At 38.4% G+C, this 72,089-nt stretch overlaps 1 long non-coding RNA gene across 1 annotated transcript; it reads right to left on the bottom strand.

The window, feature by feature from the left end:
- Window positions 1-27,084: 27,084 nt before the first annotated feature.
- Window positions 27,085-55,781, bottom strand: LOC125169115 (uncharacterized). Its single transcript, XR_007153456.1, has 5 exons — window positions 55,540-55,781; window positions 53,052-53,147; window positions 34,368-34,454; window positions 31,396-31,440; window positions 27,085-27,439 (listed from the first exon to the last, which is right to left on the bottom strand). It is a non-coding gene; the product is annotated as an uncharacterized LOC125169115 (long non-coding RNA).
- Between the last annotated feature and the right edge of the window lie 16,308 nt (window positions 55,782-72,089).

Raw genomic sequence — 72,089 nt, 5'->3', positions numbered from 1 at the left:
CAATGTGCAAATGATTCACCTAGGACTCTGGTTATAATGAAGATTCTGATTCTGTAGGGCTGACCCAGATCCTGAAATTCTGTACTTCTAACAAGCCCCTGAGTTATGTGGATGCTGCTGTTCCTTGGGCCACATTTGAGTAGCAAAGATGTCAAACAGACCAATCACCCCTCTAATTCCAGTGATAATTTAGTTTCCCTTTTGTAGTGACAAGAAATAGGAAAGATTTGGTAGATATAAGAAAGGCTTTTTGTTCTCTAAAGATAGACTCCAAATGAAGTGTCTCTTCTATAATAATTTCCTATCCCCATTTGGTTAAAATTATCAGAACATTATTGGTAGATAAATCATGAGTCACTATGGTTGTATAGTCAAAATACATGGTGAGAATATTAAGGATTATACATATTTAGAATCACAGATCTCAGAGCAAGAAAGGCATTCAATGTTGGTTTCATCAAATCCCAAGTATCTCAGGTGGGACTTCCAGCATGGAGGAGAGTGGATCTAGGTCTCACTCTTATGGATGGCTGAGCAAAGATCAGAGCCCAACTGTCCTCTTACCTGCAAGGAAGTGGTTGATTTACTTTGAGTTTGTATTACTATTATTATTATTATTATTAAAATAGAGGGGCATAATAGCAATTCAGTTATTTCATTTCTTTTCACTAAAACTATATCTTGTTAGCATTCTATGAGATATGGTTTCAATAAACACACTTATTCCCAATTTAAAAAACTGAATAAATCAAAACAGTAGCAAAATAAGCAAAAAATTTTCTTGAGAGCACACACACACACACACACACACACAGAGAGAGAGAGAGAGAGAGAGAGAGAGAAATGCATGAGCAAAGCTACAATGAAGTTTTTCTCAAATGGTATCCTGATCTGTCATTAAGCTAAGCTCTCTCCTAGTTTTATGTTTTATATAAACAAAATGTGACAGATAAAACAATGTGTTGTGTTGTTGTTATTTTTCTGTGTTTCCTTTCTTTCTGAGTTTGCCCAGTGTGTAAGCATTGATCTTCTTCTCATAGAGTGTTTTATTGTATTTTTTTTGTTTTCATCAAAACAATTAGTTGCAGCTCAGAAGATATAATTCTAGCAGCACATCACAGAAAATCCTGTTTCCTGCCTGCTTTAATGAAGTCAGGCATCACGGGAAGCTGAAACACCAGGGAAAAGAACACGTTGTAAAGTATAATTGCTTTCAAGAAGAAAGACCTTCTCCTGTGGATCCATTTTGGATTAAGCATTGTAGAAATTTCTTTCTTTCTTTTTTTTATTTTCTGGCCCTTCTTTAAGGATATTTTGTGCCATGCCCTAGGCTGAGTTGCAAGGTTTGTCCAGCTTCCAGGAATGTTAATGCAGAAAATGAACTAAGATCAAAGATTAATTTCCAGCCTGTGCCCTTCATCCCAAGAATGCTTTTCAGATACCACCCTTGCTAGTGTTTTGATGTTGAATCATTAAAGTTATCTTTGGCTGTCCCACACCCCCCCCCCACTTTGACACCTGCCCACCCACTCAAATCCTGCTCACAACTCCACTTTTCCTTTGTTTTGTCCCCGCCAACCCTGTTGGCCTTCTCTGAGTGTGTCAGGCTTGTTCCTGCCAGGAGCTGTTTGCCTTCACTGTAGCTTCTGCATGGGATGTTCTTGTGTCTCATGGTTGCATGCCTGGCTCTTTAGAGGGCGCTTCTCCAAACCCTCATTATAAGGGCACCCCAGCAACTCTCATTCACAGCATTCTGCTTCTATTCTCTCCAGAGCATTCATCACTCACTACCTAATACTTCTGTGATTGGTTTAGCCTTTTGTTCATCCCAATAAAAATAGAAACACCATGAGATCAGGGACCTTTTCAATGGGGATCATCACTGCACTTTGAACATACCTTGGCACAGAGTGGGTGCATAATAAACGTTTGCTGAATGATCGAATGAACAAGCCAAATAAATCAATCATAAGGCATATGTTTAAAATCTCAGAATCTTAGAACAGCAAAAGAACTAAATATTCTTATCATCTAGTCACCTGATTTCCAGAAGTATAAGGAGAACTCCAGAATGCTAAAACATCATTTTGGAGAGGGCTCTCAGGAGCCTCTGCAGCAGAGGGATGTCATTCATTAATTCTTTCAGCAAACAGTTGTTAGGTGACAGGCACAGTACTAGCTTCTTTGGAATCAAATGGTGGGCAAAGCAGACATGGTCTTTGCCATAATGACTCTTGGGCTGAAATGTGGGGAAAAGGGAGAGGAGTCATCAATACTGGAATGGGTTGGGAGAAACATTATTCTCCCCACCCAGTGCACTAGTATAAGGTGCCCAAGTCTCAGAGGTAGAGGAAATTAATACAGCTATCTAAAACATGGAAGAATATAAACCATAAAAGTGAAGGAAATAGGTGGTGCCAGTTATGAACTTCTATCGGAATTCCATTGTTCCGTGACTTGAAAAAGCATAAAGCCATCAAAATGGAAACTAAAATAAGAATGAACTCTAGGTGCCATCTCTCAGAGAAGCTTCCTGCCACCTCAGTTGAGTAGGACCCTTCCCACTCAGGAACTCACTAGGATCATGATTGCCTTGGAATTCACACGGGCCAAATGAAAAATCCTATCTTCAAGACAAACAACCTAGACTAGAATTTTATTCTTCTGAAAATGATTATTAAGGAGTTCCTAGGGAAAAGAAGATAAACTGAACTGTGTAAGAGAAAAGTTTTATCATTAAGAAGGTGCAGCAAACCCTCAGTCAGCACTATTGAAGTGGCAAATTTCAAGGGGCCCACGTATAAAAAGTGTTATGCAATAGATAATTACACTCCAGTGGATGTAACTTAATCATAACACAATTAGTGGCAGGAAAATCAAAAATATTTCACACAAGCATTAAAATCTGCCAACTCAAACAGGTCTTGCTCACTGGCACATATCATAAACAGAATCTTAATCATAATACAGTCTTCATTTTTGTCCCTCTTAGAAACCACAAGTATGGCCTCCTAATTATTATCAGTGACTCAGGGAATAGAATGGGTAGGTTTGGCTGCAACACCTACCAAAAATTGCATATTTATAATAAATTTAGAGGCTGGTGGCTGGTCTAGATTATTCAGGACAAATGCGCTTGACTTTTCTGAGGCTATAAATGGAGGGGGGAAAAGAACATTACTATTTCAGTTACTCAAATCTCAAGAGAATTTCATTTTCTTATTGAATGTTGAAACTGTTTCATCCACCCTATAAATCCAAGAGTCATTGGCCTTGGTTTAGGGAGCCACCAATCCAAAATAAACAAAAAAGAATAGTTTTTTTTTTTCTCTCTGGCTGTGTCTGTTCAATACCAAATTGACTATCAGCTTCAAAAATAATCAGTCAATTATATGAAAAGTCAAGTTGCTCTTAGTCCTATAGACACAGGAAGTAAAGACTGAGCAAATCTTTACCACTAGTGTTGGGTCAAGTTTACACTTTCCATACAGCTTCTATCAATTTCAAAGGCTTAAATCATAACTCCACAGATCAACCCAGGATAGTGTATTCAATTCTTCGTGCTTCAAATAGCCTTCCCAATACAATGCAGTTTAAGCTCATTGGTGTCCCCATCATTTATGCCAGGGGATGGCAAATTTTTTTGCAAAGGACCAAATAGTAAAACTTTATACTTTGAGGGCCACATATGATCTATCACATGTTTTACATATTTTTCCTTTTGTGTGTGTGTGTGTGTGTGTGTGTGTGTTGGTTTTTACAACTGTCTAAAAGTGCAAAAAACCATACCTCGCCCATTAGCCATACAAAAACAGACCACAGGCCAGAGTTTGCCAACCCCTGCCTTTCACCCAAAGTCAATGTATATTAGGTATATACAGTCCAAATAAAGAGTGAAAGAAATGACTTTTTCTTTTGTTTTCAAGATCTTCCCTTTAAGGAAATTTTACTTGACTCCTACAGCAGGGATAATTTTTAAAAAATGTATCACACTCGGGGCACCTGGGTGGCTCAGTCGGTTAAGCGTCCGACTTCGGCTCAGGTCATGATCTCACAGTTCGTGAGTTCAAGCCCCGTGTCGGGCTCTGTGCTGACAGCTCAGAGCCTGGAGCCTGTTTCAGATTCTGTGTCTCCCTCTCTCTCTGGCCCTCCCCTGTTCATGCTCTGTCTCTCTCTGTCTCAAAAATAAAATAAACGTTAAAAAAAATGTTCACACTCATGAACAGCATTTTTCACTGCTGCTTTCCTAGTTGAAGTAGCATTAGCTGATATATAAAAAATAAGCCCACAAACCTTAACTACACAAGTTTATTTTTCACTGTATAGAAGGATGGACATGGATTGTCTCCTACACACAGTCGTATAGGAACCCAAGCTGATGGGGAATCAACCAGTACTCATCCAGGGCTCCCAAGGTCAGCACTGATGGTGCTAACATCATCCAGCTAGCAAGATGCTGGCATCCAGTTAGTAGACAAGGAAGAAGAAGGATCACAGAGTAAGAAGACCCTTGTATAAACCACCTCAAGCTAGAGCTGACACACCAATTTCCTTTCACATTTCATTGGTTAGAACCAGTCACATGGCCACACTTAGATGCAAGGGTAAGTGAGAAACATGGATGGTTTTCTTTTCTTTTCTTTTTTTAATTTTTTAACGTTTATTTATTTTTGAGAGACAGAGAAAGACAGAGCATGAGTGGGGAAGGGGCAGAGAGAGACACACACACAGAATCCAAAGCAGGCTCCAGGCTCCGCACTGTCAGCACAGAGACCAACGTGGGCCTTGAACCCACCAGCCGTAAGATCATGACCTGAGCTGAAGGTCAGCACTTAACCAACTGAGCCACCCAGGTGCCCCGAGGAAAATAAAAAAAAGGTTTTCCAACGAAAACCCTACACTACAGAATGTGAGCACAAATCTTGGTGGAGCTAGAGTTCTCTGCCCCACTTGGGACTCCTAATTGTTTCCAATTGCCCCGAGGATCATTGCCCTTCAACAGGTTATAGCCAAAGTACTTGCATCTGCTTCCAGGGATAGACACACGGGCGAAAAACAAGAAAGCCATTGTCCAATTTTTGTTTGATCAAAGTAAACTTCCATAGATCTATAGTTAAACAGTATTCCTGAAAGGAAGGCTTTCCTGGACACTCAGAAAACTGTATTTTTACATGATACAAAGCAAAGCATGAAGACACGACCACAGAGTAAACACAGGAAGGAGCTAGGATATGATGTAGAGAAACTTTTTCCCCATAAGTAATGGGGCACCAGGGTGGCTCAATCGGTTAAGCGTCTGACTCTTGGTTTTGGCTCAGGTCATGATCGCACAGTTCATGAATTTGAACCCTATGTCATGCTGTGGGCTGACGGTGAGGAGCCTCTTGGGATGCTCTTTCTTTCTCTGTCTCTGTCTCTCTTTTCGTAAAAATAAAATAAACTAAAGGGGAAAAAGGAAATTTTAACCTATAAGTGAAAGGAAAAGCCCTTCCAGCTTGAATATGGGGGTGGGTGTAGGCTGGAGGCTTAGCAGGAACAGGACAAGGGTTAAATGTGGCTTCCGTTTTCAGCCGGGCTCTGCACCCCTGGTTTTTGGCTCTGAGTATGGAGACATGCCCACCTGAGGCAGTTGAGGTGGGGCTGAAAGGAAGGTATAAAAGGATAAGTCAGAGAGAGGGATGGAGGAGATTCTCTCAAGTCCCCATTGGCCAACTGTTTGTGGCCCCATGACCCAGGGAGGGATCACTAAACTAAAACTCTCCTGGATGTTAGGACAAGGAGGCTGCAGAGACCATGAAACTGGATCCTCATAGCGGTTATAAGGACATGCCACGGCCAGCAAGGATCCAGCTGCTACTGCGTTAACCAGAGATGCCTCTCCCCTCTGGGATGATGGGCCAGAGCTTCTCCAAGACCGCATGGCACAAAGAGGGGGAAAAAATAGGACAGAAGTGAGGTAGTGAAGCCTGAAATACTGAGTTTCCCATCAAGAGTGAGGAAGCTCCAAACTAAACAGTGACTGAAATAATAATGCTGACATTTGACTGCAAATTCAACCAGATTCAGTATATTCAACTGAATTTACTAGAATGCCATAAAATAAGATGTCTGCTCTAGGCAGCTTGAGGGAACCTGAGAATGAAATGGAGTTGAGTTATAGAAAACTAAAACGTTATAGTTCTGTGCCCCTGAGTGGTAATGTGTACATTTGTACCTGACCCATTATGTTTATTTTTGTTAAATTGTCTTGTTCCCCCTCCAGCTGAAGGCAATATGGCAAAAACGCTTTTACCAACTATAAGAAAGAGTACCCTGAGTGCAATCTCACCATGTTTGACGTGAAAGCATGCTTCACGGTAGTGTTAGATTTGTGCAGTTATAAACATAAGCTTCAGTGTCAGACAGACCTGGTAGCAAACTGTGGCTGTGCTGTGTGCCAGCCACAAGGCCTTGAACTCCTTATATAGATGTTGAGCCTCAGCCTCTTCCATCATGGAACTCAAATAATCTGTACTTTACAAGGCTGCTGTTGGTTGAATAAGGATATGTATATAATACACTTACCATAAGGACCTGGCACATGATAAGTGCTCAAAAATAGGATTGCTGGCACCAGTCCAGCCCCCACAGTTTTGGGTAAGGAAATACTAAGCCAACAGGTGCAGTGGTTCACCAAAAAATAACATCCGATATTAAAAGCATTAATTATACTATTCAAGTTTAAATAGAGAATTCGTTTTCAGAAAGTAGGTCAGAGTCCTGTATCATAATTGTTTGTTTTATTTTTACTGTCAGGACCATCCCTAGGGGCAGGAAATCTAACTCATAACCAATAACTGGCAAAGAGAGGCAATTATAGTATATATATCCCATGGATGTGTTTCAAGTTTAAGGCCAAGGTAAAGCCGTAATACTGTATTTTCTATAGAAAGATTTCTTTTAAAAACAAACCAAAAAAAAAGTACTTTTGTTGAAATTCGGGAAGTTTTCCTATTGATTACACTAAGTATGAACAAGCTGAACATTCAAGGCCAAATTAGCCTTCAGTCCTTGGCAAAAACCACACATTCTCAGAGATACAGCTTAAACAGTAGTGGTGGTGTGCAAGTGGTAGATGGTGCATAGTAATAGCTAACATGTATTACCAAGCATCTTCCATGCGACAGAACTGTGGGAAGCATTTCACCACCATAAGCTCGTTTTATATTTAAAACCATGCTACGTCCTGTTGCCATTTCCATTTTCAGATGAGGAGACTCTGAGAGGTAGTCAACTTACAGAGCTGATGGGAAGCCAGGGTTTCAACCAGGAATTGACTCAGGACTAGTCTTGCTTTCCTTTTTTTCAGCTCCTGGGAAATTTTCTGTGTACTTCCCAAGTGCAGAGAACAATGACGGTGCCCTTCCCATTTTCTTCAAAATCTCTGTTTATCAAAAGCATTCCGGTGGGTGCCTGGGTGGCTCAGTCAGTTAAGTGTCCAACTCAATCTTGGCTCAGGTCATGATCTCAGTTTCTGAGTTCAAGCCCTGCGTCAGGCTCTGTGCTGACAGTGCAGAGCCTGCTCGGGATTCTCTCTCTTCCTCTCTCTCTCTGCCCCTCCCCTGCTCTCTGTCTCTCTCTCTCTCTCAAAATAAGTAAGTAAACTTAAAAAAAAAGCATTCTCTTTCCTCCCTCTTCGAGACAGCATTTATTCTATTTTTTTATGAATGCTTATTGCTGGATGAACAAAGATGAAGTATGACTAGGTCTAAGTAGTAAAAAACGTAACCACCCTTGTTCATGGTGACTGTGAAGTCCATCCTCCCTGAAAACTAGTCTGGCCACAATTGCACAGCTGGAAATAGCAATGGAGCTAGGAACACAAACTGTCACTCAACCTTCAAAGACCTCACACTTGACCTCTATTTCTTAATTGTATTTGTAGCCATGGCAGCAATGGCACAAAGAGAAACTCACAGATCTGACATTCACTCCCAATGCCAGAGTCTTTGGCAAATCGATTTCTCCGAAATCTATTTGCTCATCAGCAAACTGGGACTTAAAACACCTGCAAACTTCAGTGTACAAAGATTCAGTGTGGAATGTTTGTGAAATGCCATGGCATCGAAAGGATGGATTGTCCCAAATGCCAGGGAAAGTACCAAACCCGTTAAGATGGGTTGCCAAACAGACACTGGCGAGGGATGATGTTATCCCCTGATGAAAGATTTAGTTCCGGAATAAATGGCAAAATTAAAATAAGACACTCTTGGCTGAGAGACTGTATATTAAATGTGTAATTGACCTAGTTCTTGAAGTGCTCTTAAAACATCATTTCCTTTGGTTCCACATACTGGAAAATATTCTTCAAGGTGACAAAGTGTATGTAGGTAATGCTGCCAGTCCCCTTTCTATTTCTCAGAGCCTTTGTTTTTCATTTTCTCTCTTGCTCATGAAATCATTTTTCTTCCTTTTCCCCCCACTTGTTCTCAATTATTGGATGATGAACTTTTGTCAATGATGACGTACAGCCACCTCTTAGTAGTAAAAATAAGATCATCTTTTTCTACAGTGAACCAATCTCTCATCCTCTAGACCATTTTCATCTCAGCATCTTTCAAGGGCCCCTATTCTTCTTAGGATGGAGATCTGTAACTCTTGGGTTGAGGTTGAAGGGAAAGAAATTAATCAGAGTCCTAGTCACTTAAAACTAGAAGGAATCTTAGCTCTCACCAACCTTACCCTCTCCATTCACATCCAGCTAACAGTGAATTTTTAACATGTACTAAGCTAGAGGTTTCATGACATTAACTAGTTTAATTTCATATGATCCCCACAACAATCCTGTGAGATCTCCATTTTACAGAAACTGAAACAAAACGTGGAGATGTGATTTGCTTACCAAACAGCTGAGTAGCAACAATGTGCCTGCCTACACTGAAGGCCTTTCTCTCCCAGGTCAGGGAACCAACTCGTTCAAATTCAGACCAACGACAGCACACTGCCCATAAAATTCACAGCACATTGCCCAGAATAATGAACCATCAACAGGCTGAAAATTAAATGAATACGAAGACTAAATGCCAAGGTTAATATCCTTCAAAAAGAAAATTCTAATTAAAAGAAAAAACAACCCAAACAACTCTTTTGTTGTATATGGTTTACATAATGGTCGTGCTTCATTTCTGACAGCGAAGGGTGGTAAGAAATGTTTCTCTCCAGATTTTCTTAAAAAAAGAATTCACCCAAAGTTAGATTTTCCTTGTTTCGATGGTGCGAAAGATGAGATAGAGAACAGAGACTGATAAATAATTTATGAACAAGACTGCTTCACTTATCAGATTGGGTGATGAAAACTTCTTTGAAAACCCATGAGGAACATTCTTAACGGAAATTATTTGCACTTCTCTTGGGTCGTAGGCGTCTCCCCCCGCCGGCCCCCCCCCCCCCCCCATGCTATTAGTTTGATTTTGGCTTGACAGTCACCACTGTGCAGAAATGTAGCAGCAAACACAATGAAAAGCCTTTCCACATGATTATTTTCGAAAGTAATAAGACATGTGTGACCTGGAAAATCAGCCCCTCCAACGCGTCAGGTAAGGAGCGTGTATGATTGTATTTTTAAAAACTGCCTCCAGCTTCACACCACAGAACTCAGAAGCTAAACTCTGTGGGAGTCTAGGGTGGACGTTTGCTGCCATCTACTGGTATATGATGGAAGAGCAACATATGCTTCTGGAGTCTCAAAAGATGAGAGAATTGAAAGGCTGGGGGGTGGGGGAAACATTCTTTTTATTAGGTAAGAAAATGCCAGGGCAGAGGAATTTCTACTACCAGTCATGGAGCCATATGTAACTTGTGCTAAATAATGTTTCATAGCAGCCCTCACCTATAATCTAAGGACTCTACCTGTAAAGAGAGATGCCACTCTCCCTGTCTTCACTCATAGCATGTTGGAATGAGTCTCAATTCACATTCATCCTATTGAAGCTTAAAACTGAGGAGAAAAATCGTAATAGTTTGGCTACCCATATGAGCTTTGGTTGTCAGAACAAGCTAACAATGACTATCTGCCTGGACTTCAGGAAATGTACTTAAACTCTTTGAACATTATCTTCTTTATATGGAGAAGATCATATTCACTGCATAGTGTCATTGCTCATCTTTTATCCGATGTACATTTACTGAGATGCTGGCATGAGGATTAAATGTGGTAAAAATGCATAAAATTCCTTGCCAAATACCTGACACAGATAAGCTCTCACTAAAGGCCAGCTATTATTCCTTTTTAACAGTATCATTGCTTACTTTCTTTCATGTGAGAATGATAGACAACTCCAGTTTGTGGTATTGAAGGGGAAAACTAACCAGAACAATCCTACTGGGTTATACACTTCTCTGAGAAATTAGAGTTCTGCGTGTGTGGTGTGTGTGTGTGTCTGGGTGGGTGTGCGCGCGCGCGCCTCCAGGAAGAACGCAACCTGAAGGAAGGGTGGCAAGCTTAAAAGAGAAATACAGCTGTGCAGATTAGGACATTCCGGCATTGATTTAACCTAGATGAGTAGTAGAATATATGCCAATTCCAGCCCAGTTATCACAACAACCTGAAAGAAAGTGAAATGATTTTCTAAGGCCAAGAAGTTTGAAAGAATGAGTGCATGTGGAAACCTTGAACGATTATATTCACATCATTTCATTTTGTCCCCCATATTTATTTTATGAGCAACACATGATTTGGGCAGATATACAGATCCAGGGAACACTGAAAGGTATGTTCTTAGGAGGGAGAGGACCACTTCCTACCCATGTCAACAGATGATATACGTAGCATGTGATAGTTTTAAGCAATTACTTTCTTAACCTTATAATCATCACTATTAAGATTTGGGGAAATAATCATGCAACAGACATAAGTCTTCTGGCATGCTCACTATAAATATCTTTTAATAAGCTTCAGGAATGTGTTGAAAAGGGTAACAATTGTGCAGGATGCTCTATTCATCACAAAATTTAATCCTGAATCTGTAGCAAGTCCCTACCTCTCTTAAGCACTTCATTTAAATCAGAGACCACATCATTGCTCAAAAAGTTAAAGGTTGCGAGAAAAACAGTGTGACGCAAAATGGCATACAGCAGAGAAGCATATAATGAAGTGGATTTAAAGGACAAATTCTCAAACTGGGCTGCCAAGGTTCGGATCCCAGCTCTGCCAGGTACTGGATACATGAACTTTGGGCAGGCTGTAAAACATCCATGTTCCCATATTTCCTCAACAGTAAAGTAAGGACAAAAACAGTGCCTCCTTTATGGAGTGGTGTTGAAGATTAAATGAATTTAATACATGCAAATCCCTTAGAACAGTGTCTGATATATAGTAAGCACCATGGGTTGGTTATTATTGTGGAAGAAAAGAACATTTGGAATAAACAGTTTTACAGGGGAAAAAAGGAAAAGGAAAGGAAAGAAAGGGAAAGAAAAAGAGAGAGAAAGAGAGAGGGCGGGGGGAAAAGGAGGGGGAAGAGACAGAGAGGAAGGATGGAAGGAAGGAAGGAAGGAAAGAAAGAGGAAGAAAAGAAGGAAGGGAGGGAGGGAGGAAGAAAGGGAAGAATGAAGGAGGAAGTAAGGAAGAAAAGAAGGAAGGAAGGAGGAAGGAAGGAAGGAAAGAAGGAAGGGAAAAAGGAAGGGAGAAGGAAGGGAGAAGGAAGGGAGGAAGGAAGGGGAGAAGGAAGGAAGGAAAAGAGAAAGAAAGAAAGAAAGAAAGAAAGAAAGAAAGAAAGAAAGAGGAAGGAAAGAAGGGAGGGAGGAAGGAAGAGAGGGAAGAATGAAGGAGGAAGTAAGGAAGAAAAGAAAGAAGGAAGGGAGGAGGAAGGAAGGAAGGGAAAAAGGAAGGGGAGAAGGAAGGGAGGAAGGAAGGAAGGAAGAGAAAGAAAGAAAGAAAGAAAGAAAGAAAGAAAGAAAGAAAGAAAGAAAGAAAGAAAGAAGGAAGTAAAAGGAGGTCTTTTAAAATTTTTCTTTAGGCTGGTGATTTCCAAAGTTTTTTTTTCTCTTTGTTTAGCAGCAGAATTATGTTTTAAAAATAAAATCATACCAAGTCCAAATATATAAAAAATGAAAGCAAAACCAAACTGTCTGGAGTAGGTGGAGGCCAAGCCATCCAGACATCCCTTGAGGAGCTCCTGAGACTCCACAGATGAACCAAGAGGACCCCAGAAACTGTAAACAGTGAGAAAACCATGAGTTTTGCCATTTGTGTTTCTCAGCACAAACTTTTTTGGGAATAGGCTTGAGCTGAGCAAATAGAACCAGAAACACCAATGGAGAAAGACACAGAACCTCTCCTTGTGCCCAGGCAGGCATCTCACTGCAGGAACCAGTTCTTAGATTATATGGGCTGAAAAAACTAAATACACTCCAACCTCCGTGAGCACCAAAGAGGTTGGAGCGTCAAGTTCCCCTACTCTAGAATCTGTTTAGTTATCAGCTGTTCCCCATAGCACCAGAGGGGAGTAAGATATATGGAAGGTTATTGAACATTGTATAATGAAGCAAAATGATCTAATCTAGGCAGTTAGGACACATCCCCCCAGGTCTTGGTGTTCAGTGTCCCTCAGATGATAGAGACTTAGCTAGGTGCAGGTAAGTTGGGTCTGATATCCAACCAGTAATACATGTCTGAGGATGACAAACATAGTCCCTAATCAATTGTTCTTCCTTATGCTGACTACAGTCTTAAGAAGATGATGCTTCTGCTCACTCTGAAGTTTTTGGTGGTGGTCGTGCCCTCTAAAAAGTGTGGCTTTGAACTTCAGCCAGGAGCATCAGTGTTGGTTCTCGCATAGGTCTGTCCTGAGAGACATTTCTTCTAAATGAAACTATTTCAGCATTTGGCAAAGAATTATTTTAGTTTCAGCACTTATTTAGTAGCTCCTTTCGAACATGCCAATAATCTAGTAAGCGTTCTTCATGTATGTTTTATTTCTTAACTTTAAGGATCAAAAATCTTTTTTTGTCTTTTTATTATTGAAATACAGTTGGCATACAATAATTTATTAGTTTTAGATGTCCAACATAGTGAGTCAACAAGTCGGTACATACTCAGTGCTCACCACAATCAGTATAATGACCATTTGTCACCATACATCATTTTCTAGAATATCTGTAGAAGATCAGTCTTCACCTCAGACAATCATTTTCAGTTTGTGCAATATAGACACTACATAGAAGTTTTATAATAAAGTCCAACCTATATTTATTTCTGTTTTTATAGGGCATCAAAAAGTTTTTCTAATTGTACATGTTTTATTACACCACTTGACATTGGTGATGCTTCACTAAAAATTTTCTAATTGTTCTTCCTTTTTAATATATTCCAAAGACTGAAACTTCTTTTTTCAAAAATGCAATTTTAGTTAGAATAGTTGAATGTTATGGAAGAGACTTTTCTGCCAGCTGCCAGAATGTTTCTATAACACATATGCAAATCCTCAAAAATTATTATTTTCCAGTGCTGATATATCAGTCCAATTTTCTATTTGCTGTCTAAGAAGGTAAAAGGCATATGAAATAATCTGAGAGCCCCTCACATAAGAAGTTGAGGTAGAAGGATAAAAAATGGATGGTTGGCTGAATAAATGTAAGCTTATAAAGAATGGACGAGTAATATGAAGTCTAAAATCCCTCCATATTCAACATATGTAGATATAAATCAATAGGACTGGGAGAAAAATATTTACTTTGGTTCTTTTTGTTTGCTTAAGTTTTTATTTAAATTCCAGTTAGTTAACACACAGTGTAATATTAGTTCCAGAGTACAATATAGTGATTCAACACGTCTATACAACACCCTCTGCTCATCACAACAATGTACTTCTTTATCCCCATCACCTATTTCACCATCCTGACCCACTTCCCCTCTGGTAACCATCAATTTGTTAAGAGTATGTTTCTTGGTGTGCGTCTCTCTCTCTCTCTCTCTCTCTCTCTCTCTCTCTTTGCCGTTTGCTCATTTGTTTTGTTTCTTAAATTCCACATATGAGTGAAATCATATGGTATTTGTCTTTCTCTGACTTTGATTCTTGTAGTGACAATTCATCACTTATTTTGGCTACTTAAGCATCTGAACCCCTTTTCATGTTTGGAGAATTCTGCAGTTTATCATTTTGGGTGGACAGCAAAGACCATCTTTAGAAAATAGAAATGACAGCTGATTGCTTTTCTGGCATCCCTTCTTCCTAGGACTCAGAAGTTGATGGGCTCTTCCAATCAGAGTCACCCAAGCTGACTTTGATCCCATGGTTAGTGATACAAGAGAGCATGGATGAAGGACTCTTTCCCCCGCTGGCAGCAGGGCTGTGGTGGATGCAACATTGAACATCTGACCCAGAATTAGCAGTCATGCCAACTCTAGAATCTGGTGTTTAGCAGCAGGGACAGCAGTCTGTTCATTGGCTATGTTCTGAGCCATGCCTTGTTCAGAAAGTTTATTCTAGGGTTCATTCTTCTGGTCTTCCAGTAGATCTGTGAGCTACATGATAAGCATAAACTCCATTTTGCTTAGTCTACTCGACCTGGCTTCCCTCACAACCAAGAACCATGAATTAATAACTTAAGACCTCTGAGCCACAGAAGTTAGCATTTACTAACATATTGACCCCAATTTTTCAAATTGACTGAGTTTTACTTAGCCAACAACACCTAGCTCCTTACATATTAGGACTTAATCATCCTTTTTAAAATACTCAATGCCCAAAGAGCACAATGCCACCTACCTATGATATGTACTAAATCAAAACTGGTCAATTGGTTGAATAACTGGTCAAAGACAAAAAGGAAGAAAATAATTTCCTGCTCTCTCTTCGCCATGTCACTCATGAGGATGTTTCAAGATCCTTTTCAACCCATTGAGCAACAACAGAAGGTAAGTAATTGCTTTAAAATAATGTTAACTAAACCCACAATTGGCTATGGTTATCAGTTCTCCTCGGAGTGTCCAGACTAAAATATTCAAAAAGAAACTAACATAGCAATTTACATGTAGCACAGTGCATTCACAAAAATCAGTTGTTGACACAGAAAGTTTGGATGTTCTTGATTTTCATCACCACCATTATATTTTCTGAGGTTCCAAATTTGAAAATGAAAACACTCATACTAGGTCACCTACAAGTCACTAGAAAGAAACTTCCAAAAACAGAAGATAATCAATGAGCACAGCATCTTACAAAACAGGAAGAGGAAAAGCCCCAAACTACAAAGCTTAATAAAATTAAACTTAGCAAAATTATGATTATAATGATTTCTTCAAATACAATAATCCATCAAATCTTGAATCAATAACTGGGGAGTGTCAAAGGGTCTGGTAGGAGGTGCTCAACAAATATTTGTCCAATAATGAATAAATTAAATTAATTTTCAAAATATTCCATAAATAATAGTGTTATGGTGAGGACCAAATCTAGATAAACAATCTTCCATACTTCCTGTGAAATTTCATCAGCCATATTGTTCCTTCCATCTGCCATTCATGATCTTTCTCTCCTCTTCCTATCCCCAAATATTAGGTAAATTGTGATCTTGCAATCCCCGTACAAATCCCAAACCTGCAATGGCTATTAACCACTGGCTTTGAAATAGGCTGCAACTTGTAGACGATAGATTCTCAAACACTGTTTTCAAAGTGTTCTAATTTAACCTTTACGAATCTCTCCATCCTTCACCCGCAGACCATGACAATCACTCTGCACATATGAGACTCAACATGTTTGTTGATTCCTACTACCATGCTGCCCCTCAGCTGGGTGCCTTTACGCAGTGCACAAACCACTCAACAGTATGCTTGTGGTCTTGCTCATTCCTCTCTTAATCCTGCTCTATTTTTCTTTACAATACTCTTACTATTGGACATACTATATTCTTGTTTATTCATTTCTTATCTATTTCTCCCACTCATATAGCAGCTTCAGGAGGGTTGTGTCTCTTTTGTTTACTGCTGTATCCCTACATTACAGAATAGTCCCTGGCACATGGTAAGTGTTAAAATATTGAGCACAATAATTATTTGTTGAATAAGTGAATTAATTAAATTATTCTTTAAAATAGTCTATAAATAATAATGCTGTGGTCAGGTTTAATATAGATAGTCTCCTATACTCTCCCTTTGAAACTCCCTCAGCCATTTTGCTCCCTTCCACCTGCCATTAACTCTTTTCCTCTCCCCCGCCCCATACCCAAATAATAACATGTGATGTTGTAGGCCCCATGCAAATCTGAAAATACAATGGTTTTTATCATTGGCTTTGAAACACATTGCAACATATAAAGAAGAGATTCTTCAAACTATATTTATATTTATATAATCTATATTTCTATATTAAAAACTGTTTAGCCTAGCATTGCTCTGCCTTTCAAAGAGTGGCTTGCAAATGTCTCTCTTGTGCTGGGCCTGTGGAACCCTAGGCTGAATTGGGGATGGACCATTAAGCCTCAGTTAGGTGAATGAACTGGGTCACAGTGAAGAGAGCAAGTTTCACCTCCCATACTCAACCAAACAATGATAAATGCTGCATTTTATTTTCCCAAGCATCATCTTTCAAGAAAGCAGTCAAACAAGTAAAAATTGGATATCTCAGCATAAATAATACTTTATCTCCGCTTGTCACTGATACTTGCTGCTGACAAATTGGTATAAATATTTGAAGTGCTAAAAAAAATGTGAAGTCATTGTGCTGAAACCAGTGAATACATTTTTGAAGAGATAAAATGAGTTTGGTCTCAACATGAGGAAAGACACTATCCCATAGAAATGGGGCTTTCCATATCTGCCATTATGGTTCCAAACTTCTTTAGAAGAGAGGGAAGAAGAAAAATAAATGAGGATAAGACGAAGGTGGGGTGCCTGGAAGGCTCAGTCAGGAAAGCATGGGATTCTTGATCTTGGGGCTGTGAGCTCAAGCCCCATGTTGAGTGTTGAGATTACTTTTAAAAAATCTTTTAAAAAATCAGAAAAAGGAAAAAGTCAATAACATAAGACATTGCTATCTTTACTCCTTGGAGTAAATGTCTTCCATATCACTCATTTGGACTCCCCTTTAAATTAATCATCTCAAAGATAGACTTAATTTTTATTTCACCTAGCTATTAAAGTTATTGCATTAAATGTTTGTTAAGGAATAACACCTTTATTGCTTTTTAAATAACATTTTAAAGAATACCCTTTGATGTTAGTAAGTTGGTTAATGGTAATAGTAAGCCCCAGGTTGGTAAGAAAAAAATTAAAGATATTATACAGAGGCAAGTGACATATACAGGTTTCTTTCAGCTTCCTTCTTCTTTTGAATCCAGGATTTTGAATTTGGCTCCCAAGAGAAGCCCTCTTATTTGAAGAATTACATAAAATTCTCTGAGAAGTAGCTCTTGGTAAGTAAGAAGCTTTGAGGTCAGAAAGACCTAGATACCTGTCCTGCCTCTAGGATAATATAACCACTTTGTGCCTCAGTTGTCTTATCTGACAAATGGGGAAAAATGAAACTACCTTGTGAGTTTGTTTGAAGAAATAAATAGGGTAAAACATTAAAAAGCACAATACCCAGCACATGGTAAGCATTCAACAACCATTAGCTATTACTAATATTATTGTTTCTATCCCTCTAAAACATATGCCAGACTGCCCCAAGCTCTGTGGTTATTTTGCTCCTGCTTGAAGATCTGAGTCATATGAAATTTGACGCTAATTCAGCTGTATTTCCTAAATTAACCGTCTTATGTAATTAGCATCTCCTGATTTGTGTGTCTGGGTATTTTTTTCCTATAATTATCTTTTCTTTTCCCTCTTAAACAACATTGCCACCCACGTAGTTTTTCAAATTACAGCTTTCATAGCCTTAGCTTATAAAACTGCTCAAATGGCCATCTTTTTTTTTTCTTTTTCAATTTCAGTACATCCAAAGAAAAAATCCCTTGGGGAGGGCTTCTCTCTTCCTCAATCATATGTGAAGGTCCATCCCAGATAAAAGGGGTAAAGAACCAGTTTGACGTGGGCTTTGCCCCAACAGTGCAATGACCCCACTTCTCTCTTTCACTCCCAGCTACTTCCTCAATTTTTTCTCAATCAGAACTTGTAACTAATGAAATGTACTAATTTCAAAAGCCATGCTGACCTGTGAATTAAACAAAGCTGAAAGAGATATGCCTTCAAGCCACTCATTCTCCAACCATAAACACTGAGGCCCACTAGGTACTCTGCCAGATTTAGAGACCAATTTGGATTGTAGAATATGAGATGCCAAAAACTCAGAAATGAATAGTTCATTCTCCCATAACCCTATGGGTTCCTGGCGGGTTTGTCCTGGCAGGTGGAGCATAAAAGAAAGGGGAAAATGGCAAGGCAAAGGGAAACTTTCTTCATATCAGAAATTTACATTTATAATTAGTCCCAAAGAGCAGGCACGGCAAGCACAAAATAGTACTATGTGCTTTCACTTTGTTTTTTGCATCATCCTTTCCTTCTCTGCTTCAATCCAGCTTTATTTTAAGAAAATAACATCTGAACGCTGAACTTTACCAAGAAAATGTATTTCACTTCAAATGAAAATCAGGGAGATTGCTGGTTCTTTCATCAGTTGTAGAGATATCCCACTGAGTAACAAGTTTAATGGATGACACAGGAATGTTTCAGCAGATAGATTATCCTAAAATATTACCATGTCTAGTGCACATTAACATAACTTTCTCAAGCTGTGAAATTAATGAAGAGCTGCAAAGTTCGCTGACTCCATGTTTTTCTAAGATGACCCTTAAAAGAAGACTCCACACACAGCTCTTCTCTCCCGTGTGTTAGTTCGGCCTTCTGATTTAAAAGCAGTTATTCTTCCTTTCTCAATCTCTTGGACTGAGAATGGCCATCCACTTTAATGAAACCGAAGTCCCCTTCTCCATATGAATTACTGAACCTAAAATTCTGCCTGAAATTGGGAAATTGCAAGTGTTTCCGTTGTAAGCGATGAAAATATTTTTCATAAAACTTTTACTGAAATTTTAGCATATAATCTGGGACTGAGTAATCATGGTAGAGAAATTATATCATCTAACAATCCCACGATCCTCTGCAAAATGTCCTGAGACTTCTCCATTTTCTCAAATGAAGCATCTGAGTGTCAGGAGGTATATCCCTATGTTAAGTAGCATGTTTCAAAATAGATGAGGACAACTGTAATCAGATCTGATTCCAAAGTTCATTTGCTTCACCATTGTGATGTTAGAAAGGGAAAAATAAAAATAATTAAACATGTCGAGTTTAGCTCATAAGTTAAGAGAGTGTAGTAATAAAAAGCATCTACAAATATTTCTAAGTTACAAACAATGAGGGAAGAATTAATGTGAAAGAAAAAGAATAATGGAGATGTGATGGAATGAAATCAGACAAGGATGAAGTCTATCTGTATCAACTGCCCTATCCCTTCCTGTGTGAAAAATAACCATGCCGAGAAGAGAATAAAGGACTCTTTGTTTCCATATGCAGAAGACAAAGCATCTGAAGCTGAGTGTTGTAGCTGCCACTGTCTTCCTGTTTCCCTGCTTGAGGGTCCAATTAAAATAGAAAAAGGCTAGAGTTTGTGTTTTTCTGTTACCAATAGCTATATATTATTCACTTTGATTTCTCTAGGTATAGAGACAGTTGGGCTTGTGGGAGGGAAGAAGCAAAGAGACCAGTGACTGCCATCTGCTCAGATCATAAGGGCAGCCTATCAACAGAGTGCTTAATAAAGCTATTTCTTTCAAGAATGCTTATCAACTATAGGGGCTGCAGGCCACTGAACCCTGTGCAGAGTCAGTGATGGAATTCCTTTACATCCCTCCCTCTCCTCAAGTATCAGTGTCATACTTTCCAGTGTTATCCACAAGACATCAAACACCCCTGTTATTAAAAGCAAATCATTCCACCAAATAGCTGGAGACATTGAAGTGTTTAAGTAGTAAACAAATATCCAAATAAATCAATATTTGTGTCATTCAATCGATTGTAAAGTGCTAATCAATCATAAGGTGGCATTAGGATGCAGACTGCTCTCATGCTCTCATGCATTATATTGTTCCAGGTGCATTATATTGGATGGTAGCTGTATTGATTGTATTGTATTGACAGTTTTCAGATGACAACATGGTTTCCCAAATATTTTCTGAAAGGTCTTAAAACTAGGAAGTAGTATAGCCTATATTCAAATGTGGCTCTTTTTATTTCCATTCCAGAAATTTCTTCTCTGTATCATAACTCACTCATTTTGGTTATTTTTTGTTGTCACATGGGTATCTTCAAACATAATTATGCTTGAAAGAGGGTGGCAGAATATGCCATCTCAAAATCTGCTACTTTGGCATGAGGATTATTTTGACCTAAAGGCAATTGAGAAGAAGCAGATACAAGAAAAACTCTCTGTCATCTTCCTATTTGCCTAAAGTAGGACGTAAATCTGTAAAGGTGTCCCCATTTCCTCTCTCTACCAGGAAGGACAGAAGTTAATCACAGGAGACAACTCTAGATCCTGATCAGCCCAGGGAGGACACTAGAGGAATCTGTATAACCTTTAGTAACTAGTACTTACCTTCCATTCATTCCCCACATATATTTACCTTCCCATAGTTTGCTGCCTTTGGAAGCCTAAATTCCTTTTCCTTTGTCTTGTCAATTCTCTACAAATTTATTGTCCTTGTTAAGATGCTGTATAAGCCCAAGTTTTAACCACCTCTTTGAGTTATTCATCATCTAGTTTCTCCCATGTGATGTGTGCTGCACATAGTAGTAAACTGTTTTTCTCTTGTTAATTTGCCTTCTGTCAGTCTAATCTGCATGGCCCCAGATAATGAACCTAAAATAGGTGGACAAAAAAGAAAATGTTTCCTCACTTACTTCAGTATATCAGTAATATTAAAATAATCTCCCTGACACATTCTCTAGTATTAGTTTATTAAATGAGAATAACAACCTTAGATCTTCAAGGTTCTTTACCAACATACTATTTTTTTTTAATTGGTTCATGAATGCTTATAAACGCCAACACATCACACCAATGGTCACTTCTTTTCACGTCATTTTTTCTATACCTCCAACCCAAGAATTTCTTCATATCTGCCTAGAACAAATATTTCAATTTCCCCATTCTCTCAAAATCTGAAAAAAAAATAATGAAAAATAATATCCTGAAATGGAAGAATATATTCAGTGTCCTTGAAAACCACCACCTGACTTCTTTAGCCATGGCTCAATGTCCTTGAATATGTTGTTTTATGAGCCTTTGATAATCTCATTGTATTAGGAACTGTCTAGAGTCTGTATACTTTATTAAAGCCAAGCCCCACTGTCTACCTTTTCTGTCCAGGTGAGAACTGACACTCTTGAAACTAGAATAACCCAATGTCTGAGCCAGAACTCCCTTTCTTTGCAAATTACTCACATGTGTCCCAAACTGTTGGTGAGCTGGTGTTGAGTGGCTCTTGGATTTCTTTGTGTAGTTAGTCCCTTCACTCCAAGCCATTGACTTACGGGTAATGTGGTGTGAAGCTTGCTTTTCCAATTGGAACTCTCTTTTCAATTCCAACCTTAGTCAGTGGTGATTGAATGTCATCACCTATAGATTGATTTTTGATCCTAAAATGCCACAGAGCATTCATCTCAGAATGGTTCCCAGGAGGTGACCATCAGCATCTCAGAAACCACTACCAGCAGCATGGTTCATCAATCAATATATGCAATATTTTCTTTAAAACTCTGAAATGAATCCAAGTTTTCCCAAACCTCAAGCCAAGTCCAGATGCATGGAAAATGTTAGCAATTTTTTTCCTCATAACTGGCTCTGTTTCATGCATACTTTGCAAAGATTTAGGTTTTCAGGTAAATAATGTATATGGTGGTTTCATTTGGTGGCAACCAAAAAAAACCCAAAACAGGTGAAAACATGGGAGCTGTGGCTGGCTGTTCTTTTCCATCCATGGATTTGTTCAAGTCCAGATGATTCTGGGGTATGTTTTTATAGGAACAATAACAACAAAATGTTCAAATAACCTGAAACATCCAGCATTCCTGAAACTTCCATAGCCTGGGAAACTATGATCTGGACTAAGGAGTGTCATCCTGTAGAAGAAAGGTTATTAACCACACTGCAAATCTATTACCTAGAATAAGATCATTTTGAGCTGCTGAAAAGAGGGACAGAAGCTGAAAAGGAAAGTTTAATCTTTACATATTCATAGTGAATAAAGGGCTGTTTTAACATTGTTACTCATAATTTATACTAACAATATTAGGATGTTTAGGAAAACAGGAAGAAAGTGAGGAAGGGAGTTGGGGAGGGAGGAAAGAAGGCAGGAAGGCAGGAAGGCAGGAAGGAAGGACACTGGGGCATCAATTATATGTTCATATCTGTTAGCCATTGCTATAATAATGCTTAAATGACAAATAAACATAACCATAATGTCATACAACACCTTCTCACTCACAAGTTTCTAGGTCCTTTGGGGTTCAGCTGAACTGGGCTCCAGGTTAGAATAAGGTCTGTGTATCTCATTCTGTATCTCACATTGAAAGGGTAGTAGCTGCCTAGGATATATTTCTTTCATTTGCTGGCTACTCTAGAGAGATGAAAAAAATGAGTAAAGAATTATCTTTGCCCTTGAGGAGATGATGAATTATCTATGCTGAGAGATAAAGAAGAATAGTTCAGACTAGACAGTGAAAAAGAAAACAATTGGTTCTTTGACTTTTAATGCCTTTACAAAATAATGGATTTACTTTCCTAAGTATGATTCTGCAAAAACTAATGATAGTCAGCTAACATATACTGATTATTGTTAGCAACAAGCAGTTACCCATTGCCTTTTACCCCCATCCTCTCCAACTGTCACACCTGATATATTAAGTTGAGAGAGTAAGGGAATATAATGCAATCCCTAAAACTAGGACACTGTGGTGCTTTCAGAAGCAGAAGACACCTGGACAACACCCAGTCAATAAACAGGCAACCGTTTGACAGAAGAGAGAAAAGGTTTGACAATAAGGAACAGGGCAATTACTGTCCTGGAGATATTTGCATTTCTTTTACTATAAGCAGACAAACGTTACGCATATTTAAGGAGGTGGTATAAAGAAAAGAATACTGCACATCTAAGATTCTTCCATTTCCATTTCCTTAAAGTGGATTAGAACTTAGACACTCAGGAAAGAGACTGAAAGTAGATCCTGGTGCTTGCTCTACTACTAATTAGCAGTGTGGTCTTTGGCAAATCACCCAGCATCTCTGGAAGTTGTTTCCCTAGAAACCTTCTTTGATTACTCATGCCCTCCCAAAGTTAGGATGGCCAGGACCCCTTTATTCCCTTGTATCTTATTTTCTATTATCTTGCCTATTGAATTGTTTTATAATTACTATGGATTATATTTGCCTCTTGCACTACCCTGCTCTTTGAGATTAGAGTCAGTGTCTTACACATTTTTGTAGAATAAATCCAGGAAAGAAAATAAGACTTCTGGTGATTGGACTAAAGCACTCACACTCTATCATAGGCCCCTCAGAAATTGTGTGAAAGTCTGTAAAGTTCATTTTGGCTGAGGAAATCCCAACATTTGCCGAGAACAAACCCCACTCACTCTCTGCCCCTTACAGTATGATAAATTCTACTATAGGACCCAAGCCCAAATTCAATCGAGTAGGTTGGTATTTTATTCTTCAACATTGCATTTAAATTCTGGCATGGCTATATGACTTGAAAATAAAATTCAAACCTTTATTCTGCCATCTTTTGGTTGTTAGCAATTAATAAAAATGAACAAAGATGAAAATCTTGGTGTTTCCTGGGCTCACAATAACTCTCTCCTTAAAAACAGCGTTTTTAACAGGCCACTGGTATGACCTAGAGAAAGTGCTTGAATGTTAACTTTAGAAGAAAATTGAAGTTATATTCGATCTAAGGTTTTCTTTTTTTTTTCTAATTTGAGAAAATTGAGATCCTGAAAGATAAATTAACTTGCACAAAGTTCCTCAGTCTCCTAAATAATAGGCCTGTACTTTAAAAGCCCAAATGTGTATTTAAAAAAAAAAAGAAAGAAAGAAAGAAAGAAAGAAAGAAAGAAAAGAAAAGAATATGAAGAGAAAAAAAGAAAAGAATAAGAAGATTAAAAAGAAAAAGGAGGAGCACCTGAGTGGCTCAGTCAGTTAAGCATCTGACTCTTGATTTTGGCTCAGGTTATGATCTCACAGTTCATGAGTTTGAGTCCTGCGTCATGCTCTGCACTGACTGTACAGAGCCTGCTTGGGATTCTCTCTCCCCCTCTCTCTGCCTCTCCCCCACACTCATGTGTGTGCTCTCACACACTCTCTAAATAAATAAATAAATATGTAAAAAGAAAAAGAAAAAAGGAAAAATGACTCAGTACCTTACTTCCTTCAATGCCACATATATCACTTGTTTTTATTTGCCACCCTGATAACTCTTCATGAACACTCTTTAATCCAGAATACTCTACTTGTATTTATGAAAAGCTTTGCAATGATGGGTAAGCCATTAGACCTCTCTGGCTTTAATTGTAATAAGGGACTTCATTTATATGATATTCCAGATACTTTCTACATATCCTCTACACAATAGAGAGATTACATTGGGGAGATATATAGATATAGATATAAATATAGATATAGATATATAGATATAGATATAGATATAGATATAGATAGATATTAGATATTAGATTGGGGTTATATATATATGTATATATATAAAGATCAAATATATATATAAAGATATATATGTTATACTATATGTTATATGTTATATATATATAAAGATATATATATTTTTTATATATATATATATATCATTATATATATAGAGAGAGAGAGAGAGAGAGACTCAGAAGGCTTAGACACTGCTGGAGAGAACTTTTTCCCCTAGAATTGGAGGTTTATGTTGTGCCACCAGAGTCTTGGGAACAGAATAGTTGCCCTCAAACTTGACTGAGGTAAGTATTGATATATCACAAAGGGTTCCAAAAGCTGAAAGCTCTTATAAATAGTATGAGATTATTTAAATTAAGGCAGGAAATTAATTGTCAGAGAAAGAGAGAGAAGGGGAAGGCTCTACATATGTATATATATATATACCTTTTGTTGTTGTTAATTCATATTTAAACCATATTGATCTTGATTTATTTTTATTATAATATCCATTGGGGATAACTTGTAATAAAATGGGCAAAATCACATACCTGGTAAGAGTTTAACTTGCTGGTTTTGTTCTGGTAATATATTAAAATTCTTATAGAGGACTACTGTTGATCTAGCTTTGGGAATTTATTCCAAAGGAAAAGAGTCATGTACAAGAATATTCAGTATGGCATTATGAAAAACTGGAAATGTTCCATATGATCAAAAGTCATACCAATAACTTAGTAGCAGAACTGCAGTTACCACCAATCTTCCTGAAACCCTGAGCAGCATTCTCTGTTATTCTACTCTCACATCCTACCACCTGGACCATAGAAATATTCAAGGTAGAAGGGCCCTTTGTCACCATCTTCTCCAAGTTCTCACTTGAGAAATAGGAAACTGAAGGCCCAGATGTTAAGTGAACCTCCCACGTGAACAGCCATTTATAGTCAGCATAGTTTTCCTTATATAGTACAGGAGGGATGACCCTCCATCTTCTTGTCTAGCCAAATAGTAATCAGATTTTACCTTTTTCTGTCACAGTTTTATTACTCTGCAAAATACCTAGTTTCTACTGGCAAAATTTCTCTTATTAGGTCAGTTCCCAGAAGTGAAATTATTGTCACCCATGTGTTCAAAAAATTAATCCACTTTCTACTTCTCTGGTTGCTGATGAGTACAAAGACATGATCACATTGCACGGGTCCACCCAGACTGTATCCCAAAGGCCTTTGGAATGCCTAGTAAATCTGGGCTCAACCTGAGGTTTAAAAAAAAAAAAAAATATCCCTGGATTTTCTCTTAAAATGAAGTGGAAAGCTTTTCTTAGCTCTGTCTTCTATCTTGCTTCCAATATAAGACTGAGCATGCTTCTGAACAGATGACATAAAATGGCCACCTCATGAAGACCTATTCCGTACTTCAACTCCTGAGCAATCATATTTTCTAGGACAATGTCCCCTAGAGGGTTAAAATAAATATTTTGTATGGCACCCAAAGTCGTTTGCAAAGCCCAGTAATCATTTCATGTAATGAGAAAATAATGGAGGAAGCTCTGGAAGGAAGCCACTAAAAGCCATCTTTTGAGGCTAACATGTGCAAATGGGTTAGCTGAGTTCTATTGCTTTTAAGGCACAGTGATTTAGGTGATTGTTTAAGTCTTTTTAACTGCATCAGTATTTAAACAGCATTTGTATGTCTGAAGACCAGAGAACCCAAAACAAATTTCACAGAAACCCACTCTAATTCTCTAATTTATTAAGAAGTAGGGGCGCCTGGGTGGCGCAGTCGGTTAAGCATCCGACTTCAGCCAGGTCACGATTTCGCGGTCCGTGAGTTCGAGCCCCGCGTGGGCTCTGAGCTGATGGCTCAGAGCCTGGAGCCTGTTTCCGATTCTGTGTCTCCCTCTCTCTCTGCCCCTCCCCCACTCATGCTCTGTCTCTCTCTATCCCAAAAATAAATAAACGTTGAAAAAAAAAAAAAAGAAGAAGAAGTAATGGCTTTAGGACCATAAGAATTCATAACATATGTGAGTCTGAGAACACACACCAAAGATCACTGGAATTCTGGTGCAATCTGCAATTGGCTATCCTCACAGTAGAAGGCAAAAAAAGAAAGAAAAAAAAACCCTGTCTTCTCTGAAGCAGTTGAGTCTACTTCCTTAAACGGATCAATGACCTAGCCCACTTATCTCTCTGAAGTCCTCCTTGCCTTTGTCTGCTCTTCTTCCCTTTGCTTTGAAAGCAGGTTGAGCCCTCTGGGTTATGTAGACTGTGGCATAACCTGAAATACAACTTAATATAAGCCCATCACCAAAAAGTCTTCACAACTACCCTGTCTGGTCCCCTGAAAAGCATCACTGTCCATATGGAGAGGTGTTTCATAACCCTTCCATGTTTATTGCTTCTTCCCAGCATTAAAGTATGTAAGCATCCAAAAGAGATGATCTCTTGGCTGCAATAGCTCATTTGAAATGCACTCCATAATTAACAACTTTGAAAGCAAAGAGGTAAATTTTGTCACATGTATTATTAAAGCAGAGTGAGATCCCCCAGGACCAAATTAGGTGCCTGATTAAAAATGTCCATGTTAAGAGAAACAAGTAGATAGGGAGATGCGCTCTCAGCCATCCCAAATTAACATGCTGATTGCAGTGCATGTTCAAGCCATGTGGAAAGACGCAGAACTTGGGTCTGCCTTGGTGAATGAGAGAGAACTCTGGTGTCGCAGCTTGAATGCAGGTCAACCAGAGTCAGCTTCAGTAGGGTCATCTGCAAGTGAAGACATGAGGGACTGGGATGAGTGACCCGATGGGCAAATAACCGAGCAACCAATGTGTGACAGAAAATGTAATACTGAGAACTACATATTTTCAAGTGCTGTGCTAGATGGTAAATTTTAGGCTTCTGGTGATTTTTTCTTCCCTCTTGATTTTGGCCAAGACTCCTACCACCTCCACACCCCTGGTTCCACTTGTGTACATTGTCGGAGTGGGAAAAAAGGACTCACAAGGGAACTCTTAAGCGATTTTGGGAAAAGAAGTTAAAAATATATCTGAACTCTTATTTTGTTGTGGGATGCAGTATATTCTCATATAACTGCACTCAAATTGATTTTATAAAGACTTTTTAAAGTCTAACTCCTGCCAAACTTCTAGAATGATTTACAATAATCTCTGAGAAGTGCCACATAGCCATCAAAAGAAAGCCAAACTGTGGCACAATAGACAATACTGTCACTTTAAAAGAGGAGAATTCCTACGGCTCCGATGCCTCAGAGAGATGAGGACTATAAAACACCCTCTTAACTTACTGGTGATTGTGGCAGGGAAGAGAGAATTTAATGAGCTTGGCAAAGCAGCTCAGTGGCTCTCTGCCTGGACTCAGCTTTGTGCATCCCACATCCAGAGATGGCTCTTTGTTTAAACAGGACTGACTCCCTAGAGTTACTTCTTCCCTTTTCCTAAGGCAGTGTGTTTGGTTGACAAGAGCTGTCTTCCCCAAATGAATGCAGCTACCAAATATACACAAAACCTAAAATTCAATTAAAAATTTTTAAAAGCTGAAAAAGAAAAGAAAACATGCTAATGTAGTAATCCCAGAGACTCTGCTTTAATGAGCATGCTGACTGTGGCCAAGTTAAAACTGTTGTGGGAATCATAATTCGAAATTTCCTGCTCTATTCAAATTCTCCAGGGCCAAATCGTCATAAAGATCTTTCTTATATTGGAATTCCATCTTTCCAGAATGTAAAGAACAATCTACCTTTATATCCAATGTAAATCAAAATTAAGAGAGGAATTTCAAGGTGACCTTGGATATGTCATTTCACCCTTCTGCATCTCATCAATGAATGAAGGTTTTTGGATCTCTTAGTCCCTTGCCAGCACTAACATTGTATGATTCTGTTTTACAGGTGCTACCCAGGAATTGCGGGTTATATAAATCACACACGAGTAAGAAGGAACCACTAAGGAAAGGCAGTTAGAAGCATACATCTCAGATCTCTTTCAAAATGTTAGCCAACAGGTTAATTTCCTTGGCATATTGCCTTCTTAGCTGTCAACATCTAGTATTACTTCCACTGCAGGACTTTAAAAATAAAAACATTTTTAAATGATCCGAACTCTAAAGGATGGCTTGAAGCTAAGAAGTTAAAAATCGATGAATAAAAGTTAAGGATGACCATTCATTGGAGAGTCTGGTCTCTGTGGTTATTTTATATCATACTCTGAAACCATTTTTCCCTAAGTTCTTATTTCAATGTATATGACACATTTCAGGTTTTATCCCCACATGACAGCCTGTGTTTTTCAGAATCCTTAGTGGGATGAAGCCCTATGACATAATATGAGGTTTAAATGACACAGAATGCACAAGTAAAGGCTATCCTCAATGACAAGGAAGAGAGTCTAGTCCATTTTTCTTCTAGATACTGGTTGTATTTTTTTTTAATTTTTTAATGTTTATTTTTGAGAGATCGAGAGAGATCGAGAGAGATCGAGAGAGATCGAGAGAGATCGAGAGAGAGAGAGAGAGAGAGAGAAGGAGGGGCAGGGAGAGAGGGAGACACAGAACCTGAAGCGGGCTCCAGACTCTGAGCCGTCAGCACAGAGCCTGACATGGGGCTCAAACCCACGAACCGTGAGATCATGACCTGAGCTGAAGTCGGACGCTCAACTGACTGAGCCACCCAGGCGCCCCTATTGGTTGTATTTTAAGTAGTATATAGTTTTTCCTCATTCTTGTAATCTGCTTTTGTCCATGTGATAAAGATCTAGCTATTACATGAAGAAGAAAATGAAGATGAAGACTAAAAAGAAAGAGGTGAAGGAGAAAAGAAAGGAAAAGGTATAGAATATAGTTGGTATGAGGTTGTGGGAATGAAGAGCAGTTAAAAAAAATCCAGCAACCAAACTTTGCACTAATTTGTGCTTGATCTTGACTAAATCAGTAGATGTCTCTGAACCTCAGTGTTTCAGCTATGGAATAATTTGGCTGGATTATGAGTGGTGTCTACCATTCCTTCCAACCCAAACATGTTATGACAATAAGCGACTAGAAAACAGTTATAATTTGAACACCCAAATGGGAATGTGAAAAACCTTAAAGGCCCCAGTTGTGATCTTTTTAAGATCAAGAAAAGTTTCGGTGGATTTGGCAGGAGAGATGGGGAGGGGGGGGCGGGTAATTGGCTTCTTGCTTGTTTTTAATCTGTTATTAACATTCTTTTTTTCTCTCACCCTGTCAGCTCAAGGGGGCACATTTTACCCTTAGCACCCCTCCTAAGTTCTGAATTCACAGTATGCCAGAAGATCATCAAAGTTGTCTTATTCCTTTCTCTAAGTACCCAGAAACAATTATTCAAATGTTTGCCACTTACAAGGAACACTGAAAGCAGCTCTGGAAGAGTTGAGGGAGTTAGTATAAAGCTTCTGTCAGTGATGCTAGATGGAGGGGTGATAAGATTCATTGAAATGTAGATCGCAAGGAGAGGAGGTTTACAAAGCACTTACAGAGTCTAAGATGAAAAGAATTATATTAGTGCCAACGAGTATTATTCCATAAAAATTCCCTTTGTGACTGATGAGAAGGAGCTCAAATCTTCAAATAAAACATTTAATTCACACCTGACAGCAATTTTCAGAGTTTGGAACAAGCAATGTTAGTAATTCCATTCTTAGCCCAGGGAAAAACCGTGCAGCAGAATAGAGTGGCAATAAAATAAATGTCTATGGTTCTTGAAAAATAAAAACTCTGAAGAGAAAGGCCTTCTGGCAAAAAAAAGTAAACCCCATGTGCTGGTCTGAATTCCTCTAACTTTCAATTAGTGGGTTAAGGAGATTCCAACGTTTGTGTTATTTCTGCACTAGTCTAACTCACACATTAGTACATGCACACAGTTGAGCCTCAGCATTTGTGGATTCAGCATGTGTGTTGTTGATCATTTACAAGCAACTTCTGAAGGACTTTGACTGGTGGTTGTCATTTTGCAGAAAACCCAGCATAAGTAAAGCTGGGTAGGATGGCTGCTGAATGAATCAATTAATGAGCATCCTCAGTAACTACTTCTCAATGTGACCTCACTATTCTCTACTCTCCTGTTGCTTTGCGTTAATTTCCATGAAGCAATATGCACAATAGCCCCCTAAATGGGGGAAAACTAAAAGCAAATGATGGATTCATAAATCTGGTCTTTCATGGACCTACATGTTGGGACTGAGGATGGACAATCACACCCTTTCTGCTACCATGTGTAACCAATTGAAAAACAGAAGGTATAAACAGATGAAGTATCAAAATATGTTTGGTTACCAGTAAACTGAATTAGAGAATGCAGTTTGGCCTATTGCCACATGTAGGCTTCCTACCATTTTCCTCCTGCAATTAAACACACCTATCCAGTCATAGCAGAGCACTAGACAAAAATAGGTCTTTGCTCCCAGCAATTTATAGCAGTAAAAGAAGAGAAACATGCATGTTTTCTGCCTTACAGGGTGGTTTTGCTGTTCCTGTGAAATAGAATAGCCTATTCTCTTTGAAATATTAAGAAGTTCTTTTCTAGTTTGTGCTTTCCTCCTCATCCCCTCACTCAGTCTTATCCAAGAGAAGAGGAAGATTTGGGTTAATGAGATTGGGAACAATTCATGGGATATATGTAGCAGAACCTTTCTTGTTATCTTTTGGAGCATTCTGCCCTCTTCAATTTGTGTGGAAGGGTTACTCACCAAGCAGGGTTTCTTCACCTTATGGCAGAAGGTTCACTCAGGATGCTATGAAAGGAGAAGGAGCCTCAGATGAAAGTTTATAAAAGCTTTACTCAATGTCACCAAACTAATATGCCCTCCTTCCTCAAGAAGGAATAAATAAAAGGTAGAAAGTAGGGCTAGAAGTATTACTCATAGCAGCATGTGGACACTTTGTTATCTGAATTTAAGTCTTCTACACTCCCATTTTGTTTCTGGAAGAACTCATTGAGTAATTTCCAATAATGATAGCAGTAACTGCAGTAAAAATAACATTCTGCTAAGCTAGGCATGTTGTAACAAACAACACTAAAACCTCAGTGATATAAAACATCAAAACAATTAATTCTTAATCACTCTTTAGGACTATTGCAAAATGGCTAAGGACTAAAAACCAAGGGCAAATAACAGATAAGAGGAAGATAGGTATGGAAGAGGCAGATAGTCAAAATAGTTTTAAAATATGTGATTTCGTTCAAGAAATTGCTGGAATATACAATTCATTATGGGTCTCCTGAGTTTCTCCTATCTTACAAGGAAATTTACTGACAGCTTTTATTCTGGGCCATCTTTTAAAATATACTTATGTAGAAAACAGCCTTGAAAAAGTGATAACTTCCCCCTCTGATGCAACAGGAAGATTTTCTTACTATGTAGTATAATAAAGATAAAGTCTCCATCCAGGGAAAATGGAATATTTGCTTGCAGTTCATTATGAAAGAGTTGTATTTCCTAATTTGGAGATGCTTGGCTATTGACATAAACCCACTGCAGTACCCAGCTAAATTATTCTTCATGTGGGACTTGAAGAGCACAGGGAATCAATGCAATCATGAAGCACAGGCATCTTGCTGTGCTGTGGGTAATATGTCATATTACTCTGACCCAAAGAGCCTTATGTCTTCTGTCAAGATGCATGAAATGGTAGCATGCTAACTTGTTAGCTTGAAAATTAGATAAAATAATAGACCATTCTCAGTTCTTGACAGAAATTAGACAGTTAGATGGATAATTTCAGCAGAGAGCTGGAAACTATTATAAATGAATGGAAATCTTAGAACTTTAAATAATAGTAACTGAAACTGAGAACTCAATAAACAGTTTATAGCAAATTAGACAAAACTACAGAGAGGATTAGTAAACTAGAAGACACATAAAAAGAAAATAGCCAGAGTGAAACTTGACAGAAAAAGATGAAAAATGCAAAAACAACTGAAAATCTCTGTGTATCCATTCATAATTCTATTACCCTCCCCATCCTAAAATTATTTTTGAATTCAATATGTATCGTAATCAAGTATATCTTTATATATTTGCTTCAAGTGTGTATATATATACAGTATGTTTGTATGTATACTAAACAACAGAGCACCTTTGTACTTTTGAAAACTTTATCTTTGTGATATTACAATGTGCTTGATTTTTTTGCTTAATATTTGAATCTATATAATACTCTTCTTACTAAATCATTTTAATTTCATTTACTCCCCCTCTTATTTCATACAACACAGAAAAATTTTGTTTAACATAATCAATGTGTCTTTTGCACCAGAATTTTATATTGTTTTGTATATTTAGTGATTCTACAAGCTTTCCAAGCAGTCCATATTTTTTCCCCAATTTCATTCATAAACAAAAACTTAGGCAAGAAAATAAAAATTGAAAACTAAGGAATGCATTTTTAAAAAGTAAAGCACTATGAAAGAAATTTAGATCCATTATCAGTACACCACAAGACCTGGAGAAAGATGTGACATTAAAGAATTCATAAAGCTCTTTTTGAAATGTATCAATTAGAAAATTCATAAATTCCGTAAGGAAGATGAAAAAGGATCAACATGATTGAAAAGTAATGGAAGAACAAATAATACAAAATTATCTCAGATTTCTCATGTTACAAGGTAAGAGTGTCTATTGCAGATCATAAAATGAGGCTAAGAAATGTTCAGTGACCAGGCTGAACCATAACCAAATGGGATTTTCTCTGAATGAGTTGCATCAGGCATTACAGAATGAGTGGGGTAGAATTTTAGTCCATTCCAGTCTTGGAAATACACAAATTTATTCACTAGAATTTCTTACTAAGATAAACACTGACATGGTTACCAGAGGGAAGGGTATGGGGGAGGGTTTAATAGGTGGTGGGATTTAAGGAGTGCACTTGTGATGCGCATTGGGTGATGGAACTATTGAAACCAATATAACACTATGTTAACTGGTGTTAAAATAAGAACTTAAAAAGCCAAAAAAAAAAAAAGATAAACATTGACATATTTCTTTCAAGCCAAGGAAACTAAAGAAATAACATCTAGAATATATGGAGTTTGAAAAATACCACTGACTGAAAAAGGGAAAAGATAATTCTAGCATATGGAAAATTCATTTTATTATAGCCATTGAAATGAGGAAAGACTTGCTCCAGTAAAAATATTCAAAAGAAAGGTTTAATGTCATTCCTGGAACAGGTTTTCTGTAAAGAAAAGTGATGAAGGTTAAGACAATATTTAACAGGTCACACTTTGTAATAGATACGTAAAAAGAAGGGTTTTGAACCATTTAATTGTATTCAACTTAAGCCTATCCCCAGAAAATACAACCTGACCTCCAGCAAGACGGCTCTTGGCAGCTGAAACAAACCCTAATGGAGCTGACACCTTGAGGCTATCTGATGACTGCACTCCCTCAAGCTGCGCAGCCAGTCCTTCTCTGAAAAAGAGAGAAAGGGGGACAGGGAGAGACAGAGAGAGAGAGAGAGAGAGAGAGAGAGAGAGAGAGAGAGGGAGAGAAAGAAATTTGGGATGCTAGACAAAACTGCAAGCCTATTTTTTAAGACAGGAATATGTAGATATTTTCCTCTTGGGCCAGTCTTGTAATGGCAAGATTCCTCCAATTTAAGTAGCACTCTGTGCTGGATATTTTTTTCTTTGCCCTCTAAATCCACTCTCTACCCTTACCTGTGCCCTTCACCTGAACTTTATTGATTGTATCAATAAACTTGCATGCCCCTTGGTTTGCTGTTGAGTTCAGCCAATGAGAATCACCTGCAAAAGATCAAAGAAAAATACGAAAGGAAGGTCAGGATGTTTATTCCCCTGCCTCAATACTGTCAGGCTTTAAATTAGTGATATTCCCTCACTAGAAGTCACTGCCTCTGCTACACAGCCCTCCTTTACAGCCACTGTTCTCTCCCCGAGTGTCAGTGATGGCTCCCTCCACTAGACCCTTCAAGGTTACAAATGTGATGGTTGGTTATTGCTACAAGAGGGGTGGGTACAACACCATCCTGTATACATTACCATTGCCTGTACCTATGCAAAAAGTCTCTGTACTAAGCTGTCTTCAATTACTCCTTCTCTTCCTATTAAGACCTTGGCTAACTCACTCTATTTAGAAATCTCTTTACTAATACTCTTCAATAAAGAAATAAGGATATCCAATACAATAAACTGGGGGCAGGGAGTGGAAAAAAGAGGAAAAATTATTGGAGTACAATTAATAAGGCTGACTCTAGTGAGCAGAAACAAGTTTCTTCATTTTGCCAGGAAGCCCCTCTCAATTTTGTGCATCTGTCAACACCCCATTTTGATGCCTTGGAGCATTTGAGCATATAATAGTTGATCTGCCCAGAAACCACTTGGCCAGAAAGCCTTCCAAAAAGGCCAGGTCTCTTTGTTCATGAACCTGAAGAATTAGTAAACACAGTTTATGGCCAATAAAACCCCACACACAGTTTGGGCAAATAATAAGGTGAAAGCAGTTTCTTATTAAAGTTATGATTAGGTTTATCACATCTAATCATAACGGTCTCACTAGGAAGAAAAGTAAGCAAGTCTTCATTATGCACTGCTACCTGCCAAAGCCAGAATTCTCTTAGGGAGAAAAAAAGCCCAAGGAAGCAATAGCATGCTTTTGGAATATACACTGTTACCCAAAGAATTTGGCCCAGAATGGAATGCACCTGATAAGCAATCACTTGACCAGTTAGTTGAGTTGGTTTTACCGTGAAGCTAATGAAGCTTAAGCTTTAGCTTCACTCACACAAACCCTTTTCAAGGTTCTGGGAGGAGCCCCAACAATATGTTCATATGGTCAGTGTGTGTTTGTAAAATTTGCCAAAATAATAATTTAATCACAACTGGTTAAGATTTATCTTTTTCCACTCTGCTTTTCTCATCATTGAACTTCCAACTGTGTTGGGTAATTTTTGAGTGGCTATAGGCATTTTTACAACTTGGCTAAACAGCAGCTCAGTTAGCGATATTTTCAGTTTTGATTTATGTGATACATGTATGTGGTTCTCAGTCACTTCTGCATATAGTTAAGTTATTGCAAGTTTTCCTTTTGTAGGAATGACCTACAAGAATATTCCCTCTATCCACTTGTGTCAACTCATCCTGCACCAGACACAAAGGTGCTGGGCCAAAGTATTACCATGATATGAACCAGTAGCATGAAAGAATTAGAAGAGAAACAAGGTTGAAAGATCTGGATCCAGAAGATATTATGTGCAATAAGGTGAAGAATTTTTTATCAGACAGGTAAAATTATACATAGATTCAGTTCCTATAAATACATAATTAAAACAGAAGTTCCCTCCTATCAGGAAGGTACTCAATAATATACAAGATATAGTTACCAACACCATACATGTCTTTTCTTTTTTGATGAGAATCACGCAAAAGGATCAAAGAGAATTCCTATGGCTAAAGAGTACAAATTTGTAGTCATCTTACAAACAGAAAAGCGCATCTGTATTTTTATTATTATCAAAAATATAAAAAAGTGTCAATCAACCTCTCTAGAGGAAAGATTGGATTATCTTTATTCTCTCAATAGAAAATGATATCACAAAATACTATTATGTGAAGAAGCTGTCAAAATAGGATGCAGGAAAGAAACTATAAAAGACAAGTGACAGGCTGCTAAATAATGTAAAAATCATTATTTTTCTGTTTTTTTATGCTTGTGATATTTCCCACCTTTTTAAAAATATGTGTTTGGTTGTGATTTCTTTTTCCAGATAAATATGCACTTTTATATCTAATGTTATATTTGAGAGTTTTTATTCTTTTTCTTAAAGAGGCCCCTGCTCAAATTGTAGAGGCTTCAAGGTCCATGAAAGTGGGATTGCCCTGCCAGTTGGCCTCAAATGCAGTAATGTACATTCCAGGTTCAAGTGCTGTCTAATTCCATAAACACAGAGCAGGCACTACATGAATGGGACATAGGGGGATGTCTCAATATTGGAAAGAACACCTGTCATGGGTAACATGATGACTTCCATCTGCCCAGAAATGTAACTTAATCAGTTGCCTCAAGAAGGTCATCGAGTGTATGCTGTCATCCAGCAAGGAGCTATGAAGCTGGACTTCAGAAAAACTGGCCCTTTGTTCTCTTTGTCTATAGTATCTTCTAGCTAGAAATAAGTCACATGATTTCCCTGTGCCTTAGCTTCTTCATTCTGAAAGAAGTGTGGTGTGTGTGTGTGTGTGTGTGTGTGTGTGTGTGTTTTAGAAAGAGAGCATGTGCAGGAGATGGGCAGAGAGAAAGAGAGAATCCCAAGCAGGCTCCACGCTCAGCACAGAGCCTGACACGGGGCTCGATCCTACAACCCTAGGATCATGACCTGAGGCAAAATCAAGAGTTGGATGCTCAGCCAACTGAGCCACCCAGCCTACCGGGCATTGAGTTTTTGATTGTCCCACTTGCATCTCACTTCCTACACCTGGCGTTCTCTCCCCTCCCCACTTGGCTAGGATATATCCCTTCTTTTTTCATTCTCTAAAACAACATTTAGACAAAAATATTTTATGCAGAAGGTTTTTACTAAATAGTTTGGCAAAGGAGGAAAAATAAAGCACAGTGCTCAACCCAACATTATTTTGAATAAACATCAGACACCACACTGTGTCTCAAAAGTCGTCAAACATGTCTTCCCCAGGAAATATTTTACCTAAGGCCAATATATGACTAAAAGCCTGAGCTTTCTCCTTGTTTACTCCTTCAGTCTAGCTCTTCTCATTTTCTCTTCAAGTTTCCTAAATACTTCCTTAAATCTATGGACAATTGCAATATTCTTTTTCACTTTCTTGTGTAAGCCAATTTTAATCATTTTTATCTAAATGAATCCCAAGTAGGAAAACTCCTTATGTGGGGTTTGGCTCTATTTCATAAGGAAACACTCTATTCAGGTATTAAAAAAAAAAAAGGTCAATTCTCTCCCAAAGAATTCATTCTAGTTTCTTCCCTGGCCAACAAACTTAAAATACTTGCAGATTTTTTTAAAGTCAATAAATTCTTCCAATTTTCAAGTAATAGAAAACTTTTGAGAATTAAAATTTAATTTTTTTAAGTTTTTATTTAAATTTCAGTTAGTTAATATATAATGTAATATTAGTTTCAGGTGTACAATATAATGAATCAACACTTATATACAATACTCAATGTTCATCACAACAAATGCACTCCTTAACCCCCATCACCTGTTTACTCACACCTTCACCCACTAGTTAAGTAGGCTCCACGATCAATGTGGGACTTGAACTCATGACCCCGAGATCAAGAGTCACATGCTGTACTGACTGAGTCACACCAGGCACCCAATACTAAGTAAGAAATTATAAAGCATACATATATAGAACTATGCTAGTGTTTATTACATTATTTCCAGTGGAAATGTTATTATTGCCACCTCCAGAGTTATCATTTTGAATTTCCTTTTTCCTGCCATTAAATCAAGTCCTGTTATAGAAATATACAAAATAGATGGTAACACAAAAATATCACAGAAGAGAGACGAATGGATATGGCTCTTCAGACCACTTTATAGGTCACTGTTAAGAAAACCCAGCTGTTTACCAATGCAGGAAGGGCTGCATTCATTCTTCCAATGAAGACAAAAAGTCCGACCTCACATATATCAATTGGCATCCCAGGTCTCCAATTCCTATATGCAAAACAGGTCCAAAAGAAATTATATCCTCTTCAAACATAGAACTTTCTTTTAGATAAAAGACTTATAGAATTACAAAGGACCTTAGAGATCATTTATTCTAAGCCCCATTTTAAAGATAAGGAAAACCGAGACCCAAAAATCCTAACTGGCAGATGGAAGATCATACCCATATTCAAGGCCAAGATGGGCACAGAAAATCACTGCAGTTTAGGCAAAATTGGGAAATTGCTAGAAGGATACTGGGTGTCTTATATAAAGGCCAGAAGATAGGAAGTGCAGCTGAACCTCAAGGACAAAATCAGTTGTCTCATCTCTGTTTCCTTGTGCATTTTTATTCCATTCCCAGAAACCAACTTAAACCACAGCAGGGAGCATGACTGCCAACAACTCCCCAGCCTTCTATCCCAAGCAGTCAGGATGTTCGAACTTTGAAAGTCCAAGGGAAGAAGATAATTGGCCCAATTTGAGTGGGTATTCCTTCCTGGAGGACTTGCTTATGGTCAGGCAGATGGGACCACACCAAGACAAAAATTTCATGACTGAAAGAATATAGTACTGCTGCTAGCAAAAAGGAGAAGTACTTGGCAGATTAAAATTCAAAATAATTTAATATCCACTAAAAATATTTTCAATTGGGAAGCCATAAGTGTATCACTAGGGGCAGCAGGGTATAAGTGGTTCTGGTTTCTCTTTCCAAATTTAATAACTCTGGACCTTGTGCCAGTGCCTTAATCCACTAAGCACCCTTGACCTCAGTAATTAATTCATAAAATGGGAATAAATATTTAAAATTTCTGAAGGCAGAAGACTAGAGAGAGGGCACGTGGCAGCCATGAGCCTATGCCTTGCAAACCTCCTACATGGAGAGTGTTCTTGACCAAGGGCTTCAGCTGCTGTGCTTTGAAATTCATTGCCTGGTTTGTGCCAAGGCTACTCTCAGACAATGACTGAGTGTGGGGGTAGTGTGAGGTGGGGGGAGTTGCACAAGGCAGACCCAGATTCCTGGAAGACATAGTATTCTGCTGGAATCCAACTTTGGCTCAGTATCCCCAATACCTTTGCTGCTTCATTCTGAGACTGCATAGCTGTCTACAATGTGTTGACCCAAACTTCTCTCCTTCACTTGCAATCAGACTTCCATTATGGTCTGCTGAGTCTCCCGGTTTTATTACTCCCTCTCCATTTCCTTTCACACCAACATTTCCCCAGATAAAAATCCATGCATGTTTAGCTCTGTCTTTGAACCTGCATCTCAGAGGACCGGGACTAATACAAGATGGCATCAAGTTTCCTTCATGATCTATGAGACGAATATATGTTTTTCACCTAGGACATAGTTCCTGTGAATAATTAAATCAACTGGGAGATTTTTTTTTCCTTGTAAATACTGATTACAGTTACTCCTCCTCCACCGACTAAATCAAAGTCTCCCAGCTTATTCCTAGAAATCTGTATTTCATAAAAAGGCTCTTGTGATCAGTGTGATAATCATAAGAATTCTTCAATATTCCTTTCATCCCTCCCTCCATCTTGAGGGTACTCAACAGAATGGAACTCCTTGACTTTCTCACTGTTGGGAGAAGGAACATATGACTAGTATTAGCCAATGAATTTTGAAAGGAAATGACATGTTATTTCTAGGCTAGAGTATTTACCAGCATGAGACCCTTCAGATCAGTAGTATTCCAAGTGTGGGCTGCACACTGGTCCATAAACTATTTTTAGTCCATGAAAAGATAAGTACAAAGATGAAAATAAAGATGAAAATAATAGTACTTTAGCACTGCTGCAACATTCAAACACATGATCAATGATTTATCTTTACCATATTTTATAAAAGTACTGGTCCATAACAGATTAGAAATAAAATAAATAAAAACTGGTCTTTCACCACAGATAGTTTAAAAAGTACTACTTAGAACTTTCATTTTCCTCTGGCACTACGAATTACAACGTTCAATATAATGATCATTCTACTAACTTGAATCCAAGAGCAACAAATGAGTGAAACTCCCATCTCATCCCTACCTTCAGCTCTCAGTGAACCCACAATGGAAATGTTAACGTAAATGGGAAATAAGCTTTTGTTTGGTTAATCCAGTAAGATTTTGGAGTTGTGTTATTAGAGCAAAATTTAGCTCATCCCAACCAATACAATCTCATTACCTAGGACCACATGCAAAAGATGAAAATAGAAAATCTAGTTGATATAGTTACAGATCGAAGAAACCAAAGATCTAATGAAAGGAACTGAGAAACATGGAATTTAGAATGGGAACTGGTCAATGAAGAAACTTCTTCTTTGGATAGACATACAATATTTCCCTTAACATTTCCAGTAAGGGAAGTTAGTCTTCACTGGGCATTCCTTGTTCCAACTGGGGGTAAATTGTTGATATATATTGAGTGTCAAACACCATGCTAAGCACTTTATATAGATTAACATATTTAAATCTAAAACAAACTCATGAGGCAGGTTCTATAATGAGTGAAATTTTAGTAATAAAGGAAATGTGCGTTTGAAGATGTAAGTAACTTGTCTAAAGTCACAAAGCTAGTAAATATAGTCAGATTCAGTATCAGGTAATGCTGACACTGCAATGCAATAATATGCTATTGACCCTTACCGGCCTATCCAGAGCTAAAATGTGCCTCTTTGTCTTTTCCATTCTACTGGACTTAGTTCTTGTAAATGGTGAAGGAGATTAAATCCAATCCCTTTCACTGTGATGGGCAATCAAACATATTCAATAAGTGAAAGGGAGCAGTTAAGAAATCTAACAAATATTGGGTGCTTAGTGTATGCATTATAACATATAATCCTCATAGCATAACCTTATTTTACACATAAGGAAAATAAAGATCAGGGCTCCCGGATGGCTCAGTAAAGTGTCTGACTCTTGATTTCTGTTATGGTCATGTTCTCATGGTTCATGAGTCTAAGCCCTGCATCTGGCTCTGTGCTGACAGCATGGAACCTGCTAGGGATTCTCTCTCTTTCCCTTTCTCTGCCTCTCTCTCTCTCTAAAAATAAATAAATAAATACTTTTAAAAAAAGAAAATTAAGACCAAAATATTTACATAACACTTCCATGACTAACATCATAAGTGGTAGCATTGAGATTCAACCACATGGTTTTTTTCACTTCACTATAGAGCCTATTGATTAATCGGCACAATAATTATTGTCTTTTAAGAGTTCATCTTTCCCAATAATCCATTCATTCATTCATTCTTTTCACTTATAATAAAACTCAGTGTTTACTTTGGCCAATAATGTCCTATATGTTCTGCCCCCCCCCCCGCCTTGTTAATGCCATTCTGAATTCACCTTAATCTACACTTCTCTTTATTCACTTAAATTCAGTCATTGTTGATATTCTAGTTATTGCTGTATGACAAACCACCCCAAATCTTAGTGGTATAAAACAAAATTCATGTAATATGCTCACAAAGTCTAGTCAGAAAAATGGAAGGAATGTTAATATCATTGTAAGAAGTGCAATGGATACACTGTGGTGGCCATCACAGTAGCCTTCTTGGTATTCCTCCACTCTGCCAGGCAAACTTCTGCCTTAGGGCTTTTGTTGTTTCCTCCACCTGGAACACAATTCACCCAGATATCTGTAAGGCCAACTATCTTGTGTCAAGCCTTTGCTCAAATCTTACCTTATTCAAGGAGCCTTATCCTAACTAGTGACAAAGACTGTCTTTAGCCAAATTTAATCAGGTCCTCTGAGCCCTTGTCTCAACTAGCAAGAATTTTGCGAAGTAAGCTTATTTCATCATTCATATCTGATCATCCTTAATATCTGATCAAGTTTCTCATTCTCCAATGTTGACGAATAAGCCCTTGGCCTGCCTTTAACAAGAATCCTGTTAGGCCAATCTAGCAAGAACCCCTATCTTTGATGTACCCTCTTAGTAATTTTCCATCCACTGATTTTCTCACTCTGCTTGTTGGCTATAAATTCCCAACTGTCTCTGCTATATTTGGAGTTGAGCCCAATCTTTCTCTCCTATCAAAATACCCCTATTACAATAGTTTTGAATGAAGTCTTCTTTACCATTTTAACAAGGGTAAGAATAGTTTTTTTCTTTAACACCAGTCTACTTTACAGTGCAGCTTGAACGTACATTAAACAAAATTTGCATTTCTTTTTTTTTAATTATTTTTTTTTGAGTGGGAGAGAGAGAATGAGCATATGTTCAGGGGAGAGGGGAGAGAATCTTAAGCAGACTCCCCACTCAGCACAGAGCCTAACACAGGGGCTTGATCCCACAACCCTGGAATCATGACCTGAGTCAAAATCAAGAGTCAGAGGCTCAACTGAGTGAGCCACCCAGGTGCTTCCATAATTTGTATTTCTATGAATGGAAATTATTTGCACTATTTTCAGTTTTCTACAATTTATATTGTTGTCAAATAGCCAAGTCAAACACAAAGGCAGAGAGGGAAGGCCCAGTTGGAACAACCACTAAATTTCAGAAATCATTCACATTTTTTCCTTACCCCAACTATAACTAATAGTTAAACCCAAGATGCTAGTTTAGACCACCAAACGTAAAAGGACTATTTGTGTATCTTCTAACCTTTAGATTCAAGTCTGAATTTCTGCAGGCTGACAAAAGTCTACCACGGATTTCCTAAAAGAAAAGAGTTTTCAATCTCCAATTTATTTTCTCTGCATAATTGTTTAAGAACCATTTTAGGTAGGCCTACTTGTCTTCTGACACTGAGAATGCCTAAGGAACCCTTGAAGATATCCCAACACTTGGACACCTTTGCTGGGACTTGACATTGCCTCTGTGTGTCCTGTGATTTCACTGTGGAGGAGAAAATATGTTAATCACAGTTTAAAAATATATCTAATTTGTGTAGGAAGGAAGGAAGGAAGGAAGGAAGGAAGGAAGGAAGGAAGGAAAAGGTAACTGAGTAAGACACATGAAAACCACACAGCACCCTGCAGAAGTAGCTGTTTACCAAACAATCCCATTTGTATCCCTGATTTACCTCCTCCTAATGATGATGATAAAATAGTAATAAACAAGAAAGAAACACTTCTATCTAAAACCACACCCAGTAGGTTCACAGTAGGTTCTATTGTGCACATGGCCTTTCCTTTAATTCAATAATTTGATAAGCTACTTTGGGTATACCCAAAGTATACCCAAATTTGGTAGATTATCAAATCATACTTTCTAAGGAGACTGTAAAATAAAAAGATAGTTAAGCTGTTTAACATAAAAAATGAACAAGAATTTAAACCTGTTTGAGAAAGGAAGGTAGGTGAGGAAGGAGTAGGAGAGAAAGAGCTGAGAAACTGATTGGAGTCTAACAAATGTCAGCCAGTAGGAAATCCCTAATGGGAGCCATGGTAATTTTAAACTATTTGCATTGTTGGGATACGTATGTTTTACTGCCCCTTGCATTCATAGACCTTCAGGCTGGTGATACCTCAGGGGTATGGGGTCATTGGGATCTCAGCTCATACAGGGTGACATCATGCCAAAAGGGAACATCACAGCACATTTCATTGAGGCAATCACCCGCTGAATTCACACAATAGAATCAGGAACTTCAAACCAGTCTTGATTTAGAAGAAAACACTGGAGCACACACAAATGGAATTTAAGCCAATTCCATTTCAGTCTCAAAGAACAGGGTGACCCTAGGTGACATCGAGCAATAATGATAATAGCAAGATTTGAGTGTACAAAGAAACTTGGAATCAGCAAATAAGATTACTGGATTTCTCCAGTGGCAAATTATGCATTGTTAAGAGCATAGCATTCTGGGTCATCTGATTCTGTCTTTTCATCACCTTTGAGCTATTTTTCAACTCTATAAATTGTAGGAAATTAAAACGCAATGAAAACGACTCTTGACTATGAACATGTAAATGAATTGTCTGGTGAAAGGACACACTTCCTCCTCCAAGCCAGTTTTGTGTCGGTTTGCAAATTAATTTCATTGTTTTTGATCTATAAATCTCTGGGGTTTTTTAAACATATCTTTTGAACCAGATATGCTATCTGCCTGATCCCATCATTAATAATGAGTTGAAATCTTTAACACATGTTCATTTTATACCTGTGTGAAAATTATGATTTTTTAATCCTTTTTTAAATTATCTTTTTAGCAAAGACACTTATTATAAACCAGATGCTACATGAAATATTTTACATGTACTACATCCATATCATCTTCCCAACTCACTGGAATTGGGTACTATTATTATCACCATTTTATAGGTCAGTAGTCAACAAACAACAGCCCTGTGGGCCAAATCTGGCCTGCCAATTTCAGCCTGCAGCCTGTGTTTGGCAATAAGATTTTATTGTAACACAGCATGCCCATTAGTTTATATACTGTCTATGACTGTTTCTACCCTACAACAGCACAGCTAAATACTTGCACCAGAGACTATATGGCCCACCAGTTCTATAATATTTATTATCTATCCCTTTACATACAATGTTTGCTGCACCCTGTAATAGATGAGAAAATAGGCTTTGAAAGGTTATAAAAATTATCCAAATTCACACACTGGTGAGTGGCATAGCCCAGACCCTTAAGTCTCCTTCCCTGTATTATTTCTCAGATGTCAATGCTCCTGAGCTTTTACTTGTCCCAAAAAAGATCAACTCCCATATGGCATAATTTTAGTGTTTTTATAGTCAGTCTCTTTCTGCCTCCATTCATATACCCGTGCTTGGAATTTCTTTAGGAAAGGACCATTCTTTCATGTTGCAATGATAAGGTAAAAATGAAAAATATCTGACAGAAGAAATATAAAAAGTTTGGCTTGTGTGAAGGTGATAATGATGGAGAACAGACCCCATTCTCTGAGTAGAAAAAGAGGCCAAGCCATTTATTTGCACCTGGAGAGAAAACGGAGTGATCGTTCAAAGGGAGGTTGGCACAAAACAAAACTGAGGTTGCCTAAGGGCAGTCAGGTACCTAACTCAATTCACCTACATGGTTTGCTCTCCCTCACCGCCTCCAATCTGGTTTGCATTTTATTGTCAAAAGTAGGGGTAAAATGTTATTGTAGCAGTAACCTCTTATTAGCTGGCATTAGCCCCTCAGGGCAATTGTTCTATCTAAAGCCATTCTATACAGTGGTATTTAACAAGTTTCCTTTTGGAATCTTGTCATCTCTCCCTCCTTCCCCATCTCCAGCTCTTTACTCCCATATGACCCCAATTAGTGTGTGTGTGTGTGTGTGTGTGTGTGTGTGTGTGTGCGCGCGCGCGCGCGCGCACATGAATGTGTGTGTATGTGCAGGGGGCCCACATGGTTTCCCTTCAAAGAAACAAGCGCACAGAGCTGTAAAATAAATGAGATCTGCCCAGCACTCATGTATTCATTATAATTTTTCAAAACCCACAAGAAGTGAAAGGGCCAAGGTGTCAATGGAAAGGCTAATCAGAATTTAGAAGGGCAATGAAAACCATATAAATGGGATTCCACTTGAAATTCTATGAACTGCTAAGGATGAAGTATTCAGGCAATTAATTCACTAGTAACTGAGCACAATCTGGAACAAGAGGGACATCGTGTTTAGATTGTATTTCCATCCCTTCAAAAAAAAAGGAGAAAACGCTTTCCAAAAGAATACTGCTGTCTTTCTTTAACCATCTCTTGACAAGGGTTTGACACAAGCAAATATCTTCGAGTAAACCAAACGATATAAATTTTAGCCACAAAAGAAAAGCCAAGAAGAGTCTGCACATTAACCAGGAAGAAAAGTCATCACTGTCCACACCAACATGCTCTGAGATAGATACAATTGATTCTTGTTGTTCTTGATACGTATGTTCTATAAAGTCACTGCAAACACTGAATTAGTGAATATTAAATCATTGCTCGAAGGGGAAATCCAGGGATAGAATCTTCAGAGCATTTTTTACATAACCTGTTTTAGGTGTGGTTCTGTTTAAAGACACCTTTTTAAACATATATATTGTTGATTCATTAACATTGAACTTATGGCTAACAGCACTATAACTCATGCTTGAATGAGACTTATCTAACACACATGTTTTTTCCATAAGGCACCTTACAGCCCTCTTGCAGCTAGAAAAACTAGACAGAACTTCAGCAGTGCACTTGAGGGCCATTTTAAACGGAGAAATCACCCACAAACAAAAATTTGAAAAAAGTGACACTAAATAAACCATGAAAAGGACACTGGCTACAGTACGAGAGCTGAAACAAGAAGACAGAACATCACCTTGTTCCACCTCAGTTGTGAATATGTGTCAGGTGACTCAAATTTTCACCACCCTGCCCATGCTTATGTCTGTGAATGACTACAAAAATACACTGAATTTTGATTTGGGAATTATGAATGGCTTTTAGCAAGTAGATATTTGCAAATACAGAATCTGAGAATAATGAGGATTGGCTGTATTTATTTTCCCCAGAAGCTGCATAAGCAGCAAATAACACTGTGAGGATAACACAAACAGCATTGCCAGAATATGTAATATAAACATTTTTAATTATAGAGACCTCATGCACAAGTATCACAAGAATTCACAAATACTGTGAATTCTTTAAGGAGAATGTCAAGTTGAACAGTTGGTATGAATGATTTATGAATGGGGAAAATGTTGACTGCTTTATTATCTGGCAGGGATTGTGTGAAACAGTGGCCATTCTTGACATCCAGGAAGCTGGCAATAGTAATTGATTTCCCAGTTCTCTAAAGCTAAGCACCTAAAATCCAATCTCAAGCAACCCTAAGGGCTTCTCGAAGTGTTCTTCCAAAAATCCTTAAAACTCCAGCACATTAACCTTGAGAATATTAAAAGTCTCTGGGTAAGACCCTGTTGTACAATAAGCCTGTTAAGGAAATGGTTGAGTCAAAAAAATATTAATGGTTAAGAGAAGTCAACAAAAAATCAGTATTAGCTATTTTGCATTTCATAGAATAAAACTGTGTTTCAGTAAAGAAAAAAAAAACTATGCATCTTTGACATATAGCACATCCTTCCAATTTACCAGATTCTAACCTTTTTTTTTTTTTGAGCTATGTTGTAATCCCACTGAGTTGTAAATAACTGATACACATGTAAATGCTGTCCAGTGTGGTAAAGATTTAATTGATTCTCCTTATCCCCAGGGTAAAATATAATTTTTGCCTACAATGGAAATTCATTTCAGCATTCCTTTGCTAGCCAGATAAGTTTGCAGACTTTTCCTCTGAACCAGCTATAGTTTCTGCCTGGTTCCCTCTTTCTTTCTACCCTCTTAGGTACAGTACCAGGAAGCCTGAGAAATAAACTAATAAAGGACAAAATAGTAGGAGGAAAGGCACACAATTTTTGTTAATGTTTATAGGCACTGAAGTTCACAGAAAAGAAGTAAAATGCAAAGAAGAGTTGGACTCTGGGGTTACGTACCATTTTAACAAAGAAAAGAAGGTTGTGCTTCAAGAGCTGATAAATCACTGGGAAGTTACTGGGGGAAAAATGGAAAATAAAGTCTTATTTTAGTAAGATCTGCTGTACAAACTCATTGTGGTGTAGGTTCTGTCTCCAGTGATAAGAGTGCTCTTATCTTCTGGGGTGGGAGAAGGGTGGGGGATCTGTAGGTAGAAGGGGGCAGATACCTTCATGAAGGGAAACTTATGCCCTGCTTTAGGCAGATAAGGGGAAGGCAGAGAACTTCCTGCATCTGTTGCCTCTCAGTTGCCTTTAACTCAAAATAATCCTTGTGCCAAAGTGGCATATTTAGGATTGGTATATTCTGATCCTCTTTACCACATATATGAGTAAAATAAAATCATTAATGCATGTTCATCTTTTAATATCTGTATAATTGTTATTATTTTACCTTTTTCTAAAGAACTGCTCCCAGGGCCTTAATTCCTTTGTGCCCTGTGGGAGAAATATGGGAAGATGAAAATGAGATGTTTGTGAAGTCTTATGTATCATTGTCCAGACACTACTTAAGAGTAGGTACAGTATCAGCTCTACTTACAGAGCACAATTCTATAATTTGTATGGAGGAGGGTGAGGAGAAAGGCCACTTTGGAAAGTGTTTCTGGTTGGGATTAATAAAAGGACTATATTAATCAATCAGAGTGGCGAAGGACTGTAGACAACTTCCTCAAAGATTTTTCAAATCTTAGGTCGCACTCAAGCTTAGGATAGAACTTTAAGCAATTTTCCAAGATAGCTCTTAGAGAATAACTAAAAAATTAGGTTGCTGAGTAACCCAAGGCTCCTCTAGATTATTTACATTGTCCAGAGCCTCAGATATCATCTAAAGGTAGTTACTGACCACCACATAACTTTCTGTTAAGAGACAATTCTAGTATAGCTTTCTTTTGAAAGTGTGTGTGTGTGTGTGTGTGTGTGTGTGTGTGTGTGTGTGTGTGAAGAGAGAGAGAGAGAGAGAGAAGAGAGAAGAGAGACCCTTCATTATCTAAGCAACATGTTAGAGGAATGATGGGTGGAAACTGCTCTACTTCTCATTAACAAGTCTCTATAACAATTACCAGAAATGCAGAACTTCATGGCTGGCTAGGACTCCAGGAAATCTGAGACACATTCTCAGGCCCAGGCTAATCAGAGCTACTGCATTCCTTCCACTCTCCATACTTGGAGACATCTAATCACTATCTGGAAGCTCAGCCCCATCGCTTCTTGGCCTTTTGGCTAAGATCAAGTGTGGAAGCTCAGCCCAACTTTTATAGTAGCAGTCATGAAGCATTCTGACCTGAAGAAAGAGGTTCTTAAACATCCCAGTTCATTATGCCTGCATTCAGACTCAAATCAACTGCTTCTTAGCCAACGCAGAAGCAATGCCTCATTTCCAATAACAGCAATACTTTAGCTTTATTCCCAAACTTCACTCCCTTGCAAATATTCCTCTTGCCTGTGGTAGACATTTGTTCATTAGGGCCATATAGTATCTAATTTCCTCCTTCCTATTTGCACTCTGATCTCCTTTATAGGGAAATTCTTCTTTATGAGTATTTATGAATATTTTTGGTAAGGATAACAGCTTACTTCCTTACACCACAACCCAAAGGGGCTGCATTATTTTCTTTTTGTCCTGGCATCATCAGTGAGATGGGTACATGACTTAGTTTCAGTCATTCAGATGTGTCATGTGCATGTGCTTTTGAGAATAATCAATTCTATCAAATAAATAAGCATGTATCTAATAAAAATAGGCAAAACATTTAAGGTGCTTCAGTATAGGTAAATAGCTAGTGAGCAAAAAGTTTGTTGGATGTAGGCAGATCCTACAGAGTATGACGAGCATAAGATAAGAAGCTAGCAAGTAGAGCATGTGTGTGTCCAACATAGAGAACAATGAAAGGACCAACAATATTGGTGCTATATTCTACAGCACATGGGTACTAAGCACACATACACTTAAATACACTATATTGCAGCACTTAATATATATGATGCCTTAATTCATCACCAACTGGTGATACCCATTCCGGCACCATGTGTTTTCTGCCCACAAAACACAAATAAAATCCGTGGCTGCTCTTCAGAATATTTGGCACTGTCCAGCTATGGCTAGTTGCACTTGTCCCTGTATCTGTCCAACAGAGCAAGTGTGTGTCTTTGGCCCAGGGCATCATCCGTCTGTGGGCCATTTGCTCAAACCCCAGTTTTGGTCTGCAAACACACTTTTGGTGGAGAAGACTCATGGGGCATAGACAGGAAAGGCATACAAACATTGCATATCCTAAGAGTTAGATTCTATGGCCCTCTCGTTCCATGTGCTCCTATGCTGTGTGGGTTAACTTACCTCAGCTCTTTCCCCTTGCTTCTCACCATGTGTTTAAATTCGGTTGAATAAATCATGTCATTTGAGCATCTTAATTTGGTTCATGAGGTTTTCTGTCCTGTGGCCTCTGGGATAGCCTGCCAGGTAGTACATTTGGAGACTATCACTGCCTGGTAATTCTCCTCTGTCCTGGGACTCTGAGTCAATAGTGAGTGATGCAAGGGTGTGTCGTGGCAGCCTGAGGACCAGGCTGTGTTAGCACAGGAATCTTGGCCGTGGTTCACCCCCCCCCCCACCGCCCCACACCTCCTAGAGTCCTCCTGATTCCAATATTTTTGGTTTTTTTAATTGTAAAATAAGGCATACATAAGAAAAGTATATAAAGGATGTGTAAAATTTGGCAGATAATTATAATACAAACAACCGTGAAACCTCACCAACAGGTAGGAAAATTAAAGCCAGATGTAGGAGTCAAATTTGCCCAAGACTCTTTCTCCTGTAAGTTGGTCTCTGAGAAAAAAAAATTGGTTTCATGCAATGTTCCCTGGAAATGGGCTGCGGGCTGGTGTTTAAGGCAATTGATCTTGGTCAACTGTAAGGCTTGGATCACAGTCTCTTTGAATATCACAGGAGAGGGGGAATGCTGATTTGGCAAGTCCTGCCACTTACTTGCCATGTCATTGAGCTATAACTACCAGGCCAGCCCCTGGTTTGTAGGCATGGTGCTACATCATACACAGGGACTAAGCTGGTGGGGTAGGGCCAAGGCCAAGGTTCTATCACTGCAGTAAAAAGCTCCAAAGGCCAAGGGTTGCAATCCCTGACTCAGAGTCTTATATCTGGCTCTGCTGGTTATCTGTGTGCTGCTCAGGGACATGCACATGTGCCACTGATACTCACTGCATGAGTTTCCCCAGTGAACTTGACTCTAGCAGGTAGATGTCATGTGTTATGCCTGGTGACTTGTCCTCATTTGCATGATGCAAACATTACCAGTGCCTACTCTCCCCTCTCATGTGCCCTTCCCCATTCATAATCCCCTTCCTCTCTCCTAGAGAGGTCTCTTGTGACCTGTCTATTGTGACTCTTATTTTCTATCACCTGAAGATTCATTACTAAATAACTCAGTTTAGTTCTGTCTCTTTGTCTATTTTGAAACATTATATAGTATATGAGATTTGTCCACGTTGCTGTGCATAGATGTATTTTATTCTGTAAAGTTATTTATAGGTCTGTTCTATCATAGATAAACATCTCCAAGTGGAATTGCTGGGTGATTGGGTACGTGTGTGCTCAGTTTTGCGGAGATAATGGGAATGAGTTTTCCATAGTGCTTGCACCAATTTGTGTTCCTGCAGTGGATGAAAGTCCTGTTCTACATTCTCACCTCTACTTAGTATTATCTGATTTATTAATGTTTGCCAATCTGGTGAATATGTAAGGATGCCTCAATGTGGTTTTATTTTGCATTCTCCTTATTTCTAATGAGGCTGAGAGCCTTTTCATGTACTTATCAGCCATTTTAATTTCTTCTCTTTTGTAAATGCCTGTTCAAGATCTATGTACAAATTTATATCGACTCAATATGTCTTTTTCATATTTCATATTTGTAGGAGCTCTCAGTATATTTTGAATCTAGGTGTTTGGTAGCTAAATACGAAAAATAACATCTTCCACTCTTGTAGCTGGTCTTTTGACTCTTTTTTTAAGTGTTTTTTGATGGATAGAGTTCTTAATTTTAATGTAGTAGAAAAAGTGATCTTTTCCTTTATGGATAATATTTTTTGTGTCTTGTAAGAAAATTCTTCCCAACCCTGACTTCATGAAGATACTTTCCTGCACTATCTTCTAAAATGCTTTACAATTTTATCTTTCACATTTAGGTCTTTAAGCCACTGGGAATTGATTTTTTGTAAATACTTCTACTTTTTTTCCCGCAAGCCAAGCCTCCAACCTCTAATCAATTTTGCAAGTCTCTGATCACCCTATAATAAATCCTCTTTTTGCCTTAGATAGCTAACATAAGTTTCTGCTGCTTTCAATCAAGAACTCTAGCTGGTAAAATGGACTACTGCCTTGGCTCCCATCCCTGGAATCCTGCCTTTTAACCCCAGCCCAGTTATGTGCCCTGTGACTACACGCAGACTGGTTTTTGTCCGTGGTTTGGACTGTGCCCAAAGATTGCCATACTCCATGATCTTGTGCCTTACCCAGCAGACTTCATATTTCAGAACCTGCAGTTGGATTGGTTCCACCAGCTCCTGTCCCACTGCCCAGTTTCACTGTAAGTTAAAAACCATGCTCCACTGATTCTCAAGATATGACATGAAATTGTACACTAGCCTGTAGACGCTCAGCTGGAAGAGCGAGAGGCCCATAGAAAGAGGGTTATAGAGATAACATTCATAAGTCATCGCCAATTGACGTCATCTGCTAAGCCAGGCAGGGGAAAGCAGGCTTAATTCCCAGTTGGGGATTTCAGATCTTATTGCTAGTCTTTGTTTCTCCTATCAGGAGACCATGCAGGAAGATTCACACTTTACTTTTATCCAAGTGGTTTATTGATTTGTGGATTCAGTGAAATGTGCATCAATTGAACTAACCATTCCCTTTAAGTAAGGGGGGAATTTCACACTGTGCTGAAATTAACAGGCACAACAGTACTGCCTCTTAGAGTTCAACCACAGCACAATAGATGCACACAGTGTGAGGGCAATCTGAAGATTAAATAGCTCTACTTCATCCCTAGCAATCAAAAGCCAGTGTGCTCTTATTCTACTTTCTTTGCTTTCTCTTCCCTCACACCAGACATACACACTTCAAAGAGATTATGTACACTGTTTAATAGAAAATAGATTTCTTTCCTTCCCATCCTTCCACTTTCTTTTTATATCTCTAGGTTTTATTTTTCCTCACCTGTTCTTAAGTGTGTAGCAAACTTTGGATCCTTTTGTTCCTAGATGACTGCTTAACTTCACAGCTTCTCTGATCAAGTCACAATGGAAATAATGTCTAAGACCAGACAAGGTGACAAATACACCACATTTAATCAATGATTTTTCCTTATAAAATATATAAGCACATGGATATGACTCCACTGACCCACTGGTTTTTTTTTTTCCTCTTGATAATGAGTAGCTATATCCCCTTTCAACCACTGTGCCTGTGGCTCTGGTGACTAATAATTATAATAATTGACAATTTTATAACTTTTACAGGTTTCATAGTCCTTTGATACACTCATTTCATTTTATCTCAAAACTACTAATAAGATAGGTAAGACTTATAGCATCATCTTTAGATTCTTGAGAAGGAAACTGAGGCTCAGAAGGAATTAGTGAATGATATGATGTACAGCCAAGATCTAATCTTGACTATTATGCCTCCTTGGCCAGTGCTCTTTCCCAGATTATTGTCCCATATTAAACAGTTCTCTATGTGACTATAATAATATCTATTTTATGGAAAACTGACCAAGGATCAAACCTGGCCATTTTCATGTCTTTTAAAACCATCTGATTCCATACTTGGCATAAGTGTGCTACTATAAGAACTATAGAGGCACAAACTGTAGGATAATGCTATTAATAAATATTACTATGTCTTAGGATTCTGGGAATACCTAATATATGGAATAGAATCTGATTTGAGGTTTCTAAGCCTTTTTTTTCTTTAGCAATTCACATTAAAAACTTATTTATTGTTGAGATTAAAAAGCCAAACATATTCCAATAAAATGTATTTAAACAAGAAAGGTAAAATTCCAGACTTCCATCTTTATGAGCATACAAAAAGCCTACTTATGAGTAAACAGGCTTTTTACAAACATATTTAGGTCTTTATAACTGTACAGAAGAGGCAGGAGATGGTTGGTTTCAGGGCACAAATCTGATAACACAATCTGTCCCATTTATTTATTTATTTATTTATTTATTTATTTATTTATTTATATACTTATTTTGAATACTTAGCTATTAATTTCAAGGCTGGGTGAAGTTCTACTGCATTAGAAATAAGGGATTTGGGGCGCCTGGGTGGCGCAGTCGGTTAAGCGTACGACTTCAGCCAGGTCATGATCTCGCGGTCCGTGAGTTCGAGCCCCGCGTCAGGCTCTGGGCTGATGGCTCAGAGCCTGGAGCCTGTTTCCGATTCTGTGTCTCCCTCTCTCTCTGCCCCTCCCCCATTCATGCTCTGTCTCTCTCTGTCCCAAAAAAATAAATAAAAAACGTTGAAAAAAAAAATTAAAAAAAAAAAAAAAGAAAGAAGGGATTTGTTTAAATAGGATTATAAGAGATGAAAGAAGAGTGTTCAAGAAAAAAGCTATTATACATGTATATTTTTTTTAAATCTTCTATGCTAATTACTCCAACTCTTCCAAAAGAACAAAGGGAATTTCTTTTTTTCATGTTGTCATTTATTTAATCTCATGCTTGTTAATTCAATCTCCATTATTCATATAGTTACTACCATATGTTTGTTGCATTAAACCACAGGCTATAGAAATATGGGTAATCACTGTAACCTTAGGGGTGAGATTACACAGGTTGACAAGAAGTCCCACAGAAAGAGAACCAATCACTGCCTTGAAAATCAAAACAAGCTTGCCAGAGGAGATACTATTTAATCTTGGAAGAGCAAACAGGAGCATCCCTTATAGTAAACCCAATTCTTCAGCTGTTTTGTGACATTAAAGCCTTCTTATGGAGTTTAGTGGGACATGAAATAGGCATGAGAATTGGAAACCTATGGATTTCAAGATTTCCATCCTGGCATCCCATACTCCTATGGCTCCATAAACTAGTTCCAATATTTCAAACAACCTAGAAGAAATCAAATGGTTCTTCTCCACTCTTGTTTGTTGTTTATTGACTGCTCTGCCTCTGAATTTTCTTTATCAGTCTGAGCGAGCATCCTTCAGAAGATAGCCCTTATAAGTCATGTATCCCCAACATAATTTATAGGAAATAACTTCAACTTCTTTATTTTACTTCAAAGTCTACTCTTCCTCTCCCATGTCACTTAAACTACTTGTGACTGGTGGGCTTATCTCCCCATCTTTCTGTAGAGGAGTGAAGAGTGGCCTTGGGAGAACTTTAGCCTTCATAATTTTAATCACCCTTTTCCCTTCCACATACACAAATTACTCCAAAAGAGAAGAAATTCCAAATTTAAGAAACATTTTTTTTCTATACAAAAACAACACAAAGAAATCACCTGGTCTCCTCCTCTAACCAAAATGCTGACTGTCGCAGGTGTTTTTCTCTATATACCTAGCAAATCCACCCTCTTTCCTTGCTAAAAGAACCCTGCTTTTGTTCAAATAGTGGGCAGCCAAGTGCTCAGAAAGGTTGTACCCCTTCCCCTCCCCAGGGACTGAAATCTGATCAGTTTAAGACTGCCATACCAGTGTGGACTCAGATGTATATATAAGATCCTTTTCTGTCCAGTGACATCTGAGGGCAAGTCAGGAGCTTCTAGAAAATATTTCAATCTGTGATTTAAAAAGAGAGAGAGCAAAAGACATCTGATAAGAACTGTCTTTTTCTTTCTTCCTGCCTGTGGATGTCTTTGAAAGCTTTGGGACCCCTTTAGGCTCCTTTGGACAAGGATGCGATGCTGCTTTGTGATATTGAGTAGATAAGCATAAAGGCAAGACCACTATGCTGGCTGTGGTAGGGTGATCAGTGAGATAGAATCTAGATCCTATGTGACATCACTGTTTCATCGTACAACTATGGAACTGCCCTGTCTCTGAACTTCTTACTCGATATACAAAATGTCCTCTTGGTTTAATTATCTTCTATAGAGAAATATTGGAGCCAGCATTGTCCTCTTGCCCTTTTAACCTGACAATGTACCTGGTTCCCCTACCTTAAACTTTGGTTTTACCCAAAAAATTTAGCTCCAATCCTGCCCCCATTCTCCCCACCCTGTCTGGATTTCTTTCCAATCTAATACAACCAATAAAACATGCAGCTCAATCTGATATACCCAAACCTGACTTTGAGTCATTTGGCCCATCTTGGTCATTTGTGAAAACACAAGAGAATGAAGAAGTACTTCATTATATACGCCGTTGATAGCAAATAAATTGAAATCAGTTCTAACATGATAACTTTCTTTGGGGCAGACAAAAGTGGTTTAAAAGATAAAATATATAAGTAATTTTTAAAAATTCCTGGTGCTGGGACACCGGGGTGGCTAAATTGGTTAAGCATCGGACTTCGGTGCAGGTCACGATCTTGGGGTTCATAAGTTTGAGCCCCATGTCAGGCTCTGTGCTGACAGCTCAGAGCCTGGAGCCTGCTTTGGATTCTGTGTCTCCCTCTCTCTCTCTACCCCTCCCGCCTTTCACTCTGTATCTCTCTCCCTTTCCCTCCCTCTCTCTCAAAAATAAACATTTTAAAAAAATTTTAATAAAATTAAAAATTAAAAAAAATAAAAATTCCTGGTGCTAAGTGTTTGCAAATCACTATCATAATGTGGGTACTGATTTGACTTAGTGGGAAAAATCTAGAATATATAAATCTCTTGAAGATGTGGTCAACCAAAACCTTACAGTCAATAGCCAATTTTAATTCTGGGTGATGATCCAAATAAAAAATTCTAAATTCAGAAAAAGCTTAAGATAAAAAGCTATTTATACAGCTAAATATTAGAAACAATCTAAATAATAAACAATAGTAGAGAATAAATTAAGTAGATTATGATGTAGCCATATAATTAATGTAATAATTAAAATAGTATTTTGCTATTTGACTAGCCTGTGAAATGCTGATTTGTTACATAAAAACTCAAAGTACGAATATGAGATGTGTAATGTGTTTCTAAGAATCATGTTTTAACAATACCCTACATAGAGAAAAGATGGCAAGATGAAAATGTTACTAAAATATAAAAACAGTTATTATATTTGATAATGGAAATGTGGAGAATTTTTACTTTCTTCTTTTTATTTTTTAGTACTTTCCAAGTGTTCTTTTGCAAAGGTTTAAAAGTTTATTTACTTATTTTTGAGAGAGTAAGCACACGTGCGAGCATGCATATGCATACAGGGGAGTGGCAGAGAGAGAGAGGGAGAGAGCATCCCAAGCAGGCTCCACACTGTCAGCACAGGGCTCAGTCTCAAGAACAGTGAGATTATGACCTGACCTGAAATCAAGAGTCAGATGCTTAACCAGCCAAGCCACACAGGCACCTTTCTTTTGCAAAAGTTTATTGCCAAAAGTCTATTGCAAAAGTTTATTTGGTTGATTGGTGGCTTACTGTCAGCCACAGCCCGAAACTGGACCAGGGCTTGGCAAATGCCCCCAGATAGATAAGGCATAAGTATACCTAACACCAAACCAGATGAAAACTGAAAATTTTAAACCAAACAATCCAGATTCCAAATTCCCAGATGTTTGCTGGAAAGTAAAGTAAGCCACCAAACGTTTAAATGCTTAGGTTTGTTTTCCACTTGGCGTTTTGTCTGTGACTAGCTGGGTGTTGAAACAACAGCAGCCAAGGTTTCTGAAAAAGTGGAGGAGTGGATGCTCTGGCAGAGAAACACACAGACAGAAGTTGACTGTGCGACTGTCTGAGCAACATTTGTGCTGGAGTAACTAACTGCTTCCAAAGAAAGGTCCAGATTTTTAATAGAAGCATGTCGGGTACAGTAGCTTACTGGATACTTCTACCGGTCTAGAGAGGAGAAGAGAAATTGCCATTGACACAAGATGAAAGGATGGTTGGGTTCCATTAGGAATCTCTTATAAACCTCTAATCCTGTCTTCAAGGACTGCAAAGAGTCACTTAACCAACAACAGGGACTGGGGTTTCCTAGAATAGGCACAGCTCCTTAGCTGCCTCCTAATCTCCCACTTGCCTGGAGAAGTGCCAAGGTATTAACATTTAAATCACCAAACAGGGAATTTGGCCTCTCTGAGTTGTTCATATCCCATTGAGGCTATTTCTCGTTATAGCCTCAAACTTCCCAAGGGGATAGAAAGCCTCACTCTATTAGTATCTGAATCAGCTTACAAGGAAACAGCTGCAACATCCTGGAATAAGAATTAGATGGGGAATCAGGAAGCCTCACTTCTAATTCTGGCTCTTTTGGGAACAACTTTGACCTTAGGCAATCCGTTAAAACTCTCAGGCCCACAGATTCTTCATCCTTAGGAACTTGATGGGTTGATCTCTAAGGCCTCAATGATTCTATTTCCTTATCTTTAAATGTAACCTAGATGGTTGCCACTCAAATGAACACAGAATGCTCTCAGAATCACCTTTTACCTTAAAGTGTAGAAATTCCAGTGTTCTTTCAATGTTTTCTGCAAGTTCCCTGGAAATTATATTCTTATAGTCACCTCATGCTCTAATTTCCTGCATCCAATGCATCTTCCAGCACCTCACTTGTCTTAGGTCCAGCTATAGTCTCTTCTCTCTCTACATTTTCACCCTACAATGTGACACTTCCCTTTCTTGTTTATCCACTCCTCTCTTCTCTACATTTCTTCCCCAAAACAAGCACTATAAACTCTAGAGACAAGAGAGAACTGATGACAGAGATGGTACCCAAAAGAAAGCAGATTTGGGAATTAAGCTGAACAACAACAACAAAATCCAGCCTAAAAAAGGAGACCAGGCAGGGGAATGAAAATCAGGTCTAGTGATTTTAATAAACAATCGAATAAATAAACATAGGAGGGGTGCCTGGTTGGTTAAGCATCCAACTTCGTCTCAGGTCATGATCTCTCAGTTCATGAGTTCGAGCCCCACGTTGGGCTCTGTGTTGACAGCTCAGAGCCTGGAGCCTAGTTCAGATCCTGTGTTTCCTTCTGAAACCTGCTTCAGATTCTGTGTCTCCCTCTCTCTCTGCCCCTCTCCTGCTTGTGCTCTCTCTCTCAAAAATAAATAAAAATTTAAAAAGTTTTTTTTAATAAACAAATGTAGGAAAGAAGACAGATCTTTCTCACAGAAAAATTCCAAATAATTTATGTAGAAAATGTAGGGGTGGGAAAACTCCTCTGTACCCCCATGATTTTTGCTGAGTCCCCACAAAAGAATGAAAAAAAAAACCCAGATGAACAAGAGAAAAATGAACAAACGTTATTAACACATGGAACAAGCATTCACAGGGGAGAAACACAGTGATGGGTAACTCCAAGAGATGGTTAGACTTTTGGCTTATATAGCATATTAGCAAAGACCAATACATTTGTAGAGAGGTGGCAAAACAAAGGAAAAGGGTTTTAGGCTTCCAAAGGAGGCAAACTATGGTAAGGTAAACTAATGAGGGAAACCACATCAAGATAAGCACTGCTTTTGCAGGTTCGTCTTGGCACCAACTTCCTGTGTTCTTCACGGCCATAAAACTTCCCCAGGAGAGGGAATTTATGGCAGTTTTCAATCCTTAGAAGTTTCTTCTTTTAGTCAGATATAAAGGAAGATATAGGAAAGCTTCTTTCTGCACTGTTGAATCTCAAACGCCTTTACCTCAAAATAATCCATCTGCCAAAATGCCATAGGGTGACATATTTTGACCCCCTAGAATATTCTCCCCTTTGGGAAGTGAAGCCTATTTCCTTCCCCACTTTCTTTGGGTATGGGTGCACTGGTGACTTACTTCAAAAGAGTAGAGTATGGAAAGGGAAAAACCAAAAAAGTAACATTACAGTGGATAAAGCAGACCAATAGCCACCTCAGTCAGGTGACAAGATCAACATCAACAGTGATAAATCATGTGATAGTATATGGCCTTGATATCATGTGGCAAAAAAACTGGCACTTTACTTCTGTGACCTTCCTTCCAAAGACCTCTAACCACAGCCTAATCATGAGAAAAATATTAGAAAAATTCAAATGGAGGAACATTCTACAACATATCTGACCAATGTTCCTCCAAATTGTCAATGTCATCAAAAATAAGGAGAGCTGAGAAATTGTCAGAGCCAAGAGGAGTTTAAAAGAGAAATGATGACTGAATATAATGTATTTAATGGATGAGGGACATAATCCAAAAGAACTAGTGAGATACAAAGAATATGTAGAGTTTAGTTCATAGTAATGAACCAATGTTCATTTCTCAGTTATGACAAATGAACTACAGTGATGTAAGATGCAAAGAATAGGAGAAACTGCATGAAGGTATGTATGTGGAAACTCTCTACAAAGTATTTGCAATATTCCTGTATTATCTAACGCTATTCTAAAATTTAAAAGTTTATTTGAAAAATCCACCTCTGGGGCGCCTGGGTGGCGCAGTCGGTTAAGCGTCCGACTTCAGCCAGGTCACGATCTCGCGGTCCGGGAGTTCGAGCCCTGCGTCGGGCTCTGGGCTGATGGCTCAGAGCCTGGAGCCTGCTTCCGGTTCTGTGTCTCCCTCTCTCTCTGCCCCTCCCCCGTTCATGCTCTGTCTCTCTCTGTCCCCAAAATAAATAAACGTTGAAAAAAAAAATTTAAAAAAAAAAAAAAAGAAAAGAAAAGAAAAATCCACCTCTAAGGCCAGTGGGCTGAATTTGGAGATGAGCAAAGTAATTTTAGAAGGAAAATAGGAGATGAGCCTGCAGAGGCTATGAAGAACAATCCCCAGAAAGGGACCAAGGACTTACTCAGGGATGAAGAGGAATGTGGGAAGGCATAGCACTAGAAAACAGAAAACATTATTTATAGGCTTTTGAAAAATTATTGGCTCTTTTTTTTATTCAAGGTGTCCTATAAGGGACAAGCCATATGACCAGAGAACTGTATTTCCCATTTAGAAAGCCCAACACAAGCCATGGCCTCAGAAGCAAGCATTCACTTCCCTCAGCCACGTTTATAACAGCACATTGTCCTTGAAAAGATTTTGAAGAAAACCAGAAAGCCCTGCAAAAATACCTTGCTGAAACAAGGAGAAGTGACAGTGACTGACTGGCTTGAACAATGTGAGATTAAGATTGTGCCTGAGGATAAAGTGACAGGAAAAGCCAGGTGGGAATCTGACTAAAATTGCCTGCTATCTCAGAAAAGAGCCTGAGCAGAAATGTCACCTTTTCACTCAAGGCATTGGCTTCAGGCTCTCTCCAAGTCACATTGACAGAGCTTCCTGGAAAAAAAATATTTTTTCCTCCCATTAACCCCATAGCTCCCCCACACAACTGTCTGGAGGCTGAACTGCTTGCCCTTTTCATTTCTTTTCACTGTGAACTGGGGCATACGGGCTCTGTGGGTGTAAGTGAGTCAGCTGGGCCCAAGGAACAACAGTGTGAAAGGCCAGCTGCCTTTTCCTCCCTCCCATATTCTCAGGGAGGATGCCAAGTCCCAAGGATGAAAGGGATCTTACCTTTCTTAGTAAATGCACCACTAATCACCAGCCCAGCTACACAGTCCTCAGATCCCCACTTCTCCTCATGCCCTTAACCTATCCTACCAGCAAATGGCACCAACTTAAACACTGAAACATTGCCTGAATCTGCCCACATCTTTCTGCCTCCATTACCCTCTTCATCCACCTTCTACAATAAGCTCATTTTGCCTTTAGGGGTTCTCCAGTTTCCCTGTATGTCTATAAATTTTCATACTGGCAAATTCAAAATATATTAATGAATATTAACCGTCTCTCACTTGCACATGCTCTCACTCTCTCAATTTCTCAGAATGTACATAGTGATAACCCACCAAATCAATCTTATACATAGAAGGTAATCAGTTGGGAAGTTGGGAGGGCAATTTATGTCACTTCTCCACAAGAAGAGCCCAGTCAACAATTTAAATAATCAACATCAGGGTGCCTGGGTCGTTCAATTGGGTAAGCATCCAACTTTGGTTCAGGTCATGATCTCATGGTTCATGAGTTGGAACCCCACATTGGGCTCTGTGCTGACATCTCAGAGATTGAAGCCTGCTTCTGATTCTGTGTCTCCCTCTCTCTCTGTACTTCTCCCTGCTTTCTCTCTGTCCCAAAAATAATAAAATAAACGTTTTAAGAGTTTAATCGACATCAATACCAGACATCAGTGTTCTCCGGTTTTCTCAGCTATTCCCATTTCTAGAATGATTTTCCTCACCATCTCCTGCTTCACTTGAGTCTCATTTCTGCCACATTGTTGGGTCTCTAGCTCCCTTCTCCCTTCTCCCAAGGAGAACTCCTTGTTCTCCTCCTGGGGCTCATTGATTCCAAACACTCATAGTTACCATCATTTCTAGTGAAGAGCCATTTATCTAACTATAGCAAGTTTAGACTATGCTTGAAGGGACTAATCTTCAAAATCAAACATGCCCATTACTTTACATGCCAAAATGAAATCAGGCTTCTCCTTGCAAAGAATCTCACCCTCAATTGCCAACAAACAAAAAACAACAAAAGAAAATCTTTTCTTCCTATTGTGAGGACTCACTTGGAACCCCATAGTTAATATGAAAATTATTTTAAACTGAAGACATTTGAGATTCAACAGATGCAGAAAAAAAACCTTCTCAGAACTTCCTTTATATGACTAAAAGCAACAACTTCTGGGAAATGAGGCTGCCACAAATTATCTCTTCAGGGCGGGTCTACTCCCAGGAAGAAGAAGGAGAGTAAACCTACCATAAATCCCTCACTCTGCGGAGTTTTATAGCCCTGAAGAAGATGGAAAGACCATTCACATCTGCATAGACAAACATCATCACAAACTTTATCTCTTGTTCTCCTAAAAACCCATTTGTCTTGCCTAAAGAAATTTATTTGTTCTTCCCATAGAAGCCTTTTCTTTCCTCCCACTTTCCCCTATTATATCTCCCCTACTAAGCCTTTAACTATTCTGGGGCACCTGGGTGGCTCAGTGGGTTAAGCGTCTGACTCTTGGTTTCAGCTCAGGTCATGATCTCACAGTTTCATGAGGTCGAGCCCCATGTTGGGTTCCATGCTGACAGTACTGAGCCTGCTTGGGATTCTCTGTCTCCCTCTCTCTCTCTGCCCCTCCCCCACTCGTGCTGTCTGTGTCTCTCTAAACAAATAAATAAAGATCTACTTCTTTTGTAAGCTTCCATATACACACAAATAAACTCTTCTCCTGTGATCCTGTTGTTAATCAGTTTAATTTGCATGTCCCAGTCACTAAACGTAAGAGATTCAGAGGAAAAGTTTTATTACAGAAGGATAACCCCAATTTCTATATTTGGAAACCATGGTTTTCTTTTAAACCTAATATTAACTTAGTATTAAAATCAGCTTGTAGCTGTCACTTAGTACATGACATCCAATAGTTAGGTTTGCTCCCCTAAAATATTACCAGCCTCAAAAGAAAACCAAAAATGCTTTCTAGGATCTACATCCCCCAAATACCTATAGAGTTAGTGGAATGTACTTTAGTACTTTTTGATAATTATTCCTTGACCAGACTTGACCTCCTTGCAGGTGAGGCCTTTTTCTTATTCACTGGTCTAAACATCACACCAGTAAAGAGGTGCTCAATAAATGTTTGCTGAACTGAATTGATCAGGATTTTGGTTGTAAATTTAATCTTGGCAGGAAGATGAGATTTATGACAACCATGTTTAGACACTTTATGAATCCACTAAAAGTACTATTTACTGGTCAAAATAATACCATTTAAGTACAACTTAAGCCCTATTACCCAGGAACTGCAGGAAACAAACATAACACAAAAAGTACAACCCCCCCCCAACAGGTTATAGAAAAATGAGGGGCTTACACCCCATGGGCAACCTTTTGCCTCTTCCTCAGCCTCCCCACTCTAGCTCAGTCTGTGGATAAGGAGGAATGTTTTTATGGCTTCTTTGAAAGAATACTTACACATAAAAAAAAAAAAAAAAAAAAAAGCTTAAATTCCCCCACCTATTTCAAGCCCTTAACAAGGTTAAAAAAAAAAAAAAGAGAGAGAGAGAGAGTGACAGGGAAGATTTTGGGATGGGCTACTTCTCTTGTACACTCCCTAGAGTCTTTATGGTATCTTTTTAGGAATGCTTTATCCATCAATTTTACATTTGATATATTTAATTTTTTATTTAAGTATCTTACATTAAAAAAAATATTGTTTTATCATCAGAGTTTTTTTTTTAACATAATTTCATCTCTGCACCAATTGGGTAAGGGATTGGGTTGAAAAGAATCTCATAATTCAAACTCTTTCATCTCCTTTGGGACAGAAAGGGGTTCTGAAAAGAAAGGCATGGTAAAGCCAAACTCTTAACTTTGTTTTTCATATCTGCACCTGCATCTAGGATTTCTTGAGTATACTTGAAATGGAGAAGTCAAGGAGAGACAACTTCTAACCCTGCCCAAATCCTCCTGTTCTTAGAATATCAAAATACAGTCTGTGTTACAAGCAATAGATGACATACAAAAAGAAAAGATCCATGAAGACAGACACAAAGGGAAGGTAAAAATGAATTTTAATTTTTGCCTGTGTAGCCAAAGGGCTGAGGGGGGTGAGGGGAGGGGGGAAGACAGTGAACAAAGATTCTTTGAAAAGTTACTGATCTCCCAGTGGAAGTTGGAGTTGTTAATTGAGCTGTTCATTCCCAGCCCGTCAATTCACTGTGGTAAGAGATGCGGCCTGTTTCCAGAGGAAGAGGGAAAATTAAGAGCTTCACACAGCTTCCATTATTACATCTTAGATGTATTCTCATCAGCCTCCAAAAAGCAGTCATTACTCTTCACCCACTTAGGACCTGCAGCTGGAAAGACCCGAAGGGCTCAAACGTGACTTGAAGAACTTCAGGGCATCTTCATGACCTTTCAGAGTCCTTAAGTTTAACTCTGTAAAAGTTCCAAAGTCCCCAATTACGAATGATCAAGCAATTATTCAGGTTTAAATAATTTAGCACTAGCTGACTCTCTCGTTTTAATTGCAGAGATAATTTCCCTGAAAGTTTACAATTTGTACTCAGGGGATGGAAGTGAAGGTCAAAATCCACTCAGGGACAGGATTTGAATGGTTTCACCCTCAACAATCCTGAGAGTTGTTTAGTGGATGGTGTCTCTAGCCTCAAAGCACTGACACTTCTTTTGCTTTAGACTGTTGCTTTCATGCTTGTGAATTCACTCCCAGATGACTATAATAGCGAAAAGTCCTTATAAGGTATGAAGGCATATGGTCTGATTACTCCTGTAATTATGTTCAGATTTCTGGTCACAGCACAGAAAACCCTCCACCACTACTCACTCCCTTACATTCCCAGCTTCGCTTTTCAGGCAATACCACCACCTACCCTGCATCTAACTGCACTGGACCATGCAGCATTCCTGAATGCACACATGTCCTCTGGCGACTCCATGTCTGTACATAGTCTGCACCCTCTGCATGAAATTCTCTGCTTGACTTTTTTTTTTTTTTTTCTGGCCAGGTAAATTCATTCTTCAATACAAATATTAGATATCACCTCCCATGGGAAGACTTCCTAGATTTCTTTGGGGAGAGTTATTTTGTTCCTTCTGTGCTTCCACAATTCTAAGTACACCCCTTATTTGTGTGATTGGTCTTCCACAACAGAGCTCGAGTTTTTTTTAGGATAAGTTTTCTTCAAGCCTGAGACAGTACCAGGCACATAGGGAGCGTGCAAATAAATGATCATCAAATACACGTGGGTGACTCTCTCACTTCTGAAATCCTGTTAACAGCTCTCAACACTCATGACTAAAAGAGGTGCTGTAACATTTATTGCTCTTTTAATGCTTGCGATTAATACACACTACCTGCCCTGTTTCAAAATGGCATTTTTAATGATTCAATTAAAAACTTAAAAAAAAAACTGTCCTCCTAATTTACTCCTTCCACTTTCACTGTTTTAAACTTTGCCTCTCATTTTAAGCCAATCCTCTCTGGGAAAATATATCAAACTCTGAACATGGATCCAATTATCTAGGAGCACAATGGTGTTCACACTGGGGCCCTGAGTGTGATTGCACAAGGGACCCAAACACTACGCAGTATCAGGAGACCCAGTAAACTCTTGCCTCTTCCAAGAAGTTACTAGGACATAATTAAATTTTACTCACAAAGAAAAAGCTTCCCAGCATTCATTTTCAGACAGCAAATGGAGAAGAGGAAATCTTGATTTTCAAGGAAATAGAAAAAAAAGCAACGCTGTGTGTGTTTCTTCTACAAAGTCCTTTCTTCCTTTCACTCCAAAGCACAAACATTCAGGTCTCGCTTTCTACTCGCTCTATATTTTGCCTTTGTCTTTGTGTCTCATTTAAAACTAGTGGAAATGTGTTGGGAGCCAGATGAGAGATGAGACAAATGACTGGCCTTCAAAGAGTTTACGATCTGTGAGAAAGACCAACATATAACATAACTAACTCAAATACAGGAAGGGGTGACATAATGTGCACTTAATTTGATGGAAGAATCCAAATGAGAGAGTATTTAGTTTTGACTTAATATCAAAGAAGGCCTCTCAGAGAAGGTAGCACTTTAGCACTTAAGGATGAGAAGAAATTATGTAAGTGGCACCATGATCATAGACACAAGGCATGACTTAAATGACATATTCAATAATAGTAAGTATTCCATTGCAATTGGGCTAAAGTGGGAATGAATATAAGGGGATATGTATATGTTAATTCTGAAGGGATCTTTGGAGGCTAAATACTTAAAAACATATAAGTTATAAAGAGGCATTTACACATTTTTCCCAAGAGTTAACTGATTTTGAACAATCCTAACAACGACTAATAACAAGTAAAGTCGATGGTGAGCATAAACTACATTTTAATTGTCCCTTTAATATATCCTACCAATAGCACCTCTATGGCTTTCCAGCATGCTAGGAGGAATGTCAAAGAATAGATATAATCCAATGGGGAAATCCAGCTAATGTAGAAGACAAGAACAATAACAACAGTACCCTGAGATCTCTGATGGAGTTCTTAGTGTTTTCCTTTCTTTTTTTTCAGATGGAATTTTAATTATAGTTAAGATGCAAATTCCCTCTAACTTGAGGATGGGGGCAGGAAAAAATTTTAGTCATGCATAGTTTTAATTGACTTCAAGGCTTCAGTCCTAGCAGAAAGGCAACTTTCCAACATCAGAACCTGGAAAACCCTACTGCTCAATATATTTTTTCCACTCCAGTCTGTTTCCGCTCTTCTACTCCCTGCGTCCTTGGAGCCATAGTGAATGATGGGGGCTATTTGCTGTATTGACTGGCAAAGATGCAAATTCACACAAAAGCAACATCCATCTCTCTGATCACTTAAAGAAAGCTCATTACAAACCAAATAATTCATGAACTAAGGCCCATCCGTAAGGAATAATTTGCACTAATTGTACTAATTTAAACTGATAAATTCTACAAGATTCAGAGAGAAAATTCTTGTTATGTCAATATGGAGATAATTTCCAATGTTTTGAAACATAGAATGTCACTAGCAGGTGCCAGCAACTCTGCTTTGTGATATACTTTCCAACACATTAAACATTAGCCCTTGCAAGTAGTTGTGTCCAGCAGCTTCTATGAGCAATCTGGAAGTTGTGCTGTCCCTTGACTGGAAGAGAATGTTATATCCTAGACTCTGGGTTCTCCCTTAGAATTAAACCAAGTCAGGCAAAACATGTCCAGCAGATTCTCTCAAGAACACTCTAGGAATAGAATAGCTGCTGGCTTTTTTACCACCACTAGAAAACAGATTATTCTGCAGGTCATGAGGCAACATAGAACTGCTGGGATACTCAGACCCTGGGCTGATTTCTGACCCAGCTGAGAAGTCGTAGAATCCCTCCTGAATCTTGGCTTCCAGCAGCAGAGCTGCTATTTGAGTAACACTCACACTTGCTCAGTTACTCACACTTGTCAGGTCCTGACAATCACAAAGGCATGGGAATGGCGGTGTGAGCAGGACAGCACAGTGGAAAGAATGTGGGGTATGGAACTAAGCAGAGCTAACTCTGATGCTATTGGTTTTTGATGTCAGGTAAGATCATGACCCTTGAACCTCTTATTTACTCACCTTTAAAATAGGGAAAAATGATAGGATTTCTTATAATTATTGCGAGAGTTAAGTTAGACAATGCATGCAGATAATCACATATAGACATTCCCTAAATGGTAATAGTTATAATGACATTAGTGGTCAGGTTATGAGAACAATCTCCACTGGATGATTATACACTGGGTCATCCTAATTGTGTGAATCAATACAAGTCAACACACCTAATATGTAGGGAGGAGAAAAAATATTTCTTAGAACTAAGGGCCTGGAAATCCCTTTTATCAGCTTCTACTGGTTTGTGAATAAGTCAATTCCTTTTTTAGTTGACTAAAGCCAATGTCAAGAGAAAACTAAAGTACATGTTAAAAATATCTAGATATCTATATATCTATATATCTATAGATTGGGGCACCTGGGTGGCTCAGTTGGTTAAGTGTCCAACTCTTGATTTCAGCTCAGGTCATGATCTCATGGTTCGTGAGTGAGCCCCGCATCACGGGGATTCCCTCTCTCTCCCACTTTCTTTCTGCTCCTTCCCCACTTGCTCTCTCTCTCAGAAATAAACTTAGAAAAAATCTATATCTATATATTTCCCCACATTTTAATAAAATAATTACTTATGAAATTAATCTCCATTAGGTAGGAGATATATCCAAATGTCTAGTATAATATCAACATACTCAATAAATATAAGTTCATATTTTAATCAATAAATACAATCAGCTTTTTATTATTTACTACTTATAAAAAAAGTTTGTTTGCCAAGACATAGAGTAGGGTTTCTTTTAGTAAGATAACTTACAGCTGTATGTATTCCTAAATGCTTAAGGATTCATAAAGATATGAATTGATCACCCAGGATTTTAAAAACTTAACTCATACTCTAGCTTTACTTTGGAGAAAAACAGGAAGCAGTTTACACTCTGGAGAATTAAACCTTAACTTGACAAAGCAACTGGCAGTTACTAAGGTTTCAATTTCACCTGCTCTCATGTTTTCAGAAGGAGAACTCTGAATTAACCCAAACTGAAAATAAAATTCCAATTCCAATCTGCCATTTTTGTTTTATTACAGTTCAACTTAATGGGCACCATGGAGCTTTAGGGAAGGTAAGCTGATGAGAATCTTTGAAGATATATAATTTAGAAATGACATTTGGAAGTAAATAAAAACCTTTGGGAAGCTGATTTAATGAAATATAGTCATTGTAGGACTGTCATTAGGTAAAATTTTAAAATTTTAAAAAACTTGGTTTCCTCCACCTTGAGCACAAAGTCCTTACTCAGCCTCAATCTTTAAAAGGTAGCAGAAAACCTTCAAAATTCCATGGTAAAGATAACGCAAAATAATACTTTTTCAAGATAAAATTTGTAGCAATAGCAAACATGCTTTGGAGCATGCAATAAAATTCTGAAGCAGTATGGAAGCCAGGCTCTAGTGCTGTACTGGTCAAACAAGTCCCCATTCATTTCTCACCTGTTTGCCACACTTATTTCTTCTCCTGGTAAGAAGGGTGTGAGAGGGTGGAAAATGGCAAGAGGAGTGGGGTTCAGTAAAATCTTCATGATTGATTATTGCCTCATTGGCCTCCTTCAGCTCCATTAGGACATAAGAAAAGGAGAAGGAAAGAAACAGACTGGACATTTAAAGTTGTTCGTCTTGTTCAAATTCAGGTGTGATGCTCTATAGAGGGTGACTCAATTATCATTCTATGTAAAGTTTTAATTTGTTCATAGATTCTCAGAAGGGAAAGGATCTTGGAGCTACCTAGTCCTCATCCAGAGCTTAATATTTAATACTTTTCAAACAGTGTTTCATGGAACCCTAAGGTCTTCAATGATACTTCAGTTCCAATCCAACATAAGAAGTACCATGTTTACCTGATTTACATATTTGAACTCCGGGAAAGATTTTATTGGAGTCAGGGTGATCAAGAGTTACAGTTATAGGGGCGTCTGGATGGCTTAGTTGGTTAAGTGTCTGACTTTGACTCAAGTCATGATCTCATGGTTTGTGGGTTCGAGCCCCATGTGGGGCTCTGTGATGACAGCTCAGAGTCTGGAGCCTGCTTCTGATTCTGTGTCTTCCTCTCTCTCTGCCCCTCCCTCCCCTGTTCGCACTCTGTCTCTCAAAAATGAATAAACGTTAACATTTTTTTAAAGTTACATTTACTACAAAAAAAAATCTACTTTGAAGCCACTGATCTACAGTCCCCAAGTAATAACAATCCCATATAGGAGTACAAATACCTTGGTGGTGAGGAACACACTACCTTATAAGGCAGCCCATGAAAATTTTATACAGTTAAACTGTTAGGAATCTCATTCTTATGAAGACACGATATCTACCTCCTAACAGCCACTCTAATTTTGTCCCCTCAGAGCATAGAAGGAGGTCTAAGCCTTTTCAACATGACGATTTCTCATTAGTGGAGGACAAATGAAAGGATGTCACCATCCTCTATTCCCCACCTAGAGATTTCTAGTTCCTTATGCTTGAAAGGCTTTCAGATCCTTCCACCATGCAAAGCACTCTACTTTGGGCACACTTCAGGATGTTGAGCCCTACACTGTGTTCTTGTATATAAGAGGGATGGGGCTCACTGTCACATCTTTTCCGTCTCCTTCAGTTCCCTTAAGAATAAAGACAACAGTGACCAAACATTTGAAAATGTTTGCTTAGTTCATGAGTCTAGCTTGTACATGGTTGTCAATGGCATAACACAATGGCACTTTTTGAAGATAAATTTTATAGCAACAGGAAACTGCTTTGCCTTAGGGCACAACACGAAGTTTCACAGAAGTATAGCTGTCAGTCTCCAGGGCTTTAATGAGCAAATAGGTCTCTATACTTTTCTCACCTGGTTGCCACATTTGTTTTTCCTCCCATCGGAAAGGAAGGGGAGCTATAGCCTGTCATAATCATTCCAATCATCTTGTAAGTCTCAGATTTTAGCAGCTAGGGAAGAGGAACCTAGCATGACAGTGTCATGAAGGAGGAAAAAAGATTTTGGAATCAGACAAAACTGGACTTAAATTTTGTCTCTTCAGTGGTACCTTTGGAAAATCAGTCCATAATTCTGAACCTCAGTTAATTCATCATGCTATAGAGTTGTTATATTTGGAATAATGTATGTAACAGACTTCTCACTGAGTCTGATACTTTGTAAGCTCTCAATAAATACTATTAAGAGCGTTATAATTTCAAGTATTTATATCTCCTTTATTTTAATAGCACTATTTTCAATGGTATCTCATTTTTATGCTTCAGCATTAGAGAATGGGAACTTCCTACACAAATTTTCAGAGACTCGAAGCTTATACTTTAAGGGTCACCCATTTTTTTCAAGTTGTTATTTAAATTCCAGTTAGCTAACATACAGTGTAATATTAGTTTCAGGTGTAGGATTTAGTGATTCATCACTTACATATAGCACCCGGTGCTCATCACAGCAATTACCCTTATTAATATCCATTACCCGTTTAACCCATCCCCCCACGAACCTCCCTTCCAGGAACCCTGTTTTTTCTCTGTAGTTGACAGTCTGTTTTCTGGTTTGCCTCTCTTTTTCCTCCCTCTATGTTCATCTGTTTTGTTTCCTAAATTCCACATATGAGTGAAATCATGTGGTATCTTTCTCTGACTTATTTCATTTAGCATAATACTCTCTAAGCTCCATCCACATCATTGCAAATAGCAAGGTTTCATTTCATTCTTTTTTATGGCTGGGTGATATTCCAGTGCATATATATACCACATCTTCTTTATCCATTCATCAGTGATGAATGATAAGGGTTTTTAGGCTCTTTCTATAATATGCAACTGTTGATAATGCTGCTATAAACATCGAGGTGAATGTATTAGAGTCAATCCATTTTAATTGGAATTTATCCTAGAAAATATTATCTACTGCTATGACTGTAAAAAGAAATGATAACCAATTTAAATATTTATGGATATTTTTATCATCATATTTATATGACAGTATTCACAGTATGATGTAGTAATATTATGATGCCTAAAAAAAATGTTAAGTGGACGGGACATTTCCC

This window comes from Prionailurus viverrinus, chromosome B3 (assembly GCF_022837055.1).
Source record: "Prionailurus viverrinus isolate Anna chromosome B3, UM_Priviv_1.0, whole genome shotgun sequence".
Classification (NCBI taxonomy): Eukaryota; Metazoa; Chordata; class Mammalia; order Carnivora; family Felidae; genus Prionailurus; species Prionailurus viverrinus.
This window is presented reverse-complemented; position numbering and strand designations above follow the sequence as displayed.